We start from the raw sequence: 72089 nt of genomic DNA, 5'->3' as shown, positions 1-72089 counted from the left end.
AGAGTTACTCATGTTATCTATTTTTTCTTCAATAAGTTTGGTAGCTGATGACATTATAGGAATATTTCTATTTCTCTTAAGTTTTTTCAATTAATTGACACATGCCCTGATTATTCTATGAGTAGCTGTAGTGATTCCACCTTTCTTGATCCTCATATTTTTTTTAAAGATTTTATTTATTTATTTATTTGACAGGTAGAATTACAGAGAGTGAGAGAGACAGAGAAAGGTCTTCCTTCCGTTGGTTCACTCCCCAAATGGCCACAATGGCCAGAGCTGTGCCAATCGAAACCAGAAGCCAGGAGCTTCCTCCTGGTCTCCCATGTGGGGGCAGGAGCCCAAGGACCTGGGCCATCCTCTACTTCTTTCCCAGGCCACAGCAGAGAGCTGGAAGAGGAGCAACCGGGACTAGAACTGGCGCCCATATGGGAAGCTGGTGCCGCAAGCAGAGGATTAACCTAATGGCCACGGTGCTGGCCCCTTCTTCCTCATATTAGTAATTTCCTTCTCTGGCTTTTATGCTTGTCTATCTGGCTAGAAGTTCATTGGTTGCATAATCAGGTGTGGTCTCATTAATTAAAAAATTCATCTACCTCTGTTTTGATTTTTACAACTTCTTCCTTTTTCTTTTTTTTTTTTTTTTATTACTTTGGAATGAATTTGTTCTTCCTTTTCTTGTTTCCTAGGATAGAATCTGAGCTTATTCTCTTGAGACCTTTTTGCTTTTATGATACTGGTATTTTTGGCTCAATCTCCTAAGTGTTTCTTCTGCCATCTCCCACAGATTTTAACATGACAGCTTTTATTTTAATTCTTTTCAAAGTAGTTCTCCTTTTTGGTTGTTTCTTTGATTCCTAATTTCTTTTCATTTATTCATTTATTTAGAAATTTGTTACTTAGTTTTCATATGTTTTGAGATTTCCTGAGATCTAGTTATTGAATTTTAATTCAGTTTTTTAAAAAGATTTATTTATTTATTTATTTGGAAGGCAGAGTTACAGAGAGGCAGAGAGAGAGAGAGAGAGGGAGAGAGAAGGGGGGGGAGCTTCCATCCGTTGGTTCATTCCCGAGATAGCTGCAACAGCAGGCGTTGCATTGATCTAAAGCCAGGAGCTTCTTCTGGGTCTCCCACGTGGGTTCAGGGGCCCCAGGACTTGGGCCATCCTCCACCACTTTCCCAGGCCATAGCAGAGAGCTGGATCAGAAGTGGAACAGCAAGGACTTGAACTGGTGCTCATATGGGATGCCAGCACTGCAGGCAGCAGCTTTACCTGCTACACCACAGGGTTGGCCCCAATTCAATTTTATTATGGACTCACTTCCCCCTGCTTGTCATTCTCCAGTCCACCATTTCTTTTTGAAAAATGTGACTTCTCATTTGTGGCTACACCTTCAGGTCTGCTTCTCTAGCCAGCAGACATCCATGCATTCTTCAATGGCCAACTCAGAGACACTGGCTATGTAAAGTTCCCCAGGCTCTGTCAGATGAAGCCTGTAGCTTTCTCTTTTATGACTGCAGAAGACTTTCCATGAACTCACCTGGGTCTTCGTCACACTGGACTGCAGTTTAGGAAATTACAAGGTTGTCTCCCCAACTAGACCCTGAGATCTGTCCTCAAGGGCAGCCTTGTCTCTGAAGAGCCTGGTGTGAGCCCATTTCTTAAATGAATGAAGGAGTGAGTCAGTGACAGAGCCATTTGGTTCGGAGTCCCCCTCAGTTCATTCCTCCAGTTCTCAGAATGACTCAACTACTAACAACAAAGAGAAGATGTGACTTTCAAGAAAGAGGTGGGGGAGGCATACACAGGTTTCTTTATGCGCGTGAGAAGCATGGACATGAAGCAGGCCTCAGGTGTGGCGGGATGCCTGCTTTATGTCCAGGTTGACTTTTGTGCCTGTAGGAGCTGGGCTGATGGTTATGGGCCAGGCCTGGCCTTACCTTTGCAGATGGTAACCAGGCCTGCCCGTGAGTGAGTGCAGCAGACACAAAGCAGAGCCGGCAGGTGCGCCTCACTCCAGCTGTGGGAAACCTCTGGTGCACAGGGGAACAACTGCCGGTTCAGGCCTGCGTGTGCACAGCAGTGTGTGCACACGGATGCGCAGGGGGGAGCGAGGGTTTGGAGATGAAGGATTCCTTCATCTGGACACACAAGGAACAAAAAAAAAGGATGACAGATTTGTTCTTTGCATCCCTGGCTGAATGCAATCCACACACTTTCTTAATGATTTGACATAAAGATACTTCACCTTCTCTGAAGTCGAGCTGTGTCTGTTAATGACTAACACTATGACAGAACAGTGTGAATTTATAGCATTCTATAGCATAAAAGGAGGATCCTCTTGTAACATATCTCCATTTTAGGAAATTAGCTTTATAGCAAGAGATCAGAACATGGAGCTGCAATGGGAGGTTTCAGACATCAGACAGAAAATAAGGCAGATCCTGAATAACCTTCTCAGGTCACCTCGTCCACCAAATACACTTTACTGCACCCTTTATATGTTATTGCAAACCACATTTTATGTTATTCAATAGTATGCATATTATTCTAAGTATAGAGACAACTGCAATATCAAGAAGCAGAGGAAATATTTTCTAGAATCTGGGATTCATCTGAAATGCACACTCAAGACAGCCCAGGAAGATGTCTACAGAAATAATAACTTGACTGGGAAGTGTTAGACCTTCGTAGGCCTCTCTCTCTCTCTGCAGCCCAGTCTCCCATTATTCTACACAAGCTCCCTCTGCTCCTGTAACACCATTATTCTTAGGAATCTGAGAGGAATAAACAAGCTCTTTGATACCCCGCACTCTGATCAGAGTGTAAGAGATTTAGGCAGCATCTTGCAAAAGAAAAGTCTACCTATCCTCTTTAGATCCTCCAATAAACTAATGAACTCCATCCAGTCCATGTTGGTAAGAGGTGCCAGCTCTTTAATTCATAGACCAGCTGAGAATAATTAGGCCCACACTCTGGATGGGAAATGAGTAAGAGTTCGCCTTGGGTCCTTATGGATGACAAAGGATAAAGGACTCATGGTACATGCTCCTAGTGCCTCCCCTCTGAGGAGCTGGTGAGAACCTTGCATCAGTGTAGCAGGGGCCCATGTGTGAGTGAACCCTCCTGTGTGTGGCCCTTCCTTTGGGCTCAGGCTCTGGAAACCCAGATGACTTTTGTTGATTTTGCAGGGTTACAAGTGATGCTACATTTCCAAGACACCATTCGGAGACCAGATCTGTTGTCTGTCACTTGCTCAGAAAAATTGAGACGAGATTTGGAAGAAGCCCTTACCTGGCCCATTAGGAGCAGCCTGACACCTTTAGGGAGGCAGCTGTTTGCATTGAAATGGCTCTCTCTGAGCTCTGAAATCCAGGAGAAGCAAGACTTTCCCACTTTACACCAGTAGCCTGACTGCCTGTCCTCCCAGGTACTAACCCTGAACTTGCAGCCTCCTCCTCTATTACCCAGTCTTCAAAAGAATGTTGGGGCAGAAAAGAACCTTGAATTCCTTCTGCTGATACTCTTTTTAGATTTGCTAATACAACTGGCATGGCATCCACTTCTAAATAGAAATATAAATCCTATTATATGATTTGATTTTCAGGGACAGAGATTACCAGTAAAACAACTAATAAAAGGTTTTAGACAAAGCTACTCCTTATCAGAAGGTTGTTTAGTTTACTTATTAATTCACTCATCGAATGTTTGCTGTACTTTTATTCTGCACCAGATACTGTGCTAGGCACTGGGGCTACAATGCTGTGTAGACTCCTGCCTTCAAGTTCATAGTCTAGTGAATTTGTTGACATCTGATCATCTAGGTGTGTTAAATTTTGGTTGCACTGTGCTGTCTGTGAAGGGGACAGTGGGTTCCGGACAGATGGATCTGAGTCAAAGCTGAAATTGAGAAAGTAGATGGAGATTATGAAGATCAGGAATTGTCACTTGAGTGAGCATTCAGTGAAGTGGTTAAGATGTCATTTGGGATGCCTGCATCCCACATCAAAGTGCCTGAATTCAAGTCCCAGCTACTCTCTCAATGCCAGTTTCTTATTAATGCACATCCTAGGGGACAGCAAGTGATGGCTCAAATAATTGGGTCCTTGCAACCCATGTGAGAGACTCTAATTGGGTATTAGCTCCTGACTTCTTGCTGCTCCAGCCCTGACTACTGCAGGTATTTGGGGGGAGATGAATCAGTGAATAGAAGTGCGCTCTCTCTCTCTCTCTCCCTCTCTCTCTCTCTCTCCCTCTTTCTGCTGCAGGCATTTTATGGGAATGAGCCAGCAATCTCTCACTGCCTCTCTCTCTTTCCCCCCAGCCTCCATCTCTCTGCCCTTCAAATAAATAAAAATTAAACAAAAACAAAAAGAAACCTAAGCTTCACAGTCCTAGCTCTGCCTCTTACCAGCTATGAAATGTTAGGAAAATTACTTAACCTCTCTGTACTTTGAAACCAAAAGTTGTGCTGTGCTTTGTCAGAAGATCAAATGAGATCCGATTTATAAAGCACTGAACACAGTGGCTGGTGCCTGGTAGCATTCAATCACCATGGCCTGCCCATAATTTTATCATTATTTTCAGAGCAGAAGCTGGGTCAACCCCTGACACACTAGATGATCAGTGCTAAAGACAAGATGAGAGAGGCAGACAGCGACTTCCTATCCAGATTACAGGAACAGCTTATGTTCTGTTTATTGGGAGCTGTCAGCCCAACTCAATTCACTGTAAAAACCCACTTCTCTCCCATTGCTGGTTAGGAAACTCTATCCTGAGTTATCAGTTTACGAGGTGTATGGCAGAAGCAAGGCTGGGGCTGGGCCAGCTGCCTTATCTGGTTGTCTGCCTTGGTGATGCCCCCTCTCTCCAATTCCCTTCCCACCCTGCACTCTGAGCTTGAGGCAGGGGAGACTGCACATCCTCCTGCCACTGGCATGGCTGTCTGTCTTCTGGACAAAGGCCAGCTGTAAATGGCTGCTGCTTTTCTCCCCTTAACACTGTGTCTGCATGTGTACCTATCTAGGCCTTTGTTTAAACATTAAGAAGGAGTGCGTCCAGACAGTGAGCACAAAGAAATGTAGACGCAGGCCAAGAAAAAGAGTGTGGCTGACATAAAGTACAGTAGTGAGAAAGTGTTTGGAGCCTGGGAAATCGCAGAGACTTGCTCTTTTCCACCCACGGATTTACTGAATAGAATTGAGGATGGGGGCGTGCGATGTTCAGACACAGAACTAGTGATCGTTTTTTACATATCATCCTTTCGCGAATTTATTCAGCATGCCGATTTCCCATTAGTGCTTCTTTTCCTTCACTAATCCTAGCGAAAATGGAGACAATAAAAGGGCGGGGAGTTTCGTTAGAGACCTACTCCAGGCCCCTGGGATGCGGGGAGTTTGTGTAGTAACAGTCCTGCAAGCCTAGGGCCACGAAGGACTCCAGGATCCATTCATTCATGTAACCAGCAGGATCCACATCCCTGTTGTAAGGAAAGCCCAGTGTGACATTCTAGAAGAAATGTGCACATCAGTAAATCCAGTGCTTGTCTCCAGAGAGCTCGTGGTCTAAATGGAGATGTCCAGTACTCTAATACCATAGGCAAAGAGAACAAATACATGAAATCTGTTGTCTTTATAGTAATAAAAAATTAAAAACAAAAATAAAAAAAGAAGAAAGAAAGGGGGAGAAAAGATGAGTCAAGGTTATGAAAAAAGCCCAATGTTATTCATCTAATCTATATTAAATACACTACAAATGTTTAATTTGTACAGAGTAGGCAAAGTATTTATTATTAACTTTACTAATTATATACAAATGGCAACCTAAATGAAAAGTTGTAAGTTTAAGCTAAATATTTTGTCTTATGTCCAGTAGAAATATTGTCATGTGATTGTATGCACTCAAATCATCACAACTAATATTTCCAGAACACTTTACAGTAAACAAAGTGCTTTTTGTGTTGGCTTGTGTGTACATAGCAAATTGCCCTATACATTAACATATATATTTACATTTGGAGATATATTGCCTTAGAAGACCACAAAAAAGGAGAATTATGTCAGTAGAACCCATTGCATAAAAATCAAAATGCAAATCATTTTTCTTCGGATGAGGGAACACGTAATAGAATCACAGTGGCCTAGCATCTTGGGAAAATAAAATTCCTAATGTTAAAAGACTTTTAATTTTTTAATCATTTTTGAAATGGCTGGTATGTTAATTTTAAATGAGAATTCTAAACTCCTCAAATTTATTGCTATCTTACCATACACATCAAGTCTGTAAAAACAAAGGACCCCCAATGTCTGTGTGCACCCAGACACATTATAAGTGTATAATACTTAACAATTACATTATTAATTAAGTTAATATCCTAAGGTTTCTACTATCAGGAATTTGATGCCATGCGATAAGTAAAAGATAGGGAATTGGAGACTGAAGACAGCAGAATGATATTTATTCCTTAAATGGAAGATAATCCTGATGGAGTTTTTCCAAGCTACTTGGAAATTTTGAGGTTCAACACTGATGCAGCAGTAGTAAAACAAATTCACACTGCCTTGTAAGCTAACCGCCATACTAATTCCTGCATGGTGAAAGTGCTTGTCATGGTATCCCAAGCCCAGGTGAAAATGTGTGGTTATACACTGGACAGAAACCAGCACTGTCACCTTGCTTGCCATGATGCATTTAAAACAGCAAGTTTAAAAATCAGTGGAGGAAAAAGAAATGTAAGGCATTTTGGCAAATTTAAGCAAACATTAACTTCTTTTTAAATTTTTTCACTGGGAGGCAATAGTTATCTATTTAACCAACGTGTGAAAAAAATGTAAAGACAAATACAGAAAGTCACATAATTGAAGGAAAAAACTCGTATAAACAGATTGCTCAGTTTTTTCTAAACCTTAAAAGATCTTAATAACGATAACATGAAACACTAGAAATTATTTTGATAAAACACAACCTCAGCCTAAAGGTAAACAAAGGCCTTTGATTATTCCTTAATAAGAGAAGCAGCCATAGTGGGTAAAGCTACCACTTACGACCCTAGCATCCCATATGCATACTGGTTCAGGTTCAGCTCCCTGCTAATGCACCTGGGAAAACAGCAAAGGATGGTCCAAGTGCTTGGGTCCCTGCACCTACACGAGAGACCCAGAAGATGCTCCTGGGTCCTGGCTTCACCCTGGGCCATTGTGGCCATTTTGGGAAATGGAATAGCAGATGAAGATCTCTCTCTCTCTCTTTCTCTCTCTCTCTCTCTTTCTCTCCTTCTCTCTCTTTATAACTCTTTCAAATAAATAAAAAAATACATCTTTAAAAGAAGAGAAAGATAATATTCTAAGAAAACCATGTTGTTATAACAAAAAGGACCATATTCTAATTTTGTATCTGTGTACTTTTTTATCTTCTTGTTGCATTTTTTAAAAATTATGATTTAGGGGGCAGGCATTATATATATATATGTGTGTGTGTATATATGTATATATATATATATATATATACATACACACATACACATATAAGAAAAATTGTGATAATTGTCTTTCTGGTTGTGGCTTATTTCATTTAGCATAATTATCTCCAATTTCCTTCTTTGTATGGCTCTCTTATTATAGCTGTTATATTCTATCACATGCGAACACAACATTTTCTTTCATTCAGTCATCAGTTGATGGACATCTAATTTGATTTCATATCTTTCAACTGCAAATTGAACTGCTATAAAAAAGTGAGTGCATGTAACTCTTTCATATGCTGATTTCATTTCCTTTGAGTATATTCCAAGGAGCAGGGTAGCTGAATCAGATGGTAGATGTATTTGTACTTTTCTGAGGAATCTCCTTACTGTTTTCCATAATGGTTGTACCAGCTTGCAGCCCCACCAACAGTGTATTACAGTACTTTTCTCCACAAACTTGCCAGCATTTATTATTATTTTATTTTTGCATGGTAGCCATTGCAACTTGTGTGAGGTGATACCTCACTGTGGTTTTTATTTGCATTTCTCTGATGGCTAGTGATCCTCAGCTTTTACCATGTGTCTGTTAGCCATTTATATTTCACCATTTGGAAAATTCCTGTTCTCTAGTCTCTAAATTCTAGAATGTTCTATTCCTAAGAACCCCCTTCACTGTTTTCTCATACCTGCATGGTTGTGGTGGAACACCTTAGCTTCACTGCGTACTTGTTTTTGACAGCGAGAGATGAATATAATTCTGTGATCTGGACAGAACCAGGGAATATCTTACAGTGTCTTCAGCAGAAGAAACTTTATGGAGGAGAGGAAGTTGGTGGGGGCCAGGAAAGCTAGGATCAAAACCTGCAGCTCAGGATTTTTGGCAGGTGTGCTTGACTGTTCTGTGCCTATAAGCAGGAACTATGAAACGTGGCTACCAATCTGTGTTCATCCTTTGCATGTTTAATGATGTCAAAACAACCTGGCAGTTCAACACAAAGATAGTCGATGGTTCATGGGAGACACTCACTCACTGTTTGACACTGTAGAGACAGAAAAACTAGAAACTGCCTCCCCTCTTCCCTCCTCGTCCTCCCTCCAAGCTCCTCTAGTGCATTTGCCGTTCTGTGTTAACTGACTGAGGTGTGAGAAAGGTAGCTTCAACAAAGAGGTGGGTACTGAGCAGAGGGGCTTGATGAGTCATGGCTATTTGATCGGAACTACTTAACAATGAGTCCTACTACAGCTGAGGAATGTGCAGTATGTTACGAAAGCCAGGGTCCTTGGATCTCTGGGTTTTTCTTTGTCTCTGGATATGTGAGGATAATTATTGTAGTAATTATTAGATCTTTGCAATAGTAGGAATTTGCTTATTATCTTCACCTTCATCTTCAAAGGATTACACAAACACTGTCTTGATCCATTAAACAGCCTCAGTGTGGCCTGTTCCCATCGGTCAACTGCTACACACGCTAATCTTAAACACAGCGGAGGAAATTCCCCCTTCCTGTAGCTGTGTCCTTAATGACAACTTTCTGAGCTTGTGGCTGCCCCTGCTCAGCAGCTACCTTCCTTCCGGCACTCAGTCGACTGAATACCTACTTAAACCACAGCTGGGTAGTGAGAGGTGCCGAGGAGTATGAGGCACAGAGCTTAGCCCACCATCTTCCAATGCACACTTTGCAATTGAAGTGGTTTTCTGAGTGTGTAGATTTTCTTTGCAGTGATGACCTGTAGAGATTAGGGAGAGAGGGCTTACAAGGATGTGGAACAAGCCACATTGATGCAAAAGTGAAAGAGATCTCCATGCATTAAGGCAGTCAACCTCGGGTATAAGAAAATGTCATGTCATTGTCAGCTGCAGTGTGCTTATTATAACCAAAGAGACCAAAAGTATATTTTAGTTAGATTTTTTTAAAATAATCAGAAGGAGAAAAATATCTACATTTACTTTCTAATTAACATATCTTGATATCTTGATTTATTTCAACAAACAATTGGCTTGATAATTTTATTTTTACAGACTTTTAAGTAATAACATGCTTAAGTGAGTCTGATAGCACCAAATTGCATGGTTCTGTAACGTTGTGAGGCATGGGTCTCTGCTCAGGTGACATTTCCCAGCAACCATATTTTAAAGACTTGTTTTCCGATGCATAAATAAAGCATGTGAATTTTTTTTTTACTTTCAAAAAGTGACATTTTTCAGTTGATCTTTGTATGAGATTTATTTGTACAACAGTTAAAGAAATGTTGGGCTATTTCAAATGGAAAATCACTTTTCTTCCTTAATCTCTTCTTTGTAAGGAAGCTCCGTTGCCTGCAAAGGGCAGACACTGTTTCTAGAGTGTTGGTTATTCTGGGGGCTACCAGGGCCCTCCGCTGCTGCACATTGGTGGGTGTGGCGCTTCACTCACACCCATGACAGATTGCTGAAAGAAGCATTCTTGAGTCAGACATAACTTTGATGGTGTTGAAATCTATTCAATATTTTCTTTGATGATCAGGAAACATCAGGTGAATCCCCCAGCTGCTGCCTCTGCCTCCTCGTTCACTCCTACAAGGAGACAGGAAGCAGCTCAATGCTGAGACCTGGCCCGCAGGTCAGTTCTGAACACCCAGGGACAATGAGAAGTTCCAGGGCTTGGAGTCAGGAAACACGAGTATCTGTACAGGCACCGGGACAAGCATCCTCTAAAGCCTTGGACAGAACACTTCCCCTTTCTGAGCCTCAGCTCTTCATTTATAAAACGAGAAGAGCCCTGGTGAAGATGACATATGAAGCTTACATCTGGTATACTTTGTCAGTTTTAAACACATAGAGATGATAAATTAAATATAAAAAGAGAAATCTAAAAAGACATAGTTGGGCTCAAAAGCATAACAAACTTCACCACGGACAGAAATAGAACTTAAATGCAAAGCAGTGAGCACAGCAGAAGCCACAGCTCTCTGGGTCATAATCGGAACTCTAGCAGTAGTCAGTGCTCCAACTCCATGAGGCAACGAGGGCTAAAAGCATCCATAGAAACTGGTGGACGAGAGCTAGGTCCAGTGCCTGAAGTCAGAGCTGGAGGGAAAATCCCAACAGAGACCAAGAGGCCAGAGAATCTATTACCAACTCTACTTGGGGATTGTGCTTATAGGAGGTTGTGATCATAGGGATGCAAGAGCGAACAGGCAAACACCAAAAACAGAAACAAAGCACTTGCTGTCTCAAGGACAGGAGCTGTCACTTGTGTGAGCTGTCACTCCCACATGCTTGCACAAAGAGGGAATGCCAAAACATCGTCAGAAGATGCTTGGCTTGCCACAGGCTCGGGAGACCTGGCATTACCAGACTTCATGCATTAAGACAGAAACACATGAAGGTGAACACTGGGGAAATAATGTTTGAAACCAACCTGAAACTAAAATTTAAGACACACAAAAATATTAACATACCAGAAAATTCTCTTCATATGAAATTAGTTTTATAGTATACTCTGAGAAAAATATAAAACAAATTTGTGTAGGAACAGCAAAGGGATAAAGCAATCATTGCCACAAAAATGAAAAGTAAACTATAAAACAAAAATTTTTAGAAATTTAACAAGATTAAGAATTTTAAAGAGCTACTAAAATGAGAAAAAAAACCATAATGATACTAAGATGTGACACAGTAAAAGAGAAATACGTGAACTGGAAAGGAGCACAAAGGAATTTAATTAGAATATTATTTGGAAATGTAAAAGCTATTGTTAGAAAAAATAAAATCTCTAGATACAAAGAAGGGAAGAAAATTATAGATTTTTGAGATTACACATTTTTAATTTACACTCTATTCAAAGGCTTAATGTTCCACTAAATAAAGAGTTCAAATAATCCACTAAATAAAGAGTTCAAATAATCCACTAAATAAAGAGTTCAATCAATAAAAGCTAAAAAGACAATAGTTCAGCAGGAAAACATGGAAATGTTACAAACAGCAATCAATGAAAAGATGGTTAACATTATTCATATAAAATCAATTTGAAAGTAGCCACAAAATCATGACAACTGTAGTTGTATACCATTCTTAACAATTTGACAAGGATGTAAAACAAAGAAAATTCAAAGAACTGAAAAGTTTGCATAACTGAAGGAAGACATGAGTTCTCAAGCTGAAAATCCATTTCAACTATTGAAAAATAAAAAATAAAGTCATAAGCATATATCACAAAGATTAAACATAAAGCCCATGAGAGTATTTCTGGCATGGAAAGCCAAGACACTGTGGCAAAAAAATGACCTAAATGAAAGATCTCTGTGCGTGAGATCCCAGTGGAAAGAAGGGACCATCAAAGAAGGAGGTACCTTTCTCTGAAAGGAGGAGAGAATTTCCACTTTGACTACAGCCTTGTCTAAATAAGGTCAGAGTTTGTGAACTCAAGAGGCTTCCATAGCCTGGACAGCTCATGACAAGAGCCTCGGGTGATTACTGACTTTATAAGTAAGAGTGACGATTGTTGAATCAACAGCAGGAGTCACTTTGCATTTGCTCCCCATGTAGGACCTCTGTCCTTATTGTGTTGTATTATAAGAATTAATGGTAAAAATAGTACTCAAACAGTACTTTATACTTTGTGTGTCTGTGTGGGTGCAAACTGTTGAAATCTTTACTTAGTATAGAGTTATTCTTCTATATATAAAGATAATTAAAAATGAGTCTTAATGAAGAATGGGATGGGAGAGGGAGTAAGAGATGGAATGGTTTGCTGGTGGGAGGGTGGGTATGGGGGAAGAATCGCTATAATCCAAAAGTTGTACTTTCAAAATTTATATTTATTAAATAAAAGCTTTCTATTAAAAAAAAGAAAATAAGTAAAGGGAAAAATCATTAAGGCAACTGGAGAACAAAAGCTATAGCAAAGTTGCAGCAATTGAACTTAAAACAGATTTTTCAATACAGCAAAAGAATAGTGGGAAAAGTGGGTTAATATACTGAAAGTGATAAAGAAGGCCAAAGATCTAGAATTTTACATAGAGTTCAGAGTATATTCTGAAATGAGAACAAAACAAAGACATGCCATCACTGTAGGAGGTTTTGAAGTATTTAGCAATGATTAAAAAAAAGGGAAAAATGCATTCTGAAGTATGTGATACAAAAGGCAATTATTAAATTATACAATAGGTGTGGAAAAAACAAATACTGATGAATGTTTGATCTAAGCAAAGCAGTATCTGCTTTGCAATCCCACCTGAGAGGAGCTTAGAAGTTGCCATTGTGAACAAGTACAAAGCTGGACAGACTGAAAAGTCAAAACTTTTCTAGGGTTCATAAAAAGGTGAGGACATGGAAACTGCTGTCCCCAAGACTAGAGAGACAGACTGGTAAAAATACAGGGAATCAAGAGCTCCCAGAGCATAGGCAATCAATGCCTTTGTAGAAAAACCTCAACTGTCATTGATAAATTAGCACAGAAGACTCAGTGCACACAATTCTGAGAGTTAAAAATTCCAGGGGGATCCAGACATCTGGGGGCCCTACACTTCTGTGAATTTTGCACCAGAGGCAAGCCAGGTTGTCACAGTAATAATCAAACATAATCAAACATCTCTTCATGTTTCTAGCAGGGGTAGATGAAAGAGAGCCATTCTGAAATATGCAAAAGCACTCTTGTTCTTCTTGACAAGGACTGCCCTCAAGAGAAATCGGTTAACCAGGGCCTCACCGGCTGGACTATTCTCAATCTACCTGACCTAGGAGAAACGCAGCTCCCAACTCCAGCCAGCTTCGACCTCCTGCCCCATGCAAAAGGGGAGAAAACCTGAGAAGCTGCTCCCGAAGCCTCCCCACAAGACCAAGACCTACTCATAGGACTGTAGGCTGCTGCTTCCTCTTCCCAGCCCCTCACCACCATGTGACCAGCAGTTCACTCTACCCAGTGCAGCACATCCTCCTGTCAAAAAAGAACCACAAGACACGTTAAATGCTGAAAAGCACAATGTAATACTTTATCCATTTTAGTATTTTTTTTGTTCTAGTACCATTGGTTGAACTCTGTAATTAACACACAATTATTCTTAGGTGTTTAAATTTTAACTGAAAAGTGATCCCTGTTAGGAATTTGGAAAACATTATGTTGAGTGAAATAAGCCAATCCCAAAGGGACAAATACCACTTGTTCTCCCTGATTGGTGACAACTAACTGAGCACCAAAAAGGAAACCTGTTAAAGTGAAAAGAACACTATGAGAAACGGTGACTTGATCAGCCCTCACCCTGACTGTTGATGAGCAACTTAATATGTTATCCCTCTTAGTATTTTTTTTGTTTGTTCTACTTAATACTTTTGGTTGAATACTGTAATCAATACACAATTCTTCTTAAGTGCTGAAACTTAACTGAAAAGTGATTGCTGTTAAATATAAGAGTGGGAATAAGAGAGGGAAGAGATGTGCAATTCGGGACATGCTCAAGCTGACTTACCTCAAACGGTAGAGTTAGAAACATACCAGGGGATTCCAATTCAATCCCATCAAGGTGGCATGTACCAATGCCATCTCACTAGTCCCAGTGATCAATTTCTGTTCACAATTGATCATAATGATAGGACTAAGAACCAAAAGGATCACATAAACAAGAATAGTGTCTGCAAATATTAGCTGATAGAATCAAAAAGGGAGAGAACGATCCAACATGGGAAGCAAGATACACAGTAGACCCATAGAATGGCAGATGTCCTAAACAGCACTCTGGCCTCAGAATCAGCCCTTAAGGCATGCGGATAGGGCTGAAAAGCCCATGAGAGTATTTCAGGCATGGAAAGCCAAGACACTCTGGGGGAAAAAAAAAAAAAAACCTAAATGAAAGATCTCCATGAGTGAGATCCCAGTGGAAAGAACGGGTCATCAAAGAAGGAGGTACCTTTCTCTGAAGGGAGGAGAGAACTTCCACTTTGACCATGGCCTTGTCTAAATATGATCAGAGTCGGTGAACTCAGGGGGCTTCCATAGCCTTGGCAGCTCATGACAAGAGCCTAGGGTGATTACTGATGCCATAAACAAGAGTGTCAATTTGTTAAGTCAACAACAAGAGTCACTGTGCACTTACTCCTCATGTGGGATCTTTGTCCTTAGTGTGCTGTACATTGAGATTTAATGCTATAACTAGTACTCAAACAGTATTTTTCACTTTATGTTTCTGTGTGGGAGCAAACTGTTGAAATCTTTACTTAATGTATGCTAAACTGATCTTCTGTATATAAAGAGAATTGAAAATGAATCTTGATGTGAATGGAAGGGGAGAGGGAGGGAAAAGGGAGGGTTGCGGGTTGGAGGGACGTTATGGGGGGGAAGCCATTGTAATCCATAAGCTGTACTTTGGAAATTTATATTCATTAAATAAAAGTTAAAAAAAAAGAGCTAGAACAAGCAACAGATTATGACAAGGCAGGGATGCGAGAATTACCAGACTGGAAGTCTGGAACAGCCATGATTAATACGCTAAGGACTTTAATTGATAAAGTCGACAGAATGCAAAAGCAAATGGGCACTGTACGCCAAAAGACAGAAATCCTAAGAAGTGGCCGTAAAGAAATGCTACATAAAACAACACTGACAGAATGAAAAATGCCTTTCATGGGTGCGTTGAAGCAGACTGGAAGCCACTGAGAGGAGTGCTCTCAGCTGGAGGATATCACAATGCGAACCTCCAAAGCTGAAAAGCAAACAGAACAAAGACAAAAAAGGGAAGAAATATAAAATGTACACAAATCCAAACACTGAGCAGGATAAATAAAAAGACACAATAACAAAAGTATACCTAATGTATAATTTTGTAATTTGGAAACTACTGAAAATCAAGGATAAAGAAAATATCCCGAGGAAAAAAAGCATTAAAAAATAAGTGGAGGTAAAATAAAAACTCTATTTTTCGTATTCTTTGTTGATCTAGCAAGTCAGTTTGTTCAAAATAGTAACATCGTGTTCAATTATGTACATTTATGTACATACCATATATAAGCTGATGTACGTTTATATTTAAGTGAAATGAATGACAGGAATAACAGGAATTAGTATTTTGTTATTGTAATGTACTCAAACTACTTGTGAAGTAGTATAATGCTATCTAAAAGTGTACTTGGATTAGTAGTAAATGCATACTCTAAATGCTAGGAGAGTGGACATAAAAAAGTAAAAAATGAATTGTGTATGATATACTAAGAAAGGAGGGGAAATGGAATCATATAAGTATGTCTGGCTAAATCTGCAAATGGCAGAAAAAAGAGTGAAATACAAAATCTGGAACAAAGAGTCATGGCAATAAATAGAAGACACATACAGTGGGGCAGGCGCTGTAGTATAGTAGGTTAAGACTGCGCCTGTGGTGCCAGCATCCCATGTGAGTGCAGGTTCCGGTCCCAGTTGCTCCACTTCCAATCCAGCTCACTGAAGATGGCCCAAGTGCTGGGGCCCCTGCACCCATGTGGGAGAGCCGGAAGGAGCTCCCAGCTCCTGACTTCAGATCCGCCCAGCTCCAGCGATTGCAGCCATTTGGGGAGTGAACCAGCAGATGGAAGACCTTCTTTCTCTCTCTCTCTCTTTCTCTCTCTCTCTCTCTCTCTCTCCTTTCCTCTCTTTCTCTCTCTCTCTCTGTAACTCTGCTTCTCAAATAAATACATCTTAAAAAAAAAAAAAAAGAAAACACATATTAGGTACCTACTTATCCAACTTTGTCAATACCACTTTGAACATCAGAGGTCTAAGTATACCATTTGAAAAGCAGAGATTGTCAGGCTGGGTCAAAAAACAAGATCAAATTATATGTGGTCTTCAAGAAACCCACTTTAATTATAAAGATACATACAGATTGAAAGTAATGGTTAGAAGTAAATTTACAGCATTTAATGAATATAGAAGAAAAGAAGAAAAATCCAAAACCAATAACATAAGTTTCCACCTTAGGAAATTAAAGAAAAAAAAAGAAGAAGAAATTAAATCCAAGATAAGCAGAAGAAAAAAAAGTAAGAATTTGAACAAATTTCAACAACAGAGAAACATCAGAGAAGAATAAAACAAAATCAAAAGCTGATTTTTTGAAAAAATTTTTTGAAAAAAATCTGTAAATCTGTAGCCAATTTGACTAAAAAGGAAGGAAGGAAGGAAGGGAGGGAGGGAGGAAGGGGGAAGGGAGGGACGGAAGGAGGGAGGGAGGGAGGGAGGAAAATAAAAATCCTCAAGAGAGAGAACACAAATAATCAAACACAACAACTTGTGATATGGTTGTAGTGTTTAGCCCTTGTTTATACTCCTGTGGAACTGTTGTCTTCCTATTTTTTTACTTGTTGAATATTATGGTTGGTGGTTTATTAAACTTGTGATTATAGAGTGAATTGAAAGCATGTCCTTGCAAAAATTAAAGGAAAAAAAGAAAGAGGGAAGCAGGGGGATTGAGGGAGGGAGAAAGGAAGGGAGGAAAGTGTGATTATTTTCTTAGAACTGTAGCTATGAACTCTGTTATCTTTATGTTAATAAAAATAAAATATCATTTAAAGAAAAAGGATATACACAATACAAGGTTAGAGAATCAGGCAGGTTTATGGAATTTCTTTAACCTCTCCTTTCTACTTTCATTTCACTCTTACACTCCTTGACTCTTTTATTTCAGTCACCCAGCCAACTGACTTGTGTTTTGTAGACATAGTGGAAAATATGTCCACCAAGACCAGACATCCAATATCAAATACCTAAGAAAGGCTTATGGATGCCCCTCACCTCTCCACTTGTGTCAAATAAAATTAAACAAATTCTTACTACATGATCCAGCAATCTTGCTCCTTAGTATTTGCCCAAAAGAGTTGAAACCTTACATCCACATGAAAACGTACATAGATATTTTGCAGTTTTAGTCAGAATTGTACAAACATGGATAAAACCAAGATGTCCTTCAGGTGAATGCATATATAAATAGGGGTATATCCATAGAATGAAATACTATAGTATATTGAAAAGAACTGGCCTGTGGCACACATTTGGGAGTGGTTTGCACACCGTTTAGGGTAGCCACAAGCTATGTCAGAGCACTTAGGTTTGAGTACTAGTCCTACTTCTGATTCCACCTTTCTGCTAATGTGCACCCTGGGAGCCAATAGGTTATGGCTCAAGTAATTGAATACCTGCCACCCACATGAGAAAGCCAGACTGAGGTCCCAGCTCCTGGCTGGAAGGCTTTTGGGGGTGAATAAGAGGATAGATCTCTCTGTGCTTCTGTCTTTTGATATCTCTGCTTTTCAAATAAATAAATAGTTTTAAAATGTCTTTGATAAAATAAATGAGCTTTGAACAACAAAAAGACATGGAGAAAACTTACAAATGTTTTACTAAGTGAAAGAAACCAATCTTAAAAGCCTACATACTGTGGGAGAGTGGTATGAACAGATGAGCACAGAGAATTTTTAATGCAATGAAGCTATGCTGTATGATTTCATAGTAGTGGATACATGTCATTACACATTTATCTAAAACCATAATCCACACAACATCAAGAGTGAGCACAAATTTAGCTATGGTATTTGGCTGATGATATATCCATGTAGCTTCATCAATTGTAACATGTGAAGCACTCTGGTGGAAGATGTTTATAATAAAGTTATGCATGTTTGGGGGCAGGGTGCACATAGGAAATCTTTGTACCTTCTTCTGACTTTTGCAGTGAACTACTCTAAAAATAAAATCAATTTTAAAACCTCAAAAAATATAATAAAAAATAAAATGCATTAAACTGTAAAAGAATTCACAAATGAAAGCAGAGATATCACCACAGGTCCTATTAAACAGATGGTAAAGAAATACTTAAACAATCCTATTCCAACATGGTTGATAATCTACATGAAATGGACCAGTTCATTTAAAGATTGAGTTACCCAAAGTCCTATGCAAAAAAATAGACAATCAAAAATAGCTCATATATATTAAAATTGAATCAATTATTCAACACCCAAAAGTACCAGGTCTGCTGGACTCACAGGCAAATTTTACAAAACATTTAAGGAATGAACTATACCAATTCTCTGCAATGGCTTTATAATGATAAAAATAGAAGAAAAAAATACCAAAATCAGTCCAAATTAGATATTACAAAAAAGAAAACTACAGAACAATTTCTCATATAAATACAAAGTTTCTTAACAAAATATTAGCAAATAAAAGCCAAAAGTGTATAGATAAAGATTATACAGCACAACTAAGTGGAACTTATACCAAGCATGTCAACCACGTGGGAAACCTGGATGAGGCTCCTAGCTCCTGACTTCAGCTTGGCCCAACCCCACGTCATTGCAGTCATTTGGAAAGTGAAACAGCAGATGGAACATATCTCCTCTTTCACTCTCTGTCTCTCCATCTCACACTGTAACTCTGACTTTCAAATAAATAAGTACATCTTTTTCTTTAAAAGATGTATTTATTTATTTATTTATTTATTTGAAAGTTGGAGTTACACAAAGAGAAAAGGAGAGGCAGAGAGAGAGAGAGGTCTTCCATTGCTGGTTCACTCCCCTAATAGCCACAACAGCTGGAGCTGAGCTGATCCAAAGCCAGGAGCCAGGAGCTTCTTCTGGGTCTCCCCACCGGTGCAGGGGCCCAAGGACTTGGGCCATCTTCCACTGCTGTCCCAGGACATAGCAGAGAGCAGACCAGAAGTGGAGCAGCCAGAACGGCAGCTCTACCCACTATGCCACAGCACCAGCCCCATAAGTAAATCTTAAAAAAAAAAAAAAGGCAAAAATAAAAAACTCAACAATAGGAAAGCAAACAACCTAAATAAAACAGTTCAGAGGCAGTCATTCCTCATTTGGCCTAGCTATTAGGCAGCTGGTTAGGATGCCTGCAGGCCATATCTGGGTCTCCAAGTTTGAGGCTCACCTCTAGCTTCCTGCTAATGCAGAGTCTTAGAGGCTGCAGTGATGGTTCAAGGGTTTAGGACTCAAGTGGTTATGTCCCTGCCACCCACGTGGGAGGCCAGGATTGTGTTCCCAGCTCTGAACTTCAGCATTCCTCTGTCTTGGGCATTTGGAGAGGTGAACCACCTCTCTCTCTCTCTCTGTTTCAAATGAATAATATTTTTAATTTTAAAAATAAACAAAACACAGACCAAAGGCCTTACTATATACCTCTCCAAATATATAGAGATGGAAAATAAGTGCATGAAAAGATTTTCTACATCACATGTCATCAGGTAAATGCAAATTAAAACAATAATGATATATCAATTGGCACATCCACTAGAATGGCCAAAATCAGAATGTTGACAACACCACAGACTAGTGAGAATGTGCAGTAACAGGAACTCTCCTTCATTGCTGGTGGAAATATAAAATGGCATAGTCACTTTGGAAGACAGTTTTGTGGATTCTTACAAAACTCACATATTCATACCGCCATAAAATGCAGCAGTCACATCCTTTGATATCCACCCAAAGAAGTTTAAAATATATCCACACAAAAACTTACATATGGATGTTTGCGGCTGAAATATGGATGCTGCCAAGAGGTGAATAGATAAATAAACCATGTACATCCAATCGGTAAAATAATAGTGTTAACTTACAAGGGGGCTATCAAGCTGTGAAAAGACAAGAGGAAAATTTAAATGCACATCACTAAGGAGAAGAAGCTAATACGAAAACAATATATATTGTATGATTCCAACTACATAACATTTTGTAAACACTGTTGAGGCAAAAGAAGACCAGTGGCTTCAAAGAGCTAATGGGTAGAGAGGGATGGATGGTTGGAACACAGAGGATTGTTAGGGCTACAAACCTGTTTAATATTATAACAGTGGGTTCATGTCACTGAACATTTGTCCAAATCCATAGAATGTGCAGTGCCAAGAGTGAGGTCCCAGCGCAAGTTGTAGACTTCAGGTGACCTTGATGAAACCACGTAGGCTCATCAGCTATTACAAATGCTCCACTCTGGTGGGAGATTTTGATAATGAGGAGGCAACTCATGTGTAACAGTAAGAGCTGTTTGGGAAATCTTCCACATTTGGGTAATAAAACTTTTTAAAAATACTTAAAAGGAAAAGGAATAGAAAAATATCAATGGAACCTAAATCCATTTTATTGAAGTAAGAAATGAAATGCAAAAATCTGTGATCAGATTGAACAACAGAAAAAGACATACTTTGTTTATTTTATAGTCATAAGCTTAACCCTCCACTATGTAAAGAATTCAACAAATAGTAAGAAGAAAAAAACAGCAATTAAAAAAAAAAAAACTGTTCCTCAGTTCATCAAAGAAGGAGGTACCTTTCTCTGAAGAGAGGAGAGAACTTCCACTTTGACCATGGCCTTGTCTAAATATGATCAGAGTCGATGAACTCAGGGGGCTTCCATAGCCTTGGCAACTCATGACAAGAGCCTAGGGTGACTACTGACGCCATAAACAAGAGTGTCAATTTGTTAAGTCAACAACAGGAGTCACTGTGCAATTACTCCTCATGTGGGATCTTTGTCCTTAGTGTGCTGTACATTGTGATTTAATGCTATAACTAGTACTCAAACAGTATTTTTCACTTTGTGTTTCTGTGTGGGTGCAAACTGTTGAAATCTTTACTTAATGTATGCTAAACTGATCTTCTGTATATAAAGAGAATCGAAAATGAATCTTGATGTGAATGGAAGGGAAGAGAGAGCATTAGAGGGGAGGGTTGCAGGTGGGAGGGAAGTTATGGGGACGGGGGGGGAGCCATTGTAATCCATAAGCTGTACTTTGGAAATTTATATTCATTAACTAAAAGTTTAAAAAAAAAGCTGTTGTTCAACAGTAGAGACAAGGGCAGTAAATAATAATCAAATCTCAAAATGTCAATTTTGTGGGACAGAGGGTAAGATGAGAAGTATCACTATGCTCCTAAATCTGTGTATATGAAATACTTGAAATTTGTTCAGCTTACATAAATAAAAAATTATTTAAAAATAATGGAAAAATAAAAAAAGAAAAACGATAAAAATTATCAATGTCAACAATAAAAGTAAGGCATCACTAGAAAGCCTACGCATTAAAAGAATAACAACATTGTCACATAGATATATTTATTAAATAAATTAAGTTGTAATTAAGAAACCTCCCCCCTGACATACACACACATGAATATATGAGGTCAAGATGGCTGCGTCAGAAAGTTCTACCAAACATTTAAGAAAGACATACCAACTGAATGCAAACTCTTCAAAAAACGGAAAGGTAAGAGTATTCCTCAACTCATTTTATGTGCCTGGGATAGTTATATTCACTCTCCAAAGAATACATGCATGTATGACAAATAAGCACAGAAAATGTTGCTGAGCAGAATAATCATTCTGGAAATGCAAATTCAACCTCCAAAGTGCTGCACATGGGGCCGGTGCTGTGATGAGCAAGTTAAGCCAGCCACCACCTGCTGCACTGGCATCCCATCTGGGCATTGGTTCAAGTCCCAGCTGCTCCACTTCTTTTCTTACCCCAGAAACCTTTTATTTAAGGAATTCAAACTTCATACATTTCATAATCACAACTGTAGGAGCACAGTGATTCTTCCCACCATACCTGTGCTCCCACCCCTCTTCCTCCTCCCTCTCCTATTCTAATCCAAGTCCCTGCTAATGCACCTGCAAAGCAATGAACCAAGTGCTTGGGCCCCTGCCCTCCTTGTGGTAGACCTTGGTTCCTGGCTTTCACCTGGTGCAGCCCAGTCACTGCAGCTATTGGGGAGTGAACCAGAGGGTGGAAGATCTCTCTCTCTCTCTCTCTCTCTCTCTCTCTCTCTCTCTCTCTCTCTCTTTGTTTTGTCTGTATCTAACTCAGTATTTCAAATAAATTAATAAATCTTTCAAAAAAGGCTACACTTCTGCTACATGAATACATGTGACATGTATAGACTACTAGACACAGAATGGCTACATAGTATTTTTTAACTGAAAATACCAAGTGCTGGAGAGTATTTTTAATAGTTATAACTTTAATTCATTGCTATTGGGAACATAAAATGATACCGGTATTTTGGAAAGTATTTTCAGTTTTTACAAACACCATGCATACCATATAACCCCACCATCCTACTCCTAGACATTTTCTCAAGATATATAAAAATCTATATTCACCCAATAACTCTGTGAATATTTACAAGGGCTTTATTCATAATCACCAAGAACTGGAAGCATTTCAAATATTCTTCATCTAAAATGTATAAACAAATGCTGGTATGCCCATTCATCAGAACGCTACTGTGCAATAAAAAGGAAGGAATTACTGATGCATGTAACCATATGGATTAATGTCAAATCTGCGATGCCAAATTAAATAAAAATGCATACTCTTTTATTCCATTGATTTGATAATCTGAGAAAGATAACAAAATTGTAAAGAAAGGAAACAGATCAGTCATTTTCTGGACCTGGAATAGGTAGGGGACAGGATTGAATCAGCAGTGTTGCAGAAAGGGCCATGGGCATGAAATGGATTCTGGCAGGAAGTGATCATTGTCAGCGGAGTGGGGGTGGAGGTGGAGTCTGTGACTTCAAGAGGAAGACAAGAACAGGCTGCAGCATTTACAGCTAGCTTTGTAGCAAAGGAGTGAACATGACCCTCAGATGTGGTAACAAGGTTTTCACAGGAAAACCACAGTGCTTTTATTCCGATGTGTGTGATTCCTTTCTGGAGATCCTGGTCTGTTGAGAGCTTCTTGACTTCTCAGATTTGGATGGAGAAGAGTGAGTCCAGAATAGCCCATTGTTCTGAAAACCAGACGTTGGAAGAGTGCATCGTCTTTGAAAGTTTGAAAGAAGATGGGCATGCGGCTGTTATTTCGGTCTTTGGTATTATGATACGAACTCCAAACAAGAAAAGGAAATGCTCAGCTGTCACCATTATTGTGAGAATACAAAGTGAGAAAGCTTACACTGCAGCCTGGTCTATTTGAAGCTGGATTTGATTTACAGTTTTGTAACTCACGGAGGTTTCAGCACTATGAGAATTTTTTGACTGGCCTTTTGCATTTTTTAGGAGACTGTTCAGGAATATTCAAGTCAGAAATTCAAAGAGTTTTCCCTCAGAGAGATACTGTTTTTCTGTTTCTGGGCTTCTCACTGCCATTCAGCACCTTAAAATTGATTTGTAGCACAACTGTCATTGTTATCTGATATCTCTCTCCAGGAATAGGCTGGAGAATCAGCAGTCTTAGAAATAGCCCACCTCTCATAGCACTTGAAAGCTTCATGGAATAAATTAAACTTCCCAAGGGGGAAAAATAACCTAGTCTTTCCACGAGGACATCAAGGATCAATTGCGTTTTCATCGCTGCCTTCCCCTCTCTACGTAGCTCCATCCCATGGCTGGCTCCCAATGCTGTCACAGATTGCCTACCTATAGCACTACAGACTCATTCTTGCCAACAGGAGTAAGACATCACCTCTCCCTGATGTGTTTCTTATGATCAGGGGAACATGTTACCAAGAGCCCCTAGAAAGCATCTTCTCACGTCTCTTGTGTTCCAGGTTGTGGCTTGCCCACCTCTGAACAAATTCGCAAGTCAGGCCTGAATTCTTTCCCACTCTCTGAGAAGAGGGGTAGGGATAGCCATGATTGGTTTCATGTGATCCAGGGCACAAACCTGGAGCTGGAAAGCTCCCCGACAGAGAAGGACTAAGATGTTTCCTAGAGAGACAAGTAGTGTTCACTGAGCATTGCTGTCTTTGCTACAGGAAGTTCTTTCAGGCATTCATGACACTGGTTAGATAGTTGGTCTCTCCCTTTTATCTCACACGCTGTGTTCCAGGCATCTCTTGCAAGATTATTCAGACCAGCAAAACTAATCCAAATCCAAAGGTAACATTGTCCTCTTCCCTTCACCGGCAGAAGCCCGGCAGGAACATTTGCCTAAGAAAGTAGATTACTGAAGTTTGTGCAGAATTTGAGAGGGGACTCCAAACCTAGATCCAGATCTTCCTAGGGAAACAAGATGCATCAGGGCCCCAACAGGGCTGACCAGATCTCCCCTGAGGACTTTCGTGCCCTTGCTGCTCTTGGCAAATGTCAAGAGCAGCAAGATGTGTGGGGAGCCGGAGTAGGAGACTGCCTGGCAATTACTGACTCAGCAAAACAGCTTCTAAGGCAATGTGCCCGGCTATCTACTTACAGAGTCTACACTCCATCGCACTTTTGAAACCCTTGCCTTGTGGCCCTGTGAGATGAGAAATACATTTTCTGTTGCAGATATTTATTTAAAGGTTTAATTTTCACTTAATAAATCCACCACCGTGGTATACATAGAAGGCTTCCCCAAGTAGTAATTTATACTTATTGAAGAATTACTTTTGAAAGTACATGGGCTGCCTGTCACTGAGGGAAATTGTGGCCACTCAGTTTGGAGACTTATTGGCTGTTATAGATTGAGAAGTTGATATATATTTGAAATGTTTATACCTTCTTTTTCTTGTTAATTATCGATCTAAACTTTTATGGATTCTGAGACATTTGTGAACAAGGCTTTCATTAATCCCCAAAGCTGCTGAGCAGTCTGCACCATGGGATCTCCGATTTACAGATATGCAGGAAACTTGGAAACTAAGAAGTTAATAGCCAAAGTCACACACTGGATCAGTGATGGCCAAGTTTGCAGAGCTTATAACAGGAGTACATCCAGCTAGCTGAACCTCAGGGCAATAGTCAAGACTGGCCACAAAACAAACAGATGTAGATGCATCCCCTCACACACTTCCTGGTGCCTCCCCTACACCAGTGACCCTATCCTGTGCCCGGCTTCTACCCCTACTTTAGTGTCGCCTACTTCCTGGTGAATTTGGCGCCTTATTCTGAAGCAGGCATAAAGGATTTCCAAATGCTCAACACCTTTCTCTTACGTCATACTACTCCTCTTCTTTGTCCCCTCTTCCTTCCTAACTCCCACCTAATCACTACCTGGAACAATGGACTCTATTAAAAATAGAAGCACTAGAACCTTTCAGAAGTCACTGGAGGGGCTTCCACACATAGCGAGCCCAAGGTGAGGTGAGTCTCTCAATTCTCCTCATCAACAGCTCCAGTGGAGGCTTCAGCTCCCGTCATGCACCTGCAATGGGTAGTGCAGGTACGGGCACTGCAGAGTCCACAGGAGGAGGATGGAACTTAATCTTGCATCCCCACTTTATGATCTGGAGAGATTTTAAAGGAGTTTCCAACTCTTCACTTACTCCCAATCACTTCTACAGAGGAGTTACTTTCTGGAACTGGCATTGTGGCATAGCGGGTAAAGCCGTCACCTGCGACACTGGCACCCCATATGGGTGCCGGTTTATGTTCTAGTCGCTCCACTTCTGATCCAGATCCCTGCTAATGGCCTGGGAAAAGCAGCAGAAGAGATCCCATCTTCGGGCTCCTGCCACTCACATGGGAGACCTGGATGAAGCTCCTGGCTTTAGTTTGGCCCAGTGCTGGCTGTTGCAGCCATCTGGGGAGTGAACCAGCAAATAGAAGATCCCCCCCCCCCTGTGTGTGTGTGTGTGTGTGTGTGTGTAATTCTGACTTTCAAAATAAATAAATAAACCTTTTTTAAAAAAAGAAGAGTTAATTGCGAGACAAAAAAAATTGGAAACTCTCTATGTAATATAATATCATTGCCACAAATCCAACGTCTAAATATTCTAGTGACATTGAATTATGGCTCTGGGGTCGTCCCTCTTATTTCCTGGGAGCTCATGATTTTGAAGTAAACATGATACAGTTAGATGAGAGCAATGGGAAAGCAGACATCAGATGCTGGAGGCCTTAAATGCCAAAGTGAAGAAACAGATGTCTCCCCTGGGCAGTAAGGGGTCCTTTCCCCGAATGTCTGCTTCACCCTCTTGGTGTCCTAGAGCACCTTGTGCTGTGTGTGAGGACTCACAGGACTGGCAAACCTCTCTCCATGGGACACAGGATCCCAGCCGTGAAAACGTGCTGCCAACTCTCTCGTGCAAGCCCCTCACTGCCTAAGGAAGACAGTGAGGCCCACATTCAGTCAGTCACATGCCCCTGGCTGCAAATTTAAGAAGGCCGGGGGCCCCAGCAGGGTCGTCTCCTCCAGGAGGCCTGTGGTTTTATGTGTGTGAGAAAGCAGATTTTGTTTAAGTACACCTTGCTCCTGCCCCCACCTCCAGCCCAGCTCCTCTGCCCCTTCTTTATTCATTGCTAACAGATGCTGTGGAGGCCAGGGCAGGCGCACACGGGCTCCCACACAGGTGAGAAGAGGGAAAACTGATGAGCTGCCGCAGAGCAGTGCGGATGAGGGCCTCGGCTTTGAATTCTGACTCCCCGCTTTCTCCTCCCCAACCCCTGCTTTCCAGACCCTCAGACACCTTCTGTTCTGTGTCCTTCACATCTGAGAACAGCCCAGATGAAAGGAAGTCTGTGAAAACTGCTAACGACTTGGTGTTCCTCCTGACAACCACACTGGGGCTGGGGAACTTGTCTCTGGGCTCCTCCCGAGGTGTCCAGCTAAGTGTTAAAGAGGCTGATGCTGGGAACCCCAGGCCAAGAAGTCCTCACTGTGCTTAAAGCCACCTGCACTGAGGCTGAAAATACGTCCTGTCTCCATGGCCCAAACCACCCTGAGCCAGAGGAGCTGAGGGCAAGGCCCGAGAAAGGGGTGAAGAATAGGCCAGAAACAAAGCTTGCGTAAGGTGCTCATGGCCACAGGTCTTCCTTGAATCCACCTGACATCCACCCGGGCACCATAACACCCTGACTTTGCACAGTGTCACAGGAGAGATTGCCCTGGAGGCACAAGCCTTGGGTCCTGCCAAGTAGCAGCTGCTCCCCTAATTTCTGCCTAAGTCCTGACCATCCCTAGAGCCTACACCAAGGGACTCCTCCTCTTTGAATCCCTCCCTGATCCCCAGCCTGAGATGGTCACTGCTGCCTCTGAGCCCAGTGATCCCACTGGAACGCATAGCACTTTGTGCTTGAGGGACTTGTGCATACATCTAATACCCCCTCATATCCAGATGAGCCTCTCCTTCTCATATCCCAGACCAGAGTGCACAGCACAGCTGTAGCGCAAGAAATATGCATTCGGTAAATTACAAACAGGAAACAATGATGAATTTAGCGTCAGAGACACTACATTGGAATCTGGCTCTGCCACGCCTACCAGCTGCACAACTGACTGTCCTGTAGCTACAATAAAACCTGCCTTTGGGACCGGCTTTGACCTGGCGGTTAAGATGCCTTCATCCCCGGCCGGAGTACCTGGGTACAAAGACTGGCTCCAGTGTCTCACTCCAGCTCTACCAGATTGAACTCATTCCTGTGCCCTACAACATCACCCCTACAGGGTAAAAGAAGAAATCTTCTATTAGAGGACTATGTCAATTACCACCCAGTTCACAAGTAAACTGACAGCACAATTGTGGTTTTGCTCTTTGTTATTATCACTCCTAGTGTTGTTACTGTGATTAATGGGTGCCAGAAGGAAGGCCCCTGTGAGGAAGTCCCTTCCAGTGACTCAGGAATCTCTTTGTGAAGGAATTGGCTTCACTTGTTCCCTTCCTGAGGTTAATTTCCACGCAGAGTGAAAGTACAGACAATCCCTCAGCCCTAAAACTGAAGAGACTGGGCTGACTCCTCCTCTCCAGCCATCCACCCTGAATGCATTGACCCACTGGTGTGATGTGCCTGCTAACATGACCCCAGGAGGCCTTGCATCCTCAAGGTGCGCAGAGACCACCTTCCTGGGATCTCTGGTTATGTGCATGAAGTTTAAAAAGAGGGCACGTGCTTTGTCAAGGAAGTTAAGAAGTGCTTCGTTTTGAATCCAGAAGCTAAGCATCTCATGAGATTTGGGACAACATTCAGGGTTGCCTCTGGGAGAGAAAAGAGAGGAAGGAGAATTAGCAGAAACATTAGAACTAGAGAAAAAGAGCCGGTGCTGTGGCATAGCAGGTAAAGCTGCCACCTATGACCCTGGCTTCCCATATGGGTGCCAGTTCAAGTCCTGGCTGCTCCACTTCAGATCTAACTCCCTGGTAATGAATTTGGAAAAGCAGTGGAAGATGGCCTAAATGCTTGGGCCCTTGCACCCATGTGGGAGACCCAGAAGAAGCTCCTGGCTCAGACTGGCCCAGCTCCAGCCACTGTAGTAGCCATGTGGGGAGTGAACCAGCATATGGAAGATCTCTCTCTCTCTTTCTCTCTCTCTCTCTCTTGGTCCTGTACCTCTGCCTTTCAAATAAATAAATAAATAAATCTTTAAATAAATCTTTTTTAAAAAAAAAAAAGGACTATAAAAACAATAGGAGGAAGTGGACGGGAGAAAGGCGGTCTCGGGTCTCTCCTAAGCCTTGTGCCTCTGGACGCCCTCTGCTTCTAAGTCAGAATCTGGGAAACATTCTTACTGGGATGATGAGGAAGGTGGTCCTCATTTTGGCCAATGGCACTGACTGAGAAATCAGCCCGGGTATTCCGGAGCATTATTTTCTACACCAAGCAACAGAAATGGAGGAAGGTAGGCTTTCTGCACTGCTGGCTATCACTGCCTGCCCAGGGCTTCACCAGCTCCCTGCTCCACCTCTTTGACACCAGCCCTGCAGGTTCATCCCTCCATGGGAAAGAAAGCAAGGGCAGCAGACAGACATTAGTCAGGCAGATGTCTTGAGGCTCCCTCTTCCTGGATGTGTTTCCTGGTCACCATACTGAGCTTTCCTCAAAGCCACTTTGTGGACCTGACTGGGTGAGGTCATCCACAGGTGTTCTACAGTACACAAATCTCAAGGAAAATCTAGCCCCTGGGTGTGAATGCTTAGAAAGTGCTACTCTGGGGACCCAGGCATTGGAGAGGATTCGTTTCTGTCCATGGAATGAAACTGTCCCAGAACACCCAACCTGCTTTTCTGCCTTTGATGTACAGTCTGGAAGACCTATTTAGACATTTTAGCTACTAGCTTTATTGTGGCTTCAGTAGCACAGTATGAACAGTAATTCTTCTGTTTCAAGACTAAGAAAAGTCTGTCCTCCAATATGTAGTCACCAGGCCGTTCCTGCCTTGAACTGTCCCTGCCCACCCTTCCCCTAGCCCCACAGCAAGGCACATGCACCTGTTCTGTGCACTCACATCAGCCCATCTCGACTGTGCTCCTGCACTTACTACATGATAAGAAATTATTTGCTAATTTGTTAATTCTATGACTTCCTCAGTAGACGGTAAGCTCTTAGAGAACAGGAGTCCTGTCTGTTTTTCAGTTCTGGTGGTTCAAGGGCTTAATGAAATATCTACCAATTAACAGGTGCTCAGTTAATGTTTGTCCCATAAATGAAAGGCCAAACTCTTTAAGGAGCCAGAAGTGTAGAAAACCCATTGAAGCTCCCAAAACAATGAAGAAAATAATACTAATGAAATACATTTACAGCTAAATGGATAAAATAATCAAAATAATAAAATTAGATTAATAGAAATAACATGGCATTAAATTTAGCAGGTACTAAATGTGTTGAGTATTTTGCAGCATTTAATTTCCTTCACGCCCTGCGAAGTCAACAGCATAATCCCAACAGCATAATCCCAGTGTTTCACTGTGGGAATGCAGTCTAGAAGAGGAAATCTCCATCTGAGACTCTCTTTAAAAAAAAAATAGATTACCTAAATGACAGATCTCTGTGAGTGAGATCCCAGCAGAAAGAACAGGCCATCAAGGAAGCAGGTACCTGTCTCTGAAGGGAGGAGAGAACTTCCACTTTGATTATGGCCTTGTCTAAATAAGATTGGAGTTTGTGAACTCAAGAGGCTTCCCTGGCAGCTCATGACAAGAGCCTCGGGTGATTACTGACATCATAAATAAGACTGTCGATTGTTAAATCAACAACGGGAGTCACTGTGCACTTACTCCCCATGTAGGATCTCTGTCCTTAATGTGTTGTACTATGCAAATTAACGGTAAAACTAGTACTCAAACAGTACTTTATACTTTGTGTATCTGTGTGGGTGCAGTCTGTTGAAATCTATACTTAGTACATACTAAGTAGATCTTCTGTATATAAAGATAATTGAAAATGAATCTTGATGAAGAATAGGGTGGGAGAGGGAGTGGGAGATGGGATGGTTGCGGGTGAGTGGGAGGTTATAGGGGGAAGAACCACTATAATCCAAAAGTTGTACTTTGGATATTTATATTTATTAAATAAAAATTAAAAAAACAAATATATTATAAAAAAATTTTGACCTCTGAAACTAGTTTGGAAAGCAGTACCTAAAACTTTTTCATTTATTGGTACCAAAAGCCTTTTACAGTTTAATGTCACCAGATTTAATTTTTTAAAGATTTATTTATTTATTTGAAAGGCAGAGTTACAGAGAGAGGTAGAGATAGAGAGAGAGAGAGGTCTTCCATCCACAGGTTCACTCCTCAAATGGCCTCAACAGCCAGAGCTGAGCTTATCTGAAGCCAGGAGCCAGGAGCTTGTTTCAGATCTCCTACATGGGTGCAGGGGCCCAACCACTTGGGCCATCTTCCACTGCTTTCCCAGGCCATAGCAGGGAGCTGGATCAGAAGTGGAGCAGCTGGGACTTGAACCGCTGCCATATGGGATTCCGGCACTACAGGCCCCCACCAGATTTAATTTTTTTTTGACAGGCAGAGTTAGACAGTGAGAGAGAGAGAGACAGAAAGAGAGGTCTTCCTTCCATTGGTTCACCCCCCAAATGGCCGCTACAGCTGGCGTGCTGTGGCTGGTGCGCTGTGCCGATCCGAAGCCAGGAGCCAGGTTCTTCCTCCCAGTCTCCCATGCAGGTGCAGGACCCAAGCACTTGGACCATCCTTCACTGCACTCCTGGGCCACAGCAGAGAGCTAGACTGGAAGAGGAGCAACTGGGACAGAATCCGGCACCCCAACTGGGACTAGAACCCCGGGTGCCGGTGCCACAGGCGGAGGATTAGCCAAGTGAGCCACAGCACCGGCCTAGATTTAATTTTGTAATTGAAATGTGGGCTTCTGTATTGTAGCAAACACAAATATAATAATAATTGCATATTGAATATATATTTAAATGTTTAATTGTTTATTAATATGTTAATATTGTTTTTAATATTTGCATTGAACATATAATTTTAAATAATATAATGGCTGTATATTATAATATTATCTAATCTATAATTTGTGTAAGTTATACATAAATTAATATTTGTATAGATTTTTAAATTGCATTGCATATTAAATATGCACTTTTCTAAATAAAATGTTTAAATTATTGTAATTGGAACAGACATCATATCAATTCCTGATAATCCTGTGCATGACTTTTTCTGAGAACCTTGCCATGCTCTTATTCATCTAAGCAACCCAATCTGAAGTTGGTTTATGATCAAAAGAAAGTCAGCAGGAGCCCCACCTTTGAGACTGGCTTCTCCTCCCTTAAATACATAAAAACCTCATAAACGTCAGTTATTTGCATCCTCATGTCTCAGACTGACTCATAATCAATAACTTTGATGTAGCCATTTAACTGAGCAGTTAAGATGTCTGCTGCTCATATCAGAGAACCTGGGTTCAATATTTGTCTCAGACTCCTCGTTCTAGCTTCCTGCTAATGCAGACCCGGGGAGGCAGCAGTGATGGCTCAAGTAATTGGATTGCAGCCAACCACTGAGTTCCCAGCTCCGAGCTTCAGCCTGACCCAGTCCTGGCTGTCATATGCATTTGGGGATGAATTAGCAAATGGGAGCTCTCTCTTTTCCTCCTTCCCTGTCTGTATTTCTATCTCTGTCTCTGCCTCTCAAATGATGAATATATTTTAAAAAATCGGCAACTTCATCAGCTGCACTTCCATTGCAGGGAGTGGTGGAATCGGAAAAGGCAACTTAGGGACTTGAAAGCAATGATAGAACAGGCAATTCCTTTTGTTTCTGCAACTTCTGTCCTGAACGTCTTTCCTTGCTACTGTTCCTCAGGCTCTGGAGTCTGCTTTCCCCTTCGAGGCAAGCAAGAGCTTGCAGCAGGCTTTTGTTGACATGAATTCCACGTTGCCTGGTGCTTTTGTTTGTTTCACACATAATTCACATTTTTGTATCTTTTATGCCTTTTTCATAGTCCTTCCTGAAGCAGTGTCCTGGCTTCCATCTGGGACTCCCCTTCTGGAGTCAGGGTCCCTGCAGACTGCTGGGTTAAGGGTGTTGATAGAACACTCAGCAGGATGGAGCTGACCCATTAGGGACTAAATTCCTTCACAACAGAGATTAAAAATCCTCTAGGATCAGACCCCAACAGGTGGCCCAGCCCTCAGGGTGCAATATGAAGTCAAATTAGATTCCTTTTCTACTCATTTCTGAAGGGTTTTTCATAAAAATTACTGAGGGGAAGAAGAGGGAGGAAATTGTTAGTTTTAGTTGAGGCTTACATGGGACCCCAAATAAGTCAGAAACAGATGTAGGAGGTGTAGTGGGCATTACTGGTGGGCCCAAGGAGCCTGCTTAAGCTCAGCAGGTTTGTCACAGCTCCTTCAATGTCCTTGCATGAAATGTCCTGAAAGTGGAGCCTACTTTTCTATCACCCAGCTTCAGGGTACTTCAGTGCAACTTCTAAACACAGCTCTTTGTAGTTTAAACCAAATTCCATGCTAGGCCCTGACTTCGTGAGCATTCAGAACATTGAAACCAGAAGCTGCATTTGCTCCAGCTTCCTTCACACGTAGGACTCTATGCTGACAACACAGGCACCCTGTTAAGGGGTCGCTCACTATCTCACAAAGTGGCACATGCCCTTAACAGTTTTTGTGACTGAGACCTTAAGCACAAGTCTCTGTGTTCCTCTGACAAGTGGAGTTTCTGGTTCAAAGTCACAAAGAATGAAACTCTTCCTTTAACCACAGTTGGATCACATGGTGCTTATGTGCATGCTTTGTGTGTGTGTGTGTGTGTGCATGAGATTTGCACTCGGTCTCACCTGAGTTCGAGTCCCATCTCTGCCACTTACTCACTTAACTGGCGCAGTTAAGTTCTCCAACTCTCAATCATCTGAAACATGAGCAGAGTATCAGATTCTTTCCCTAGGTCATGTTTTAGCAAGTATGATGAGGTAGGACAACAAGGCGAGAAGGAATACTGAACCTGGAATCAGAAGACCTGGTGCTCTGTCAGCCTTTACCAGTGGGAGGTCATATGACTTATGCAGGTCACTTCATTTTCCTGCAACTCATTCCTTCCCTCTCTATAATGTCCCTCCTAACACTTGCTCTGTCTGTCGGCATCTAGGCGCTGTTACAGAGATCAAAGGCAGCTGCGTGACTTTCACATGTGTGTACCTCTGGGTTTACGATACAGCTCCAATGCAGGCCTAAGCAAACACGCAGTGCTTAATAAAAGCCCGCACACTGAACTGCATCTGTGCTTTCTGCGTGAAAGATTAGGAACTGTGGGCTGAGAAGGGACAAGGCTGATGAGATGAGCTTTACCATTTGGCAGGCTATCTGGAGGATAAAGTCCATAGACAGGAGAAAGAATGTGTTTGGGTTGCAGGAGACAGATCTGGGATCTAAGAAAGGATGTGGGCGTTACCTGTTGTAAAAGAGCTGGGAGAGCGACAGTGATGATAAAAGCAGATCCCTGGGCTCCGGAAGGTACTTAGTAGCTATCTCAGCGGTGCTGATGAGAGGGGCTTCGAGCAGAGGTGGGTAAAAGCGCCTGCAATGCTGAGGAGACGTGGGCTGATAGGAACTGGGCTGAGGCCAGGGGCCACCCAGCCAGGGGAGGTTTCTCAGGTGAGGATGTTGTCAGCAGAAACTCAGCATCTGCAGGGGTTAGGGAAAACAAGACAAGTGAGGGACTTATCAGAGGGCAGAATCCAGGGCCTTGCCCTCAACCCCCTTCACCCCTCTTTAATTCTCCAATTGCACTCCTCTTTCAAGACTGAGTTCAAAGTGAAGCTTCCTCAGCTCTAGAACTCGAAGGCTCCCACCCCTTTCTAAAGTTTCCAGAGGGACTCTTTTTGGAGCAAGCCATGCGGTAATTACAAATTTGGAAAGATGACTTCTGCACCATTGATCCATTACTGGCTGCAAATGAAGGTCACTTAACATTTTACCAGAAAAAAATATATATAGTGTTTTCAGACACCTAACATTCCCTGCAACAGATGTTAAATGCTATGTGTCTTGTTACATTGTTGCTTTCTTTCTTTTTTAAAAATTTTTTGACAGGCAGAGTGGACAGTGAGAGAGAGAGACAGAGAGAAAGGTCTTCCTTTGCTGTTGGTTCACCCTCCAATGGCCGCCGTGGCTGGCGCGCTGAGGCCGGCACATTGCGCTGATCCGATGGCAGGAGCCAGGTACTTATCCTGGTCTCCCATGGGGTGCAGGGCCCAAGGACTTGGGCCATCCTCCACTGCACTCCCTGGCCACAGCAGAGAGCTGGCCTGGAAGAGGGGCAACCGGGACAGAATCTGGCGCCCCGACCAGGACTAGAACCCGGTGTGCCGGCGCCACAAGGCGGAGGATTAGCCTAGTGAGCCGCGGCGCCGGCCACATTGTTGCTTTCTGAGTCCTGAGGCTGCTGCCACTCTTCGATGCCTCCTTTCCTCCGCCAAGGCCCTGCCTCCCTCCTCCCCCTCAGTCTCCCCTGATAGCTTTCCAGTCCTTGCACTGGTTCCCAGAATGCTTTTCTGCCAGGCTGCCTCTAGGAAAGGACCTAGCTTCCCGGAGGAGACCGTGCACTCTCAAGGAAGAGCTGAGCTGGAACTCTGTGCGTCTTTGTCTTCCACTACGATTCCAACACAGCCGTCCACAAGTGGGTCGCTTCATTAAGGCTGGTAAGTTCAGTGGAAAGAGCAATATGGTTGAGAACTGATGCAAGAAATGAGCAGCTGACAAAGTTCCCTCAGTGAGAACAGTAAGTCTTGTATACAGAAGGCACTTGGTAACTATCTGTTCAATACATTCTAGCAACCCAGGGCAAAATCTTTATTCAATATTTTTTATTTAATATTTACTGAATACCCAAAATGGAAAAAAGGGAAGAACTAGGGGAGAAAGCAGTTACTGATGATAAGAGCTTCTTCTGCATTGGGCAGAGCCTCCTACATCAAATGTTGTCTTTCCTTGCACAGTCTAATCAAAGGCTCACTACACCCATGGCACCTCCAACCCTGGGAGGTGTTGGGAAAGGTCTCCGGCACTTTCTGTGAGCAGCAGCCTAAAAAGGCTGCTAATGGGAGGCAAAAAGAAGCCACCAGGGCTGATCCTCACTCTGAAACCCCTTTCCACCTTCCTTTCACCTCTGACCATATTCTGTTGCAGGGATGCTTTCTAAGGGACGGAATGCGACCTTGCTGCAAAGTCATCTTACCTAAACTCCATTGTGTGTTGCCTATGGAATACTCCATTCAAGGAGAGAGATGACTCATCTGTTTCTCACTCAGGGTTGCATGTAAGTGCCAAGTTCCTGCTTTGGTTTACTCTTATAACAATTATTGAAAAAGTGCCTTTCACGTTCCTGGCATAGTTGTAAATACTTTGTATATTATTTAGCCATCATATCAACAGCTATGAGATGACTATTGCTATCTCCATTGCTCAGCTGAAGAAGTATAAGCAGAGAGAATTTCATCATTAACCCAAGGTCACATAGCTAATAAGTAATAAAGTTAAGTAAGCATTCATATTTTCTACAGCAAAGACCAACATTGTCTTCATGCTGTATTTGCTTTTAAGTGGATATTAGTACTTATGAGTTCATAATTATGAAAAATTCTTATGAAATGCCATGAACCTCATGGTAGGGAGGCTATCTACAGTTTTAACACTTAACTTATTCATCTAACACTAAATATTTTTAGTGTTCATAGCAATTAAACATCTTCATTGTTTAATTTTGAATTTTACCAGTACTCTCAGCAATCTTCCTAGCACTACTTCTCATTAGATTTCCGTGGGAAAATACTTCCTATGCCCCTCATCTCTTTCATGACTCCTCAACAGGTACAAACACTACGATTACCTTCTTTCAATTGCAATCCACAGGACAGGGTCACAGCCTTGGTGGTGGTAATCCACACATACTAGGGACTCAGGAACATATAAAATTGCTTTCATGGGCTGCTTAACACAAATCTGGAACTTCATGAAAATGCATACTATAATTATAACCAACACTCACCATCTTGGAAAGGCCTGAGTTTGCGGCAAATTGAGACTGAAGATTATGCAAGTGGCAGGCTTAGGTCTTTACTCAATCAGTTTTGACATAAATCTGGGAATAAGTGCCTATTCTCTGGCCTGATCATTTGGCTTATAATCGAGTAGATTTTGGATTTGTGCACTTTGGAGTAAAAAAAAAAATTCCAAAGTATCCAATAAAAACAAGAGCTTAAAATGGGAGACATTGACACAAAGTAGTGTAAAAACATGCTCTGTTCCAATAAAGGCAGCTGAAAGAATTCCCTTTTTTTGTAGCTCTGAGGAAAAGTGATGACATATTTGGTCTCACACTGAATTCATGAAAACAGATATTTTTTGCAGAGGGTGAAAACATACTATCTGGTGTCATTTTCCAGCAACAAATGCTAGCATTTCACAACAGGTGAATTTTGGAAACCTGAGGGTACAGTGAGAGTGGGCACTCTTGCTAAAAACGGAGCTTTTGGTTACCTCTGAATGTTCACACCAGAAATTCCTGCAGATCAGTTTATTATTCCGTGTTGTTTCTGCCTGTTGAGAATTAAGTTTGAAATGCCTTCTCCTGACATATGGCATTTCACCTTGGTGCTCTTTCTCCATAGAAAAGTCCTGTCCATCTGTTTTGAGGCAGCCTGGCACTGGAATCTGATTCCTCTTGGAAACTTTAGGCTAGAACTGGTCATAACGCACATTAATCTCGGAGAAGCCTGCAGGTGGACACTTGCATTGTGGCCCACTGCTGGAAGTACAAGTGTCCCCACCCAACATGCTGCATGGCTAACCGCACAGTTAACTCTGCTCCCAGCAGCTCCCTCTTGCCTGCACGGCCCCAGCTCCCCATCCTGCTGCTGGGATAAGATCCCATGGCTTGTTTGCATAGTTTAGCCTGCTCAGGCTCCTGTTTAGCATTTGTTTTTCTTGGCATTTCAAAGCATTATGTTCATTTTTATTATACCCTTGACAGACCAAATCCTAGTGCCAGCAGGCCACAATGAAACAAACACTTACAATTTATAGAAGAAACTCAGATTATATTTTCCATGGAGCCTAGAAATTTCATCACCTGGTAAAATACTGCAGACAGGACAGTGGGCTTCCAGTGCACTTGTGTGACCTTCTGACTGGCCGCTGGGGTTAATTCCCTGTCAGTCACTGTGTGTGGAGTGTGTGTTTCTCCCTCTGTACACACACACACACACACACCACATACACACACACATTCCTATTTAAAGTAAACTCTTCTATAGATGCCTGTAACTTTCATAGTGTAGCCACAAACCCTCAAGAGAAGGACTGGTTTTAGATCCTGGGTATTGCTTCAAAGAGCACTTTTATTTACTTGCTACTGTCCTCCTTTCAATTTCATGGAAACTCAGCTCCATTTCATCTCCAAATGGTAAATTAAAAAAAAAAGGCACTAATATGCACTTGCCAATCTAAGATTAAAAATCCAAACACAGTGTAAGACATATATGACTGCTATAATCCACAGGTTGTCTCCATCTGAGGGGTCAGGGTGGGGAGAGAGAGGCAAGGTAGTACATTTTTGTATTCCCAGTAGACTTTTTTAAAAGATTTATTTATTTATTTTGAAGTCAGAGGAGAGGGAGAGAGAGAGAGAGAGAGAGAGAGAGAGTCTTTCATCGGCTGGTTCACTCCCCAGACGGATGCAACAGCCAGGGCTGGGCTGGGCTGAAGCCAGGAGCCAGAGCTTGTTTCTGGTCTCCCACGTGAGTACAGGTGCACAAGCACTTGGGCCATCTGTTGATGCTTTCCCAGGCCATTAGTAGGGAGCTGGACTGGAAGTGGAGCAGCCAGCAATTGAATTGGCACCCATAGGAGATGCCGGTGTCTAGCAGGCAGTAGCTTTACTCACTACACCACAATGCCAGTCCTGGGTGGTAGGCTTTTAAAATCAGTTCATGGAATTAACAACTTAATATGGTGCAGTTAATATTATTACTATTATCTCAACATCTCCCTTCCATTTGATTTTCCAGGGTTTATCAGTTGGTCTACTGTTTCCTCACATTTCTAAATGGATAGCTAAAAATAACATTTGCTAGATTCCAAATGAACACGAAAAAAGGAGAATAGAATGACATGCATGTGCTTGCATACACATGCACAGTTTTTCAATATAACATGTAGAAGGTGCGTATGAAGGAGCAAGAAGGGTTCATGGACACCAACAGCGTGAAGAAAGTGGTTTCTTTGGCTCCAGGAATTTTTTAGGTTAATTTTTTGGGGAAGAACTACTTCATTTGTGATGCTAAGAAAACAATAAAGTAGGTCCAGAAAGACCAATCTTTTCCGTTGCTTTGGAAGCCTTCCTAAGTGGTGGGCTAATGTGAGCATCATGGGACCAGGAGTGAAGAGGAAACGCTGAGGTGAGGAAACCAGCCCAACAGCCAACATAGAGAATGGCGTTGTGTCAGCTCACCATCCCTCTCATCTGTCTCTCTCAGAACGGGGAAGCCAACTGGCTAAGAAGAACACTTAGGGAAAAAACAAGTTGGTGACAGGCTATGATGAAAATAGATTTGTCAAAGAAATCATTTTGTCTTATTGGTTCAAGTAGCATTGAAGTTTTTATGACTCCAGCGCGCAACCAAGAAGCCATTCTGCATGTAATATTGTATTAACGATACTTGCAAGAGACTGTTCAAGCAAATGAAGACTAGAGAAATCGATAGTTGCAAAGGCAGCTGACAGGAAGAATTAACACAACCAACCTTCCTACCTCATTCCTCAGCAACAGCTACACACAAACCACGTCACTCCATTATTCTGCTCAATTTATTTGGTGTTTCTCTTTGGGAAGATTCAAAGAATAAGATCAGGATACCAAGAAAGATAAATTGCAGTCTTTGCTTTGAGCAGTTGTGAGTGATTCCTTACATATTAGTTGTTGGGGAGGAGAGAGTTGGAATAGTGGTCGTACAAGCTAGTACCAAATGAAAGCTGAAAGAACTTGAGCTCTGCAAAAATTCCTAAGGTATCTAACAAGGCTTAGGATACTACCTGCCCCAAGATATATTGTCCATTGTAGGTAAATGTTATTCAAAGGACAAGGATTAAGTTCTGTAGATACTGATGTTGATTGAGTATCTGTGAGAATTTCCAATTATAACTACTTGCTTGCATTTTTACAAAATGCAGCTTTAATTTCCTATTTGCTTGATTGTTATTCTTTCTCTAATACATTCCAATCATGGTTAAAACAAGAAGAGATCTGTGTCATATCATATCAAAACTATTGGTTCAAGGGGCTGGTGTGCAAAATTCAATGACAAACTTTTAAAAAACAAACCAACCACCCGATAATCAGTTGTTGTAAACTAAGCTCTTACATGAGCCAGCATGGTGTCATGTACCTCACATATGCTATTCTACTTAATAGTTGCAAAAGTGACATGACAAAAGTGTTAACTACTACCTCATTTTACAGATGAGAAAACTCAAGTTTGGGCAAGTAAGGTTTAATAGAAGATTCTCAGTTGGTGAATGTGGTACCAAGGTTGGAAGCAGGCATTCTGAGAGCCAGCCATCCAGGGAAGAATGGAGCCAGAGAAACTTCCTCAATGTGATTCTACTAGGGAGGGACTCATTTGGGCTTTGTATTGAAACAAATTAAGTATGGGGCCTGATGGGACCAGATCTTTGGGCTATTTCACTGTTTTATTCCAACTAATCTGTAGGTGAGATGTGTCTGGAAGTCAGATCCACACTGAAGGCTTCTGTAAAGCCATGCATGAGGAGCTGCCCCTGTTAACATGAACGCTCTCTGGGGCCATCAGTGGTCCTTAAATTTCACCACATGGAACAGTGCCACTCCTGATGAAGTTTTCATGAGTCGGTAGAGAAGAAAAACAAGTACAGTAAATTAGGTGTATAAAATGTCAGGACAAAACTTCCATTCCTTTCGTCTGAGGTTATATGGTTATACTCTTTCTGTACTTTCTGGTAGTAAATTACCCTTTATGTGTGTGTGTGTGTGTGTGTGAGAGAGAGAGAGAGAGAGAGAGAGAGAGAGAGAATGGGAATAGAAGATGATCAGCTTTGGGTTTCGGAAATTTTTAATTATTAAAATAAAAACTTGCAATATTAGAATACCTATATGTACTTCCCACACTTTTATTTTATTATTTTCCTGGTCTATGAAATTCAAAACTCTTCCCCCCACTGATTCATGGAGCACATAGAATTCTCAGTAGTAAGAGTTAGGTGCAGTGGATAAAATGCTTTTTTTGTCTCTGTATCTATGTCACTTTAACTTTACATCCTGAATTTTCTACTCCTCCCATCAATGGGCAGAAATCATTTCCCTCCCCATTGAGTCTGTCTGGTCTGTAACTTTGGTGGTATAGTGGCATGGAATCCATGATATGCCAGCTTGAAGTCAAGGCTGCACAAGACCTTATGCCCTCTACTCTCTCCTTGAAATCTGCCTCCTGCACCTTCACAAGTCCTGGCGATCTGCAAAGATACCATTGCCCAGATGCCCCCAGTACCCCAACCATCAAGAACCCATTAACTACCAGAAGCAGAGTCATCAGCACAACAGATCAAATCCCCAACCCACAGAAGCACCGCTCAATAGAAGTTTATTGCTTTAAGCCTCTCAGACTTGCGGTGGTTTGTTATACTGCTGGCTAACTGATGCACATCCACAGGCGTGCGCTAGAAACTGGAACAGATATTACACCTTGTTACTCATCTCAGCTCTGACACCAACCTTGGGATGATTCCTCAAACATATAATTTTATCTAAAATGCAACTTTGTAATCATCTTTCCTGATCCTATTTTAAAGTTGAACAGATATTGGTGTGGGGCCAGCACTGCGGTGTAGTGAGTAAAGGTGCTGCCTTTGATGGCAGAATCCCATATGGGTGCTGGTCTGAGTCCTGGCTGCTGCATTTCCAAACCAGCAGCCTGGGAAAAGCAGCAGAAGATGGCCCAAGTGTTTGGGTTCCTGTCACCCACATGGAGGACCCAGATGAAGCTCCTGGTTCATGGCTTCAGCCAGGCTGAGCCCTGGCAGCCTGGCAGCTATGGCCATCTAGGGTGTGAATCAGTAGATGGAAGATCTCTCTCTCTCTCTCTCTCTCTCTCTCTCTCTCTCTCTCTCTCTCTCTCCCCCTCAGTCTCCCCCATCCCATAACTCTAACTTTCAAATAAATAAATGAATAAACCTTTATTAAAATTTTTGTTGCACAGCTAATGGGAGTATTAAAGCATTATATGTCCACACATCTAGTTGTTGGAAGCAGTAAGTCTAGAAACCTAAAACAACAGACAGAACTATTTCTGTAACTGCCCTGAGCACTGCAAATTACCCGCAATTATTTATGTCACAGCAATTAAGTGATGTTCGCATGACACTATCAGTGGCACTATTAATCACTCTGTCCATAAGTGTGATTAAATTTTAGGAGATGTTTCGTTGATGAAAGAACAGAGACCCCACTCCTGGCATGCTATGCCACTCCCATTGTAAGTTAGACATATGCTTTGTCTACTGGAGTGGCTAGAAGTCTGGAGGCTTCAATCAGAAAATCGGGCCCCAGTTCTGTCTTTGCCAGTTCCCAGCCTTTGGGCAATTTCCTTTCTTGCTCTGCTCCTCAGATGCCTCATCTGTGAAGTAATCGGGCTGGACTTGGTGAACTCTAAGGTCCACACCATTCCAACAGCATCACAGCCCTTAATCTGGTCATTCTAAATGTTTGGAAACAAGGCCCAAAAGATAAATGCATTAAAACTCTCTGGAGACTGAAGGCCTGGTATCTAGTTAGTAGAGCCTAGCCTGCTGCTTTTCCAAAACCCAAACAAAAGAAAATTTGGTTTACAGGTGTTATTGTTATGGGTTACTGCAGGTTAATCTTCTAGAAATAAGATTTGTACATCTCTTTTTGCTAAGGTTGCTTTTGAGGCCATTAAGAGTGTAGCTTTCCATGGCCATTAAATGTATTCTGTGCCTTAAGTTAGAGTCTATTCAAAGATCCACGTGAAAATAAAACCAGGCTCTGTGCACCCTCCATTGTGATATTTATCACTGGTGGTGCTCACATGAGTGCAGAGTGCTGTAAAACCCTGGAGGGGTTACCTTCGCTTAATAGCGTCCTTCCCTTTCACTCACCAGCCTCTTCTTATTGCAAACAGCTGCTTGGAAACGAAAAAACATTTTCTATTTCCAAGGGACGTTGTTGGCTCTCAGACTCCTTTACTTGTTTTATTTAACAAATGTTTAAGTTTAATCAAATTTCTAATTCAAAAATGAGCCAACTTTGCATTTTGAATCACTAGCTAGTTAGTCCTGTGCATTTAGAATAGTAAAAAGGGATCAAGTTCAAGAGCACGCATGGATGTGCGTACACACACACACACACGTGAAGTGTGTGGCTCTTATGTCTTCAGCTTACGCCTGCGATGTTTCTGCCACCCCTTGGACCAGCTGGCTTCTGCCTACTCGGTGCTTTTGATGGCACCAATTGACTCCACTTATGAAGATTTCCTTGAGTTGCGATAGAAAACTCATTTCCAATGACCCAGTGAAACTGCATCAGCACCAAAGAAAGGGAAGAAAACAAGCGTCATATAAACTTTATTAGCACTCTTTATTATGAAATAAACTAGGCTTACACTTCTTTTGGAGGGGAAAATGATAAACACAAAAAACATACCGTATTTTTACTTACTAATGTGCACTTGTAAAATGCAAGGCATGCTGTTTTACAGGCAGTAGCATATAAAATACTTTTTCCAGATGTGGATTCATAATTCTCCCAAGACTATAATAGTTATCATAAGATTTATGGAGGATAATTTATTAATCACATTTTTTTCTTTTAGAGATCTGTTTAGTAAGATGAAAGAGAACTTTAAAATGTCATTTTAACCAAATGTAGATGGCATAATATCAAGTTACTCCTTTTGTTCAAATTATTTTTAATGACTTTATTTGTTGTATTGCCTCCACAAGTCAGTACTAACTTGGTGGTAATGCTCTCTTCAGGAAATCTCTTAAGGTTCTTAAAGTGAAATAGCATGGAGCTATTTTAAACACTAAATGAACTCAACTGTGTGAGTTGATTAGCATTCACTTCTTTGAGGGACACATGAGCTACTGGAACTTCTTTTTATAAGATTTAGAGGAGACAAATCTTATGAAAACCAATGTGCTGAACATTTCTATAGTTTCCTCGACAGAAACTCAGAGCCCCACTTGTGTCTGAGGTGCTATAAGTAACACATTGTTAAATAAGGTTTTCAGACATGGGAACTTTTAATCTGGCTTGGATTATTTAAAAACACAGCTGTGCCAAGTACATATTGAGTGCTCTTGTCATGTAATTAATTAAAACCGTTCAAATTACCCTCTTTATGTCATTTCCTTATTTGATGTAAGTTTTGCCTAAAACACAGCACTGCCAAAGGAAAAAAGACAATTCTGCAAAGCAGGGGGCTCTTTGGCCACACAAGGACTTGTCCTCCTTTCCAATCCACTGTTCCCTGGTCGGGAGTTGACACTAGACAACAGGTATGGAGAGTTATTGGGTGCATATACTTTTCTTCCTTCATCTAACGAGAAGTCTTGCCACAGCCATCAGTTTTCTGATCTCTGATATCATCCATTTTGCAAAGTTATCACAAAAGTTAAAATAGCGTAGGGCCAGCGCCGTGGTTCACTTGGTTAATCCTCTACCTGAAGCGCCGGCTTCCCATCTGGGCTCTGGGTTCTAGTCCCAGTTGCTCCTCTTCCAGTCCAGCTCTCTGCTGTAGCCCGGGAGGGCAGTGGAGGATGGCCCAAGTGCTTGGACCCCTGTACCCGCATGGGAGACCAGAAAGAAGCACCTGGCTCCTCGCTTTGGGTCAGTGCAGTGCCAGCCCTGTTGGCCATTTGGGGAGTGAACCAACGGAAGGAAGACATTTCTCTCTGTCTCTCTCTCACTGTCTATAACTCTACCTGTCAAATAAAAAAAAAAAAAAGAGTTAGAACAGTGTGTACAAGTCACCTTCAGTCTGGCTTGAGGTCAGTATCCAATAAACAGGAACATATAAGCATGTGAAGATTTAAAAAAAAAAAAAATTTTGGCCAGTGCCGCGGCTCACTAGGCTAATCCCCCGCCTTGCAGCGCCCCAACACAGGGTTCTAGTCCCGGTCGGGGTGCCGGATTCTGTCCCGGTTGCCCCTCTTCCAGGCCAGCTCTCTGCTGTGGCCAGGGAGTGCAGTGGAGGATGGCCCAAGTACTTGGGCCCTGCACCCCATGGGAGACCAGGATAAGTACCTGGCTCCTGCCATTGGATCAGCGTGGTGCACCGGCCGCAGAGCGCCGGCCGCGGCAGCCATGGGAGGGTGAACCAACGGCAAAAGGAAGACCTTTCTCTCTGTCTCTCTCTCTCACTGTTCACTCTGCCTGTCAAAAAAAAATTTTTTTTTGAAGAAGCAATACAGTCAAGTAGTGCCTGTTGATAAATCTTAAAGGGTATAAATTTATTAGAAATCAGAAGCAGTGTGATCAACTATTGTAAGCTTAGCAAAAGGCACCAAAATATATAATATGGAATGTATGTTCCAAAGTGTTTATCATCTTTGATCCTCCTGCTAACAAAGACTCCGGGAGGCAGTCAAGATGGGTCAACTAATTGAATCTCTACCACCCATATGGGAGACCTGGATTGAGTTCCTGGCTCCCAGTTTCAGCCTGGCTCATTCCCAACCATTGTGAGCATTTGTGGGAGAACTAGTTGGTTGGAGATTCTCTCTCTCCACCCCCCTTCCCCTCTCTGCTTCTCCCCTTCCTCTACTTCTTATAAAGATAAATAAAAGACTTCAAAAATAAAATAATTGTATAATTGGAGCTGCTGAATCGCTGGGAGATAAGACCATATGCTCAGAAGAAAGGATCTGAGAAATTAAGAACCAGTCTCAGCTTCCATGTAGAGTCCTAGGACCTCTTGGGAGCTCCGAGGGAAGTCCATGGTTACTATCAGCATCAGTTTCCAAAGAAGAAGGAAGATCTTCTGCTTTTGATAACTGTAATGGTTCCCAGGAACACTTCAGATGTGGGGCTAACTATGTCCTTGTTCTGTTAAACAGGAACCACTGCAGGGGACACAGCCACACAGCTCATCCTTAGGCCCACTGCAACAGCCTCTGCCCTGCAGTAGTCCTCTCTTCCTACCTCTGTCCACACCACGAGCCTGTGAGCTCCCAGAGGGCAGCAATTATTTTTTGTTCCCCCAAGATCAAGAGCAGCATCAGTAGTCAGGGAGGTTGAATGGTCTGTCCTTGTCAAGAGGAGTGTGTTTAGTCAGATTTTCATTACCACAAAAAATATATGAGGGAACCAACACTACAAAATGAAAAAGTCCATTGACTTCACAGTTTTGGAGACTCAGGTCCAAGTCCAAGAACCGTTGGTTTGGACGCTGATGAGGGTGGCAATGATGGAGTGGCAATGCTGCAGCTCCTTAGTGGAAATGCATGACATAGAAATGCTCTCTCCAGGGACATTTGTTGACTGGTAAACAACTGAACTTGAGGAGCCACTCAATATCAAACCAGACCCCCTTTAAGCCACTTCTCTACTCAATGAAGGACCAGGCGGGAGCAGGTCATGAACAAGAGGCAAGGAGTCTTGAGCCTTCCATCCAGAAGTCTTGTGCCTTGAGAGTCTGCCTAATTTTTACAGCCTGCAAGAGGGAAATATTAATGTAGCAACATCCCCAGACCCTGAAAAATATGCTTTCCTGCTGGGTCATCTGTGCCCATTCTGAAAAAATGAATGACTATTCACATGAGAAAATGTGCCTTCCTTGGCCGGTATGAGGAAACTCTCCCCTACCTTGTTCTACTCAGCTGAAAGGCACCATCCAAAAACTACAGTTGATGTCCCAGAATGAACCCAACATCTCTTCCAAGACATTGCTAATCTTTTCTTAGTAGAGATTTCTAGTCTGAGATTGTAAACTCAAGTCAGATTTTGACAGATGCACACAGCAGAGAAGGCATGTCGACGTCTCTCAGAGAAGTAATAAAAGTCTCACAGGATAAGTCAGAGGACACCACATTTATAGTCCATGTAATCCCAAGACCAAATCCCATGGACCAAAACTCATGTATTATAGAAGCTCAGAGAAAACAGAGAAAGCAAAAGTTGGGTAGATCATCTATGAGGTCGCATGCCAGTCTTTCCAGAGTAAAATGATCATGAACAAGAACCACAGAACAAATGGCTTTCTCTTTTGGCTAAGTTGGAGTCAGATGATGGTGGACCCTGAATGGCTGCCAATGGAATTTATGTAAGACAATAGGTATGGATAATCACTGATGAATATTCAGCACGATGATTCAGCTGCCTTTTCCCAGCCTCATGAAAACAGTAGTTCACAGATACACAATATCGAAGAGGTCTCAGGCAGTATCCATACTGCTTTGTGTATAAAAGGTCAGTTATTGCTCATAACCATCCTATGGATTTTGCACTGCATTTTTACAAGTTGAAGTGCTGTGAAGTTGACAGACACCCTGGTAGGGAACATTTTATCTTACAATTAGCAAAGGTTTTTCAGGGCCCAGAATCTGTCAAAAAGCTAAGTTAAAGCTCATCTCTGCTGAAATCCAGAGAGTCTCTAAAGTTTGAGAAAATAAATGGCATTTAACTCATTAGTCTGCAAATAGCCTCTCTGTATATTCTATTCACCAGCATAAAGGACAGAAGTCAGAGCAGAGGTGGGAGCTCAGGGCATAAATTCACCATCTGCGATGAAATGTAATCAGATCCTAGGAGTTTCCACTTTGAAGTCTTCCTGAATCTGTGTGGGTTACAGGTCTGAACATATCACCAGCTTTGACAGGTGGCTTTATTTTTCATTTCAAAGAGGAAGAAAGGAAGGCAGGGAAACCGAGGAAACACATGCACAGCAGAAACCCTCACGTAGCTCCCTTAATGGTCACAGAGGTGCTTTTCCCAGTTCAGGTCACAAGCTCAGAGGAGCAGAAGCACTTGGGATTTATCCGTCTGGGACTTTGTCCTTCTCAACCACAGCGTTTGTGAAGCCACCTTTCTCCAGGCTGTGTGGTAACCCTTCTCAGCTCCTGATGGGCTGCAAGCCTGCCCTCCACTTCAGCTGCACTTCTAGGGTCAGGTACCAATCAGCTATGGCAGCAGGCAGGAGAAAATCAACTAGAGGACTGGTGCTTGTCTCAGAATGGAATGACAGCATTTCCAAACGCTGAAATTCAGCTCCCCTTCAAAAGTTTTGAGTCTACAGATGGCTAACTTCAACACACAGCCTTTCTAACCAGTATCTTAACATCCTGAACAAGACAGCACATGGAGAGGTAGGTATGGCCAATAGCTCATTCTGGGTAGGTAGTCATTAACATGGGACTTAAATCCTACCTCCTTCCAAAAGGATTATCTGCGATTTATTCATGAAAATGGAGCAAAGCAGAGCCCTGGGTGCTATCAGTGCAAATTCCAGCAAGCACAAGCATGTTGGAGCCTGCCCAGGATATCCTGCATGAGGTCCTGAGGAAGTCCCTGGACAGGCCAATGCTGACAGTCACCACACCCCACAGCATGAGGGGCCTCCAGCCACTAGATTCACCCCCAGGAGGCAGTATAGTGAGTGGGGTAGGAACTTCCTACAAGGAAAATGGGTCTGAAGCATGAGATCAGATCACGCATTTGGCCTTGGAGAAGAGGAACTGTTTGTATCCTGGCAGGATGGTTTTCAGAGTGTTTCCTAGCTCAGGGGGCTTTGCTGGGCTTTGCGGGGCTAGTGCTGGAGTCCTCAAGAGAGGCCTAAACAGCTGTGTAGTCGTAGCTCCTGTAGGATGCTGACAAAGCGGCTTGACCTCTGAGCTGAGTGCTGGGGGCAGAGCGTGGCCTTTTTTTAATAAATGGCACTTACAAGATATTTATTTCTAAGTAAAAACATAATATGCATTCATACACAAAGATTAAAGGGAATAGAGAAGCATTAATAGAGAAGAAAAAAACCTGAATCCCACCACTTTGAACATTGTTAACATTTTGTTCAACCAAATATTTTTTAAAAACTGTGACTATACCTTTTAAAATAAAAGAATTGCTCTCCAGCCTGCCTTTGCCCTTAGTAATATTAGAAGAAAGAAACCTTTCTCCTCTCTACACCCAATCTCCCTCCTTATGGGCTTAGTACCTGCTCAGAACCCCACTGTGTGTATGCATGTGCATTTATTCAAATTTCTGTCTCATTCCATCAGTTTTTACATTGTAAGTAAACATCTGTTTGTAAAACTGTGCACATTTGTGCATATTATTATTTTAAATGCAATTATGGGAACAAAGGCTTTGCGTTTCCCACTTTCAAGATTTTTAATGACATATTTCAATGTTGAAGTGATTATAAAACCCATGCCAGGTGGCTCAGTTAGTGCCATGCTTCACAGAAACCGAAAGTGTCTCTGCCTTCTGAGTCTGGTAGCAGCCCGGAGGTTGCTCTTGGAATCCAGCTGTGGTCCTGATGTGCAAACAGTGTATGATGTCATCACTCAGGGCAGCCCTTCATACATGCTTCATCTTCACAAATGCTCTTCTTTTCATTTATTTATTTGTATGTATTTCGTAAATACAACATTAGGAACAGAGTAATTCTTCCCACTGCCCCCATCCTCCCACCCACTCCTCCCCTTCCACTCCCTCTCCTGTTTGGTCTGAAAAAGAAAAAAGAAAGAAAGAATGGAATAAAAAAAAAAAAGAACTGTTCCTCAACAGCCTAAACAAGGGCTATTCTTTGTTATAGCTTCTCAAAGGTGTTTCCACTTTGATTTCCCCTTCTTTTTCCTTCCTTCTTCCCCCTTGTTTCCTCATTGGAACTTAACTGTCTTCAAAGAAGAACCCAAGGATGATACATCTTTTGTGACCTCTCAGACATCAATATAACTTATGATACATAATAATAACCTTCTTTTAATACACTAAAAGAAAGTGATTCTTTTTTTTTTTTTGACAGGCAGAGTGGACAGTGAGAGAGAGAGAGAGAGAGAGAGAGAGACAGAGAGAAAGGTCTTCCTTTTTCCGTTGGTTCACCCCCCAAATGGCCGCTACGGACGGCGCGTTGCGGTGGGCGTGCTGTGTCGATCCAAAGCCAGGAGCCAGATGCTTCCTCCTGGTCTCCCATGCCAGTGCAGGGCCCAAGCACTTGGGCCATCCTCCACTGCACTCCCAGGCCACAGCAGAGAACTGGACTGGAAGAGGAGCAACCGAGACAGAACCAGTGCCCCGGCTGGGACTAGAACCCGGGGTGCTGGCGCCGCAGGTGGATGATTAGCCAAGAGAGCCGTGGCACCGGCCAAAGAAAGTGATTCTTGAGAACAAGTTTTACTATTAAGTCTCATGATACAACTCTTTGTGGAGAGAGGTCCTGCATGGGAAGTTAGTGCACAGTGACTCTTGTTGTTTATTTAACAAATAACACTCTTATATATAACATCAGTGATCACCCAGGGCTCTTGACATGAGCTGCCTCAGCTATGGAAGTCTTTTGGATGCAGTAGCTCGACAAGGCTATAAGAAAAGTGGAAATTCTCTCCTCCCTTCAGAGAAAAGTTCCTCTTTCTTTGGTGGCCACTTCTTTCCACTGGGGTCTCAGCCACAGGGGTCCTTTATATAGGACATTTTCTTCCCAGAGCATGTTGGCTTTCCATGCCTGAAATGCTTGCCCTGGGCTTTCCAGCCAGAATGAAATGCCTTAAAAGCTAATTCTGAGGTTGGAGTGTTAACTAAAGTGATTGTCATTCCATGAGTCTGCTGTATGGACTGCTTCCCGTGTTGTAACCTTCATTACTTTTTAATTCTGTCTATTCTTGTTTCCAAACACTTAGTCCTATTAATATGATCACTCTAACTCTTGATTGTATCTAGTTGCTCATTTTACCACTTCTTCCTATCCATCTGATCTTTGTAACACTTAAGCTGCTATTTTTATCATCCAGTTTAAGGGATTTGGGGGTCTTATGACTAGTTGTTAGATTGTACCCTTAGAAGTATGTACAAATGTATGCAGGACTGTACTGCTTTGCAGTTGCAAACTTCATAGGTTTCACAATTACAACTTTAGAATCTTGGTAATTCTTCCCACTGTGCCTTACCTCCCACTCTCACTCCCACCCTCTTCCTCTTCCCTTTCTTATTCTCGCTCTTATTCTTTACTAAGATCTATTTTAAATTAACTTTATACATATATGATCAACTGTTGTTTACCATGCATGCAACTCTATGTTAAGTATAGCATTTGATGAATCACATGAAAAGAAAAAGATAAGGAAAATATTATAAAGGAAAAGATAAACAGAAATACAGAATAAGAAGCTGTTCCTCAACAGACAAGAGAAGGGCTGTTCATTGCTTCTCAGAGTGTCAATTTTGTTTCTACACGTTGTCTTTTATGTGCTCTATTAGTTATCACATGTCAGGGAGAACATTTAGAATTTGTCCCCTTGGGACTGGCTTATTTCAATAAGTATTATGTTTTCCAATTTCATCCATTTTATTGGGAATGACCAGACTTCATTTTTTACTGCTGTATAGTATTCCATGGTGTATATATATACATATATATATGTGTGTGTGTGTGTGTGCGTGTATATATATATATATATATATATATACCCCGTAATTTCTATCCAGTCATCAGTTGATGGGCATTTGGGTTGATACCATGTCTTTACTATTGTGAATTGAGCTGTGATAAACATGGAGGTACAGATAGCTTTCTGATATGCTGACTTCATTTCTTTTGGGTAGATTCCCAGGAGTAGAATGGCTGGGTCATATGGAAGGTCTATCTTCAGACCTCAGAGGTATCTCCACACTGTCTTCCACAATGGCTTTACCAGTTTACATTCCCACCAACAGTGGATAGGGTGCCTTTTCCCCCACATCCTTGCCAGAATCTGTTGTTTGTTGATTTGTGTATGAAAGCCATTCTAATGGGGTGAGGTGAAACCTCATTGTGGTTTTGATTTCCACTTCTCTGGTGGCTGGTGATCCTGAGCATTTTTTCACATGTCTGTTGGGCATTTGGATTTTCTCTTTTGAAAAATTTCTGTTTAGACTTTTGCCCATTTCTTAACTAGATTATTTTGTTGTTGTTATTTAATCTCTTTCTATATTTGGGTTATTAAACTTTTATCAGTTGTATAGTTTGCAATTTTTTTTCCCATTCTGTCAGTTGTCTGTTCACTTTGCTGATGGTTTCTTTTGCACTGCAGAAGCTTTTCAGTTTTATGTAATCCCATTTTCGATTTTGGCTTTGATTGCCTGTGCCTCTGGGGTCTTTGCCAAGGACTGTTATTATCTATGCCAATGTCTTGTAGGATTTCCCCAACGTTCTCTAATAATTTGATATTGTCAGGTCATAGATTTAGGTCTATAAGCAATTTTGATTGGATTTTAGTGAAAGGTGTCAGTTAAAGGTCTGGCTTGAAACTTCTGCTTGTGGTCACCCAGCTTTCCTGGCACGATCTGTTGAAGAGACTGTCCTTGCTCCAGGGGTTGATTTTAGCTGATTTTTCAAAGATAAATTGGTTGTAGATGATTGGATTGATTTTGGGTGTTTCTATTCTGTTCAATTGGTCTATCCATCTGTTTTTGTACCAGTACCAGGCTGTTTTGATTATAACTGCCCCGTAGTATGTCTTGAAATCTGGTATTGTGATGCCTCTGGCTTTGATTTTGTTGTATAAGATTGCTTTAGCTATTCGGGGTCTCCTGTGTTTCCATATGAATTTCAATATCATCTTTTCTATATCTGAGAAGAATGTCTTTGGTAGTTTGATTGGTACCACATTGAATCTGCAAATTGCTTTTGGTAGTATGGATATTTTGGTAATATTGATTCTTCCAAGCTATGAACATGGAAGATTTTCCCATTTTTTTTTTTGTATCTTCCTCTATTTCTTTCCTTAACGTTTTGTAATTCTCATTGTAGAGATCTTTGACATCATTGGTTAAATTTATTCCAAAGTATTTGATTTTTTGTAGCTATTGTGAATGGGATTGATTTAGAAGCCCTTTCTCAGCTGTGGCATTGTCTGCATAAGCAAAGATTGTTGATTTTAGTGTGTTGATTTTGTTTTCTGTTACCTTTCCAAATTCTTCTGAGTTGCAATGGTTTCTAAGTGGACTATTTTGAATCCCCTATATATAGAATCATGTCATCTGCAAATAAGAATAATTTGACTTACTCCTTCCCAAATTGTACCCCCTTGATTTCTTTGTCTTGTCTAATAGCTTGGGTTAGAACTTCCAGGACTATATAAAAAACCAATGGTGAGAGTGGGCATCCCTGTCTAGTTCCAGATCTCAGTGGAAATGCTTCAAACTTTTCCCTGTTCAATAGTATGTTGGCCGTGGGTTTGTCATAAATTGCCTTGATTATGTTGAGAAATGTTCCTTTATTCCCTATTTGCTTAAAGTTTTCACTATGAAAAGGGTGTTGTATTTTGTCAAACACTTTCTCTATTTGAGAAATTGAGATAATCATATGGTTTCTAATCTTCAATTTTTGTTAATGTGATGTATCACATTGATTGATTTATGAATGTTGAACCATCCCTGCATACCAGGAATAAATCTCATTTGGTCTGGGTGGATGATCTCTTTGATGTGTTGTTGGATTCAATTGGCTAATATTTTGTTGAGGATTTTACATCTATGTTCATCAGAGAGATTGGTTTGCAGTTCTCTTTCTCCGTCACACCTTTTTCAGGCTTAGGAATTATGGCGATGTTGGCTTCCTAGAAAGAATTTGGGAGGATTCCTTCCATTTCAATAGTTTTGATAGTTTTGAATAGCTTGAGAAGATTCATGTTAGTTCTTCTTTATATGTTTGGTAGAATTCAGTGGTGAAGTTATCCAGTCTTGGACTTCTCTTTGTTGGGAGGGTATTCATTACTGGTTCAAGATCTGTCTTGGTTATTGATCTATTTATGTTTTCTATGTCTTCATGACTCAATTTAGGTAGGTCACATCTGACCAGGAATCTAGGTTTCCCATTTTGTACAAATACAGCTTTTTGTAGTAATTTCTGATGATTCTTTTTTTTTCATTTCTGTGGTGTCTGTTACATTTCTTTTTACATCTCTGGTTCTATAAATTTGGATCTTCTCTCTCCTTTTTTTGGTTATTTGGGCTAATGTGTGTGAATTCTTTTTATTTTTGTTTTTGAAAAATCAGCTCTTCATTGGTTTCAATTTTGTGGATTTCTCCTCTAATTTTAATTATTTCTTTTCTCCTACAAGTTTGGTGTTGGGTTTGCTGTTGTTTTTCTAGGTCCTTGAGATGCATTGAGAGCTCATCTATTTGTAGTCTTTCCAGTTTCTTGATGTAGGCTCTAATTGCTATAAACTTTCTTCTTAACACTGCTTTTGCTGTATCCCATAAGTTTTGCTATGTTGTATTGTCATCTTCATTTGTTTCCATAAATTTTTTGATTTCTCTTTTGATTTCTTTGATGATCCACTTTTCATTAAGGAGCATGTTGTTCAGTCTCCATGTGTTTGCATCTGTTCTAGGGATTCCTGAGTTGTTGATTACCAACTTCATTCCATTGTCATCAGAGAATATGCATGGTATGATTTTGATTTTTTTTTTTTTGAATTTGCTGAGACTTGCTTTATGGCCTAGAATGTGGTCAATTCTAGAGAAAGTTCCATGCGGTGAGAAAAATGTGAATTCTTTGACTGTAGGGTAGAAAGCTCTGTAGATATCTGTTAGGTCCATTTGGTCTATAGTGTCAATTAACTCTGCTGCTTGCTTGCTGATTTTCTGTCTGGTTGATCTGTCCATTGCTGAAAGTAGGGTACTGAAGTCCCCAATTACTATGTATTTAAGTCTATGTCTCCTTTTAAATCCATTAACATTTCTTTTAAATAGCCTGGTACCCGGTAATTAGGTGCATATACATTTACAATAGTCACCTCTTCCTGTTGAATTGATCTGTTAATCATTATACAGTGCCTTCTTTGTCTCTTAATAATTTTTGTGTTAAAGTCTATTTTGTCTGATATTTGGATGGCTACACCAGCTCTTTTTGGGTCTGTATTTGCATGGGTTATCTTTTTCCACCCTTCACTTTCAGACTGTGTATATCTGTGTTGGTGAGATGTGTTTCTTGTAGGCAGCAAACAGGTGGGTCTTGCTTTTTAATCCATTCAGCTAGTCTGTATTTTTTAACTGGAGAGTTGAGGCCATTTATATTCAAGGTGACTATTGATAATTAATGACTTGGTCCTGCCATTTTCCCATAAATATTCCTATTGTTTACTTTGGATTTCTTTTGTACTTCTACTGGGAAATCTTCTGCCTTCACATTCTTTCATAGTGATGACCATGTTTCTGTGTTTCTGTATGTAGCACATCCTTGAGCATCTTTTGTAGGGATGGGTGGATGGTTACAAATTCTTTCAATTTCTGTTTGTTATGGAAGATCTTTATTTCACCTCCATTCATACATGAGAGCTTTGCAAGGTATAGTATTCTGGGTTGACAGTTCTTGTCTCTAAAGTTCGGATATATCTTGCCATTCTCTCCTATCCTGTAGGGTTTCTGATGAAACATCAGCTGTGAGTCTAATTAAAGAATCTCTGAATGTGGTCTGGCATTTCTCTCATGCACATTTTAGAATTTTTTTTTATGTTTTACTGTGGAAAGTATGACTACAATGTATTGTGAAAATATTTCTGGTCATGTCTACTGGGAGTTCTATTTGCTTCTTGTACTTGGTTGTCCCTTTCTTTCTCCAAATTGGGGAAGTTTTCTATCATTATTTCATTAAGAAGGCCTTCTAATCCTTTCTGTCTTTCCACAGCTTCAGGAACTCCCAGCACCATATATTAGGTCGTTTGATAGTATCTTGTAGATCTCCAACAGCATTTTTTTGTATTCTAACTTCTTCTCTTTTTTTTTGTTCTGACTGTAAAATTTCCAGAAATTTGTCTTCTAGTTCTGATATTCTTTCTTGTCTCATATACTCTGTTGCTAAAACTTTCCACTGCATTTTTATTTCATCTATAGAGTTCTTCATTTCTAGTATTTCATTCTATTTACTGCATTTTTATTTCATCTATAGAGTTCTTCATTTCTAGTATTTCATTCTATTTATCTTTAATATCTCAATTTCAATTTTGTGGGAAAATTTTTCATTTATTTTTTTGAATTTGCTTTTGGTTGCTTCAAAGTAGTCTGATTATTAACTTTCTGAATTCCATTTCTAGCATATATTCAATCTTTTCATCTTCACTTTCTACTATTGAAGTGTTGCAAAGTTCCTTTGGGGGAGCTCATGGTGTCTTCCTTATTCTTATTTTTTTCTTTGATTTTCAGCATTTGTGTGGCTTAGTGGGATGAGTATACTTTCAGTGAGTACCAGGAGGCATGTGGTGGGTTTGGCCGGTTATTTTTTTCAGTATTCCAGTATAGAGTAAGTATCCAAAGTTAGGCCCCTGTGGCGCTTTATAGCTCTCCTATGGATGTCTGTAGAGGAGGGTGTTCACCTCTATTGTTGTGACTAGTCTTTCTCCTCATGCTGCAGGAGGCACTGGTCTTAACTCTGGTGTTTTCAACACTATTTGGGACTGATTAATGAACTATACCTTTGTTCTGTGGCCATTTTCCTGTGAGCATGGTTCCCTCCATTGTGAGCTGCCAAAGGTCTGTGGGTCTTGGGCATGTGCACAGAGCCCCCGCTTACTGGGCTTGCTTCTGAATGGTGGTGGGCTGACAGGAGCTTTCTATAGGCACGGCTTCCCCTTGCCATATGGCTTGCATGGAGGGGGAAGGTATTCTGAATTATTGTGTTCCTCACTGGGTAGAGGGTAAAGTGACCCTCGCTATTGCTGGTTGCAGGCACAGGAGGCAGGGGTAGCTGCCATCTGCTTGGTCCAAAATTAGAGGAAAAAAAAGAAAAAACAACAACAACAACAAAATTCAAACCAGCAGAATGGCTTCTTCAGGAAGCTGCTGGTCCCTGCAGGGTGGAGGGAGAGGAAGAGAGGAGGGAGGGGGAGGGGAGGGAGGGAGGGAGAGAGAGGGGCACCACTTCCCTATCTGTTCATGTATTCCTTGTGCTTGTGTAACTTCAGAAGCAGTTTGCAGAGCAATCCCTCCTGCTGCTATCTGCAGCTCCTCGAATCTGTGAATTCCCCACCACCACCTGGTCGCTGGGGCTGGCGATTTCCTTCTCACTCTTTCAGCACAGACCTGGGCTGTCTCTGCCACTCTCGCTGGGTTTTCTGCTATGAATGCCCCATGACTTTATCTCAGGAATGCAGTTTCAACCCTTTTTACACACGAATTGTGCCTCGTGTGAGTCCAACCATCCTGTTGCTATCCTGCTGTCTTGGACGAAATCCACAAATGCTCTGCTGCACTTGGTGGTTTTGCAGAGTGTTTCAGAGCACAGGTTTGGGGATTGGACAGGACTTATTTCTGCTTCTCTGCTTATTTTGTGATGTTGGGCAAGTTACTTAATTTCTTTCAGTTTCTTCTTGGAGCTGCTTTACTGACTACCTACTCACCACCATCCTCAACCCTGCCACTGGATTGATAGTTTCTGATGATAGTCTTATTTCATGAGTGAGCTAAAAGGTAGAAGAAAAATGTACTATATCTGAACTTGCTGGGTTTCAAGGAGCAAATTTATAGCTAGGAGTCAAAAAGAATCATAAAAAATATTCTGAAAATCAAGTAGTCCCACTTTCCTAAGCTGTTTTGAATTGTGAAGGCAAAAGAGAAAAGCGGATCCTCCCTGGTGCCAAATCTCCATTGTAAGTCCTCGGACCCTGCGTTTCTCCTGGCTGCCTTGCTTCCCAGTATCATGGAGCTCCAGGAAGCCTCTAAAGGACACAGGGAAAGTCCATCACATTTCCTACAGAAATTTTTTCTTAATAAGGTTTGAGGCATTTGACCTGCCAGAGGTCTTAGGGGAAAGAATAGGAGAGGGTGAACTCCCTCCCAGAATAAGAGAGATGCAGAATGAGTCCTCTCATTGGCCTTAACTGGCATTCCGTGAACCCCTAACCAAGACAGGGATAGGCAAGAGTGTTGGGGTTCCAATAGTAAAACAAGAGAAGGGACATGAACTATAGAGTAGCTATTGCTTCAACTTTACTCCTCACTATATTGTGTCCAGGCAATCACCATTAAGAATGAGGACTTGCTAAACAAGAGGTCTTGAACTTTTTTTCCTCCTGAGAAGATGCTGATATCTCTCCCCAGAAACTGAAATACAAAGAAATTGTTGCTAAACTATGATCCCAAGATAAAAGCACAACATAAAGTCAGAACAAGAATGGAATTAGCAGGTACTGAAGTAGGTTTAGCATAACAGTTGGATATTGATTTAAGTATTTTTAAAGATTTATTTATTTATTTGAAATAACCACACAGAGAGGAAGACAGAAAGAAAAATGGAGATCTTCCAATTACTGGTTCACTCCCCAAATGGTCCCAATAGCTGTGGCTGGGCCAGGTTGCAGTCAGGAGCCAGGAATGCCACGTGGGTCTCCTACATAGGAGGTAGGGGTCCAAGTACTTAGGCCACCCTTCACTGCCTTCCCAGCTGCGTCAGCAGGAAGCTAGTTTGGATGCAGAGCAACTGGGTCTCCAACTGCCACTCCGACAGGTGAAGCTAGCATCCCAGCTTAATTCACTGCACTACAACATTAGCCCCTGATTTAAGACTACTAAGAATAAATGGGCAGCACACTGGATTAAGAATGGTTATTATCTATGGTGCTGAATCTCCCACCGGCATCCAGTTTGGGTTTGGGTGGAAGTTGGAACCCTGGAGATGAGGGAGGAAACTGACTTTTACAGTGCCCCCTAATGCACCCGCCTGTATAGAATGGTAGTAGGACGCTGCACCTTACCAATCTGATGGGGCGCTATTCCTCGGGGCCCCCAGCCTAAGCGGCCACTGCTGGGCTGGCTCACTCTGGCTTTTCAAGGACCCCTGTGCTGCTCCCAACAGGACTTCTGTTCCACCTGAGTCCAGAAGAGGCCACGATGGCAGACCCCATGCAGGTGGGAGACAGAAGTATCTTAGTGGCTTCTGATCTAGGTATAATTGAATTGTGGGAGCTGGATGAGAATGAGACATTTACTAACAGCAAGTTCTGGAAGTATGAGCATGATGAGATTGTGTCTATACTCAAGTGTCCTAAGCTCTGGCACACAGGTGGTCAGTGGTGGCCAAGACTTCTGCATCAAGGTTTGGAACCTTACTCTGCAGATGGTACAGACTTCATGGTGAGTTCACGCAGGGCAGGGCAGATCACCTGTGTTGCTGCATCTCCCCACAAGGGATTTGGGCCTCTTTCATGTAGTGATGACAATAGTATTTGACTATGGGATCCCCTCTGGTCCAAGTCAGCATCACAGATGGGCTCCAGTGCAGCTGGCTGCCTTCCTACTTCACTGGCTTGGCATCCTCAGCAAAGTGCATTCTGTCTTTGGTGACGAGAATACCACTGTATCTCTTATGGACACCAAGAGTACAAGCTGTGCCCTCAGTTCAGCTTTGCACTCTCAGTGTGTCACTGGGCTGGTGTTCTCCCCACACAGTGCATCCTTCCCAGCCTTGAAGGCTGAACACAGAGACTTTGTGAGAGATGCTACTTGGCCCCCTCTCAATCACTACCCCCTTACCATGGTGGGAGGGGACCATCAGGTCATCCACCATATTGTGCCCACAGAGCTGCTCCCAGCCTCCAGATCAGAGAGTGTTGCTGAGTAGGCTGTATTTCAGGCAGAAAGCAAATCTGCTCCCCAGCTCTGCCCCTTCGGTATGTGCAACAACCCAGAACCTCATACAGGAGGTCCAAACACTAGATCTGTGAGGTTAATTGGTAACTGTCTCTCTGCCTGAGAGACACTGGATTATGGGAGCCTGAGGTCACAGAGAGGAAAACCTTGGAAAACAGATACATAAGTGTGTCTAGGTGTGTGTGCAGATCTGTAGTTTTTGGTGGTGGGAGGAAAAAAAAAATTCCATCCCACATCTTCCCAAGCACTGTCCCCAATCTCTGCTCCCCCACTCCAGATGTTTAGTGCTTTCTAGCTGTCTCGGGGGAACTGGCTGTGTTTAGGATTGGTTTGCGATGTGGGCATCCCTGGATTCTTGGAAGCAACTCTTACCCTCCTCCTAGGGATAACAGCAACATTATTTTTTTCTTTTGAGTTTTATTTACCATTATCATGGGAAATGCTTCTATTTACAAATCTCCAGCCCAGCCACTCTGAGGAAAAGGTAGCACACACCACAGTTGTACACAAACTCACTGCCATGAAACTGGATCAGAAAGCAACTTTTTGGCTGAAAACATAGACTGGTGCATGTGTGAAGACTGTTCCAACACTACCCCACCCCTCTCACTCCCTAATGGTTTGTATATAAGAGATGAGTGTTATTCTATCACAGATTCCATGGAGAAAATTTGGAAATGATGGAGGCTTAAAGACATTTCAGTTACATTTGGGAAATTGACATACACTGTTACAGAGAAATCCTAGCTTCTTTTCCCACACAAAAACAACCCTAGACTTGACCACTCCTGCCTCTGGACCCCCTTCTCTGGGTGTCGGGAGTCTAAATGCTGTTTATGTGGACTCCTGAGGTTTTTAAATCAAGCATCAGAGAATTAAAAGTGCTTCTTTATGAAATAAAGAGTGTAGACATTATTAAAAAAAAGAATAGTTATTATCTCTCAATCCAAAGCATTTTAATCCATCTTTAGAGGCACACTTATTTCTAAACTTACACCCCAGGTAAAATCTATCACAACTCTTGACAATGCACAACCCCAAATCTTCATCGTTGATCTCCTTTGAGCATCAAAATGCTCAAAGTGACATAGAGAACATCCCACAAACAATCTAATGAACTAATGCTGATGGGAAAGCAGAGACCAACAGTGTCCAAGACCCCTTCTCCTTGGTGAAAAGAGAATCCTGTCAATGTCACCATTAACAATTCCTTTCTTTGGGCATCAAGGTGAGGGTCTACACACTCACTCACTCACTTATTCAGACACAGTATTTTTTCCTAAGGGCCTTTTTCTATGCCAGGATCTGGATTTAGCAATGGCCAACAAGACTTGATAGATAACAGATAAGACACTGACATAGTTAAGAAAAAAAAAGGCAAATTTTTGAGACAGACTCATGAAACCTGAATCTCCATATGTCCAGCAACGATTCTGTGTTGTAGAAGTAAGTTTCTCTGTTCTGTGTATAATATTGTTGCCTTCACACTATCCCAAAGCACCTTCAAGCCAAGGTCTATGTGTTGTGTGTGTGCCACAAGCGGTCTTGATGATGTCACTGGATTCTCGGTAAATAGTTGCTTGGAGATGTGCCAAGAAGTCTTTCCCCAAGCATAGGGATGTTCTATAAGACCCCCTCTGGAGGCTGCAATATAGTCCTCTCTTTAGACCCAAACCTGTACCTCCTAGAACTCACTCACTGCTCCATGTGTCTTCCCAGGCCCTGAGCATCAACTCTACCGTGTGTCCCCAGCCCTGCCCACATCTCCAGCTTCTGGCAATAGGAGCAAGAGAGAAGCAGCCATGTTTGTCTTCCTTTTCTCATTCTGAGCTGCACAAGGAAGCTACAAAGGCCACCCTTCGTATCACTTGATGAGGCGGATCACTGGCTTCCCACAGTGAAGGGTCAGGTCAGGACAATGCCAGACTCTGGTGCTTTTTAAAATAAATACTAGGGGTCAGCTCTGTGGTACAGTCATAGTAGGCCAAGCCTCTTCCTGTGGTGCCAGGATCCCATATAGGCATCAGATCATGTCCCAGCTGCTCCTCTTCTAAAGTAGCTCTCTGCTATGACCTGGGAAACCAATGGAAGATGACTCAAGCGCTTGGGCCCCTGCACTCACATGGAAGGCCCGGAGGAAGTCCCTGGCTCCTGGCTTTGGATAGGCCCAGCTCTGGTGGTCGCAGCCATTTGGGGAATAAAACAGCAGATTAAAGACCTTTCTTTCTGTCTCTCCCTCTCTGTCTATAACTGTGCCTTTCAAATAAATAAATAAAATAAAATAAATGCTGAAATTCCAAGAGAATATTTAACATGTTTGACTGTGATCAATGCGCACACAAATTCAAGAAACAACCCATATCATTTCTATATGCAATAAACTCTGAAAGTTCCTATTTGCTTCCACTTCATTTTTTTTTTTTGCTTTCAAACTTTTATTTAATGAATGTAAATTTCCAAAGTACAGCTTATGGATTACAATGGCTTCCTCCCCATAACGTCCCTCCCACCCGCAACCCTCCCCTTTCCCACTCCCTCTCCCCTTCCATTCACATCAAGATTCATTTTCGTTTCTCTTTATATACAGAAGATCAGTTTAGCATACATTAAGTAAAGATTTCAACAGTTTGCTCCCACACAGAAACATAAAGTGAAAAATACTGTTTGAGTACTAGTTATAGCATTAAATCTCAATCAAACAGTATTTTTCACTTCATTTTTTAAGATTTTTGTTTTATTTATTTGAAAGTTGGAGTTACAGAGAGAAAGGTAGAGCCAGAGAGAGAGAAAGAGAGAGAGACAGAGACAGAAAGAGAGGTCTATCATCCTCTGGTTCACTACCCAAAGGACTGCAACTGCCAGAGCTGAATTGATCCGAAGCCAGAAGCCAGGAGCTTCTTCTGGGTCTCCCATATGGGTACAGGGGCCCAAGGACTTGGGCCATCCTCTGCTGCTTTCCCAGGCACAACAGCAGGAAGCTGGATCATAAGTGGAGTAGCTGAGCCTTGAATCACATGCCCATATGGGATACCACTGCTGCAGGCCAGGACTTTAACCCGTTGCACCACAATGCCCATCCCTCCACTTCATATTAAAAATCTAATTTTCTTTCTTCTAAATTGCTTCTTACCCCAGTAAATGATTGTGACCTGCAGTTTGAAAATCATTGCATAGAGCTGGGCTATCCCATACTATTACTTAGCATTCACTAAGAATGTGACTAGTATGAAATGAGATTCGTTAGTTTCAAAATAATGGCAGAGTTTTAAAATAATAGCTAGAAATACAGTAAAGTTAAATCTGTCAATGACTTTTTATGTTGATTTCATGTGGAAGCAATAATAGTTTGGATATACTGAGGTAAGTAAAATACATTCTAAAAATAAAATGATATTTAATGTAAATTACTGGAATCGCTAAATTAATAAAGCAAAAACTTGATTCCACTAATAATATAGTTTCCAGCTTTATTTTTTAAAGGCTTATTTATTTGTTTGAAAGGCAGAGTTACAGAGAGAGAGAGAGAGAGAGAGAGAAAGAAAGCAAGATCCTCCATCCACTGGTTCACTCCCCAAATGGCCACAAGTGCTGGAGCTGGGCCAATCCGAAGCCAAGAGCCAGGAGCTTCCTTTGGGTCTTCAGCATGAGTGCAGGGACCCAAGGACTTGGGCCATCTTCTGCTTCTTTCCCAGGCACATTAGAAGGGAGCTGGATCAGAAGTGGAGCAGACGAGACTCAAACCGGTGTCCATATGGGATGCCAGTGCCACAGGCAGTGGCTTTACCTGCTATGCTACATGCTGGCCCCTCTGGCTTTATTTTTAAGAAAAAAAAATCCAGTCTCTACTTTCAGGCACCAACACCATAGTATTAGTTCTGGAGAACCTCGGGAATGAGAGGAACAATGTCTAATGATTGTTTCTTAAAAATCAAGTCTGTAGGAAAAACAGCACCTGGTATTCACAATTGTGTGATATGAACTCAGCTCCAGCACTGAAAAACAGAGACATGCTGGCCTGTGCCAGATTTGTTTCTGCTACTGTCACCACATAGAAATAACAGCTCACAGAGGGGCTGGCATTAGGTGCAGCAGTTGAGACGCTGCATGTGGTACCCGCATTCCACATCTGAGTGTCTGAGGTCAGTCCCTGATCCACTTTGATTCCACCTTCCTACTAATGTGCATCTTGGGACAGCAAGTGATGGCTCAAGTAGCTGGGTCCCCATCACCCATGTGAGAGACCCAGACTGAGTTTGAAGCTCCCAGTGGGTATCTGGGGAATAAACTAGCAAATGGCCACAATTGCTGGAGCTGGGCCAATCCGAAGCCAAGAGCCAGGAGCTTCCTTTGGGTCTCCAGCGTGAGTGCAGGGCCCAAGTACTTGGGCCATCCTCCACTGCACTCCTGGGCCACAGCAGAGAGCTGGACTGGAAGAGGAGCAACTGGGACAGAATCCGGTGCCCCAACTGGGACTAGAACCCGGTGTGCCGGCGTCACAGGTGGAGGATTAGCCTATTGAGTCTTGATTATGGTTATTACAAATGTCATTGCAGTTAATGAAAATGGTCATAATTAATTTTTGCTGCTACTCAAAAAAAACAGCATACATTTATACATAATTTATATTTATCATACATTCTAACATTATACTAACTTTTTCAATAACTGCATGAGGTGGGTTCTGTTTCTGTCTTACAAGTGGGAAACAGACACAAAGAGCTTAAGGCTTAAATCTGTTCTCTTTACATCAATAAAGATTTTAGAAATTGGGACCAGCATTGTGGGGTAGTGGGTAAAGCCACTGCCTATGATGGTAGCAATCCATGTGGGTACTGGTTCCAGACCTGGCTGCTCCATTTCCCATCCAGTTCCCTGCTAATGTACCTGGGAAAGAAGTGGAGGATGGTCCAAGTGCTTGGGTCTCTGCACCCACATGGGAGACCTGGAAGAAACTGGCTCCTGGTTTTGGCCTGGCCCAGCCCAGCCATTGCAGCCACTTGGGAAGTGAACCAGCAGATGGAATGGCTCTCTCTCCTTCTCTCCCCCTCTCTCTATGTAACTCTTTCAAATAAGCAAAGCTTTGAAAAAGTTAACAATTAGGGGCCTGCACTGTGGCACAGCAGGATAAAGCCCTGGCCTGCAGTGCATATGGGTGCCAGTTTGAGTCTGGCTGTTCTACTTCCTCTCCAGCTCCATGATAATATGCTGGGAAAGCAGTGGAGGATGGCCCAAGTCCTTGGGCCCCTGCACCCAATGTGGGAGACTCAGAAGAAGCTCCTGGCTCCTGGCTTCCGATCGGCTAAGCTCAGCTCAGCTCCAGCCACTGCGTCCAATTGGGAGTGAACCAGTGAACCAGAGATAGAAGATTTTTCTCTCTCCATCTCTGCCTCTCTCTCTGTAACTCTGACTTTCAAATAAATAAAAAAAATTTTAAAATTAACAATTAAAAAAATGAAATTATCATCTAAACTATGGTACCAACAAATTCCATTTTTATATTTATGCAACCTACTAGGAGAGTCATTTTTAAATTCCTTTCTACAACCCTTGGTTTCATTATATGTACTGAATAATCATGGAAGTATCAAAATACTTCAATGTGTGACCTCATGAATGCTTCATTTTTAGATTCATTCAATAATTTGTACATGTATGCAACATATATATTTAAGTTTTTGGTCTCCAAATTTATTTTTAAAACTTTAGGGAATATTCGAATTCAATCCCATCAAGGTGGCATGTACCAATGCCATTTCACTAGTCCCAGTGATCAATTTCTGTTCACCATTGATCATAATGATAGGACTAAGAACCAAAGGGATCACAGAAACAAGAATAGTGTCTGCAAATACTAGCTGATAGAATAAAAAAGGGAGAGAATGATCCAACATGGGAAGTGAGATACACAGCAGACCCATAGAATGGCAAATGTCCTAACAGCACTCTGGCCTCATAATCAGCCCTTAAGGCATGCAGATCCAGCTGAAATGCCCATGAGAGTATTTCAGGCATGGAAAGCCAAGACACTCTGGGGGGAAAAAAAAAAACCTAAATGAAAGATCTCCACGAGTGAGATCCCAGTGGAAAGAATGGGTCATCAAAGAAGGAGGTACCTTTCTCTGAAGGGAGGAGAGAACTTCCACTTTGACCATGGCTTTGTCTAAATATGATCAGAGTCGGTGAACTCAGGGGGCTTCCATAGCCTTGGCAACTCATGACAAGAGCCTAGGGTGATTACTGATGCCATACACAAGAGTGTCAATTTGTTAAGTCAACAACAGGAGTCACTGTGCACTTACTCCTCATATAGGATCTTTGTCCTTAGTGTGCTGTACATTGTGATTTAATGCTATAACTAGTACTCAAACAGTATTTTTCACTTTATGTTTCTGTGTGGGAGTAAACTGTTGAAATCTTTACTTAATGTATGCTAAACTGATCTTCTGTATATAAAGAGAATAGAAAATGAATCTTGATGTGAATGGAAGGGGAGAGGGAGTGGATAAGGGGAGGGTTGCAGGTAAAAAAAAAAACTTTAGGGAAGAACAAACTTGGAAATGATGCAATGATTTTGCTAAATACAAGATAATTTTGTAAAATGCACACTGATGAACAAAAACATGAAATCTTCAGATATATTTAAAAACAAAAAGACTTGTACAAATGTCTGCCAACTTGCCAAAGTCAGGCAGGCCCTGCACTTCCTTGACCCTGGCATTGAGGGCTTCCTTAGATTTTGTGTCCTAGGCATGTCACTTGCTTTTCACTAAGCCCACCCTGAGACAGAGCCAGAACTTAAATTCAGTTTTCTTGATTATGCAGGCTATACTAATTTCCATCACTTCATAAGACCATGGTGTGCCTGATCCACTGGAAAAGACTGACACTGTGGCTCAACAAGGAGTAAAGACACGCAAACACAATCACAGCCAGAATTCCAAGACTCTTGGCGAGACTCAGCTTCTTCTTGGGCCTCTAGACTGGGAGCCTCCTGGAGGTAGCAACCACCAACCATTTATCTCTGTACCTTCTGCTTGGCCTTGGGCCTGACACACAGAGGTTGTGGAATACTTTCGGAATCACGAATGAATGATCATCAACCAGTCAACACTACTTGGAGTCATTTACTGTCTTCTTCCCCTGGTGCTTCTCTTTTGAGTTGGCCTCAGTGCTAAGATTACTAACTCCCACCCAGCCCCATTCCAGGCAGAATATGGGACGCAAGCCCCAGCAGCTGAAGCTGCCTCCCCAGGTTCTCTCTCTGGTTCCCAGGTCTCTGCCCCTTGATGACTCAGCTCCTCACCCCAAGATGCTTCCCTCTGTCCCCTTGGAGGTGGCTTGGAGTTCCTGCAACTACAGAAGGAAGCCATTCACCTTGCTCCCCTATCCTAGATTATTCTCTGGGAAAACTGGGCCCTCTTCATCTGAGTGCAGGAGGTAGCACTCCTTTGGATAATATCAAGATCCAATTTTATATAAAGAAGGGTTTCTTTTATTTCTTATTTCTATTTTAGGGAGAAAAAGAAGCAAGATGTATCCCAGTTTTTGGCATTAAAAGTGGAATTGTGCCAACTTTCTGTGTTTACTGCTGCCATGCTCTGCTAGTCCAAGTAGTAGAGAAACAAGCGGCCTGTGTTTCCAGAGGCTTTTATAAAACAGGAAAATGTCAGTGATTTGGATAATTGAGTGTCTAGGTTAAAATTTACCTGTGCCACATCTTTGAATAAAAAGGGGTTTGATTAAATAATATCAGCAGAGTAAACAGAATAATAAAGTAGAATTTCTGTTTGATTTAATAAAATAACTGTCTTTATGAATTGCATATATGAGTAACATCCATTGTGATTCAACTCAATTTACTTCTTAAAACATATCCCACAGGACCCTCTACTAATCAGTAAACACTTATTTGTCTGGTTTGGGTGTATAAGTGGCTTTCTCGCTTTTTTAATTCTTTTATTTTTATTAATATAAAGAGAACAGATTTCCTGTATTTCATAGACATAGTTCTAAGAAGATAACCGTACTAATTCGGATGACAGTCTTCCTCTTGCCAGAGGTTCAGCAGGGTTTACCTGGGAAAGCATCCCCTAGAAGAATCTACTGGAAGGTGACTTCTCAGGACCAATCCTGGCCTAAGAAAGGTGAAGAATCTCTCTAGTTGTCCTGGATGATAGTGGCAGATGCACTGCAGGCTGTGGGGTACATACGGAAAAGTCTTTGGATGCAATTCCAAAGCAGATGAATCTCCACTTGGTTTTGCAATTGTCAGGAGCCTTGAGATTTTTCAGCAGGCTGCTTTACATGATAAAATTTTTAGAAGAGGTGAATAAATTGGCCTGTGAAGCAATAACTCCATCTGTGCCCAAGCATCTTGGAAGGAGCAGTTCTGAGTGCAGAGTGACTGCATTTTCAGAGGCTTCCAGGATGAGGCCTTGCTGAAAGGGGATGTTGACAGTGAGCAGAGGAGGTCTGACGAAGGCCCTCTCCCTTCCTGGCCCAAGGAACATCTGCCAACTGTGTGTGGGCACTGAGTTCCCTCACAAAACGAGTCTGGGCTGGGAGCTGAGAGCATCTCCAGATGCTACCTGAACAACACCATTAGCACTGGCTCAAAATGGAAATATCTTCCTAACAAGACATCCCACTTCACGGATGAGGCCAACGGAATGCTGGTAACACCGGGGAGGTGAGCACACAGCTGCAAGAATCCCTCTCTGCTTGCTACGTTCTGGCCCTGAGTGTTTGTGGAGGAGACATCAACACTGAACATCAATGTCAGTAACCCATTTTTATTTCTCAGTAGAAGCTGTGCTATGACTTTCCAAATGACTAACCTGCGAGTGCCTTGTGGACCCCCCTCTTCTCTCCTCTCATCTCGTATCTCTGTCTGTACTTGTCTCTATCTATGTACCTCTCTCTCTCTCTCTCTCTCTCTCACACACACACACACACCTGTATTGTTCAGTCCTCCAGGATCATACCTACCACAATGGTGTCTGCACCTGCTGAGATATTAAGGGCCCCATTGTTCTCTGCCAGAGACTTCCTGTCACTCCCAATAGAACTGAAAGCTCTTTGCCACACACTCCGCCACCTTTCCCAAGGCCTCACACTCGCTCCATCATCAGTGAACCCCTGGAAATGACATCACTTCCGGGTAGGAAGCAGTGCACAGCAGAGATGCCTCATTTCCTCTCAGCTCCACTGTCTTCTTTCCCATACCCCTCCGGGCCCCTGGGGAGCCCCGAGTCATCACAGTTGGGTGTGTGATTAGACCCAAGTCCTTCTCTATTTCCTCAGCTGCAAACCAAAGGATTTACAATTTCTAAGAATTGCTTCTGGCTTAACTCTGTGGGTTTATATAATTCCAGGCTCTTCAAATGTCACCTGGTGAGTCCCTTTGGCAACAGTTTCATAATTTCTTTTCATTTACAACTTTTGAATGGATACTTACAATTAAACTTTTCTCATCTCATTAGCCCTTGTGGCTTCTTGTCACCATCTTTATTATCCAAGCTCTTTTTTGCCTCTGGGAAAATAAGCAGCCAGTGCAATCCTGTGATGCTCTAAGTCAACTCCTCTGTCTCACTCACCTCACCATTTACTCTTTTATAAGTATTTTTCATTTTATTTCAAAGGTAGAGATATAGACATACAGAGAGCCACTGCTTCAGTCCCCCAAATGCCCACAACGGCCAGGCTGAAGCCAGAGCCTGGAACTCAATCTAGGTCTCTCCTGTAGTGGCAAGGATCGAAGCACTTGCGCCATCTCCTGCTACCTCCCAGAATGGGCAACAGCAGGAAGCAGGAACCTGAAGCAGAACTGAGACTCAGCAGCACCCCGAGATGCCCTTCCTCCACTTGTTCACAGTGATTCGTTTAGAATCCCCTTCTTCCTGGCCCCGGCATGAATGCCTGACTCTATGAAAGCCCTCTTGTCCTTCTACTTCTACCCATCTTTTCTGAGATATCCCCCTGCCCCACCTATTGACCCTGAGAGATGAAGGCTCAGAGCTCTTTGCCTGCTAAACAACCTTGCATTTGCAAGTTTCACTGTTATTGCTGCTGTCTAGTTCTGTCTGTGATTGTCTGTTATTTACAGATTCTCTTCTCTTTCCTCTGCACATACCACCTACTTGTCTCCTTCCCCAACATGCCCCTCATGGTCCCCCTCCAGACTCTAGAATATTATATGTCAAGATGAACACAGGGGCAGGCATTGTGGTACAGTTGAGCCACTGCTGAGAATGCAGCTATCCCATATCAAACCAGTAGGCAGCAGATAATGGCTCAGTGCTTGGTTCTCTACTACCTGTGTGGGAGACTGAGACGAAGTCTCTGGTTCCTGGCTGTGACCTAGCCCAGCCCTTCCTGTTGTAGGCATTTGGGGAGTGAACCAGTGGATGGATCTCTCTGTGTGTCTGTCTGTCTGTCTATCTATCTATCTTTGTCTCTTCCTCTGTATTGCTCTGCTTTGCAAGAAAATTAGAATAAATAAATAAACATTAAAATACTCATTGTCATTTCACCTGGTAAAGCAAAGTGCCAAATTTTTTAAAAAGAGGGTGAACACAGCCAGGTTTTAGTTTTTTTACTCAGCTACTACCCAAACATGGACTCTCCAGTTATAACTTCATCCCAATCACACTCTGCAAATAGCATTTTTTTTCTTTCTAGTTGGAGAGTCAGTTAGAACTCCATCAACCCAGCCAAGAAGGCCTGGTGTCTTCCAAAGAAAAATAACACCTTCCCAGACACATCTCCTCTCTTGTCTACCCAGGTCATTGAGATACTCTATTCAGTCATTTTTGTAAAAGATTTATTGTATTTATTTGAAAGGCAGAGTTATAGAGAAAGAGGGAGAGACACACACACACACACACAGAGCCCCCATCTGCTGGTTTACTCCCCAAATGGCTGTCAACAGCAGGGGCTGGTCCAGGCCAAAGTCAGGATCCAGGAACTTCATCCAGATCTCCGATGTGAATGGCAGGGGCCCAGTTTCTTGGGCCACCTTCTACTGCTTTCTCGTGCACATTAGCAGGGAGCTAGGTCAGAAGTGGAGCAGCAGGGGCTCAAACTGGCATCTTGGCCCCGTACACAGCAGCAACACCAACCCACTGCAGGCAGTATTACAGCCATCCAGTCACCTCCAGAGCCTTCCTCTCATGTGCCCGTGCTTCCTAGACTTTCCCCACACGGGGAGGGCACACAGATGGGAAGCGTGTATTTAGCTGACTGAATGTGTGGCCATCTGGGCCATGCTCCTTCCTCCACACACAGGTTTCTCAGATTGCTCATTTCCTCTGCCTTCCAAGCTCTTAGCTTCAAACTCGTGCTCTGCATGCATGACTGGTTCCTTGTCCTCCCCCATCCCCATTCTGTTCTCACTACCTACTGTAATAATATTTGTGAACTACAAGTTACCCCACTAGGATTTAAACTAAACAGTACCAATTCTTTTGCCTTTTCACTATTATCTTCCTTCTTCTTGGATTCTCTCCAAACAGCCCGCCTCCCTTCTGAGTTACAAGGCTGAGAAAGAGGTTCTGTTTGTGTGGGCAAACCATTAGGTTTCATCTACTCAGATGGAGCTTCTGGGGGTGCCTTCTTGCTCTCGGAGGATTGCCTCAATTTCCATCAGTCAGAATGCAGTATTACCTGGAGAGGAGTCACTTCTTTGCACTGGGCCCATTGCAGCAGAACGTGGACACTGACTGACCCTTTATCAAGTGTGTTTCTTAGGTCTGTGACACTTGAAATCTGCCTCTTTACACTCAAGGGGGAGACTCATTGGCAAGAAGATGATGATCCAGGATCCTAGTGTGGTTTCTGCACTTCCCTGGGAGGCTTAGCATCCTCTTCTGTTTACCCAGGTCTTTTAAAAATTACTATTATTATTAAACACCTAGGATTGTAGGGTTCATGAGTGGCATGATAGGAAGGCTTAAGCTCAAGTTGTCTGAGTTGCTTTTGGAAAAGGATCAAAACCGAGGCTGAAGCTCCTTCCCTCCTGACTCACAAGGCCATTGTTATTGTATTTAGCTTTGGATAAACTCTCCTATGGAAGGTGACTGTTCACAGCAGTTCATTTGAAACGTGCAGGCTTAGATCTGACTTCATGTGTGAGCGCAGGCCTGTCATCATGCATTCCAGGTCACTCTCTGAAATGAATTTGTCTTTCCTCAATGTTTCTCAGAGCCGGGGAGCAGACATTCCTTCGGCTCTGCATTAATCCAATTACCAAACACCTGCAGACATGCAATAACAGTTCGGGTGCCAAGAGCCTTAGAAATGGTTTTATAGCCGTATGTAATCTGCTGTCCTGCTATCAGGAGTCATGTTACACACCTGCCAAGACCCAAGCCAAGAAAATAACACTCACGGCTCTCACTCCCAGCAGGAATGTTCGGTGCGCATTACAGAGACAACGTGACAGGAGTTTTAGCTTGATGGCCACTGACCCAGTTAAACATATCGAACTTAGGAATTGTATTCAAAGTCACTTTAGTGCTTAAATTTTGTCAAGAAAATAATGATAAAACAGGGGTTTTTTTCTTCTAATAACACTTAAGGCAACATCCACAAGAAAAAAAAAAATGAGCATGATGATGACAGCCAATGCTCTGGGTTGCAGAAGGTGTCAGAGGTGGTTTCCTACCTGAGG

At 42.1% G+C, this 72089-nt stretch overlaps 1 pseudogene; it reads left to right on the top strand.

The window, feature by feature from the left end:
• The first annotated feature begins 26723 nt into the window (after positions 1-26723).
• LOC100357980 (methylosome protein WDR77 pseudogene) lies at positions 26724-59390 on the top strand (annotated as a pseudogene).
• The last annotated feature ends 12699 nt before the right edge of the window (positions 59391-72089 follow it).

The sequence above is a fragment of the Oryctolagus cuniculus genome, chromosome 2, assembly GCF_051225735.1.
Source record: "Oryctolagus cuniculus isolate XC-2025 breed Fujian yellow rabbit chromosome 2, ASM5122573v1, whole genome shotgun sequence".
Taxonomy (NCBI): Eukaryota; Metazoa; Chordata; class Mammalia; order Lagomorpha; family Leporidae; genus Oryctolagus; species Oryctolagus cuniculus.
The sequence above is the reverse complement of the archived record's forward strand: the minus strand, read 5'-3'. Positions and strand labels throughout refer to the sequence as shown.